Consider the following 65693-nt stretch of genomic DNA (forward strand, 5'->3'; position numbering starts at 1 on the left):
GGAGGGGGGGCGGAGAGAAAGAGTGGCCAGCTATATAGGGGGAACTCAAGTGCAGGGAGGAGCTCGGGTCTGGGTGGAACTGAGAACCAGAAGTGGGGATAATGCCCACCCTCACCCTCAGAGGAAATCCAATGGGGTTGCACTCCTCAGAACCACTATGAAGTTTCTGTGAAACTGAAATATTACCAGCTCTCCTTTGCAGAAGTTTCTGTGAAACTGAAATATTACCAGCTCTCCTTTGCAGAAGTTTCTGTGAAACTGAAATTTTACCAGCTCTCCTTTGCAGATTGACTCTGGATCCACGTACCCAACTCACAGTGTATGGCATATATCACGACCACTTTTTTCAGAAACAAACCTTCAGGTCATCAAACTAGCCCTGGCGGATCTGGTCAGCAGCTCTCTCCTCACTTAGCTCCAACCAGATTCTGTTTAAAGAACTTCCTTTCAGCTGGTGGCTCACACCTCTAATCCTACTTATTCAGGAGGCTGAGATCTGAGGATTATGGCTCAAAGTCTACCTGGGTAGTCTTTATCTCCAATTAACCACCAAAAAGCCAGAAGTGGAGCTATGGCTCAAGTGGTAGAGCACTAGCCTTGAGTATAGAAAGAAGCTCAGGGTCAGCACCAGGCCCCCAGTTCAAGCACCAGAAAACAAACAAATAAAAACCATCAACAAGCACCCAACTCTCAACTCAGGAAAAATTGTGAGATTCTTACCTCCAACTAAACACCTAAAAGTCAGAAGTGGACCTGGGGTTCAAGTGGTAGAGTATGGAGTGAAAAAGCTAAGGGACAGTGTCCCAACCCCTTGTGTTCAAGCTCCAATACTGACACCCAAAAACTACATAAAACACTTCACTCTCCTCAGTGAACTCTGGCCAAGTAGAGCCATGGCCCAAGATGGCAGCCAGCCAGTCTCACACTGAACTGCATCTCTAATTCATTTTTTTTGCTCCACTGAGTCAACATCAGCTCCTTTGCTTAGCCAACAGCTGTGGGCATGGTCAGGATTTCCCTAGGCAGAAACAAGATCCTTTTGATGAGAGTTACTCCTAGTAACATGTCTTAGAAGAAAGAGGAAAGAGAACATAGGCCATCCAGGCAACCCTGGGTGGTGACCAGGGTATCTCTATTGTCTATGTCTTTAGTAAAGGCATTATACAGGAAAGTCACTTCTGAAGATTTCTTCTTTCAGTTATTACCATTAAATGTGTGTGTGACTGGGCACTGGTGGCTCACACCTATAATCTTAGCTACTGAGGAGGCTGAGATCTGAGGATCAAGGTTCAAAGCCAGCCCAGTCAGGAAAGTCCCTGAGACTTTCATCTCCAATAAACCACTAGAAAAACAGAAGTGGTACTGTGGCTCAAGTGGTAGAGCACTAGCCTTGAACTGAAGAACTGAGGGACAGTGCCCAGGCCCAGAGTTCAAGCCCCACAACCAACCAAAAAAAAAAAAAGTATGTATGTGTGTGTGCTGTTATACTTCCAGAACAATAACCACACTCATCCATTTCATTATTTTATTTTCAGAAAAGCACATTACTGCAGTGTCATCTAAGAGATTACATATGCATTTGATTTGTACAGCAGATTATATCAGAGATCTTTAGGGTATTTGTTTAGCTTGGTACTGTGGTATATGCCTGTAATCCTAAGACTCAGGGGGCTTGAGGCAGGATGGGGAGTTACAGGAAAGCCTGGGCTACATAGTCAGATCCTGTCTCAAAAAATCAAAATTCCCTCCCTCATATGCAAAACCATTATCATTATACTGTTAAATACTGATATGATCATAAGGATACAATGTTTAAGTCTTGAAGATTATTTACCAGGAGACACAGGGAAAAGGAAAAACTTCCTTTTTGAGGAAATAGAGCTGTCAAAAACTTCAACATTTGTGACTGATAGTAATCCTACACGTCTATTTTATATAATCTATGCTGAATCAGCCAGAAGTCAGTAAACTAAATACCATCAGGCAAAATATGTTCACATATCTGTTGCTAGTAATGATAACATTTGGAAGTCTTGAATAGCAGCCCATATGATTTGTTGTGTTTTGTGCTGGTACAAGGACTTGGGCTTCTTGCGCTTGCTTTTTTTTTTTTGCTCGTGGCTGGCACTCTACCATTTGAGCCATGCTTTCAGTCCAGCATTTTGTTCATTAATTGAAGACTTCCGCCAGACTGGCTTCAAACTGGGATCCTCCTGAGTAGCTGGGATTATAAGCATGAGCCATCAGTGCCTGGACTTCTATAAACACTTATTCTAGAACCACACAAGGGAATTCCTCCTAATACATTTGAAGTAAGTGCACTTAATACTCCCTGTCCCTTTGCATAGAATGTTTATTCTTTATGTGTGATAATCTCTTTTTCAAGAAAATCAAAAAGAGGGAGTATAACTTTAATACATCATTAGTTTAGGCAATTAATTTTTTTTAAGTGAAAGACAGCAAAGCCCATACAAAATTTGGAGACATGGGAACATTCAAATTTCAGCCACGGGTAATTCTCTAGAGACAGATCTTGTATTTCTATGCACTGTCATTTAGATAGGATATCCTCCTTCCCTACCCATACTCTCTGGCAGAGACAAAGCAAGGGATTCCAATTGCTCTGTATTAAGCATCTTATTGCATGGGCTAGGGGTGTGGTTTAGCACATTCATGTTCCTGGGTCTAGTCCTCAGTCTACAGCTTTTGGACATCCCATACCTAGCAATTCTGACATGCCTGCATGCCGAAAAGTTTGCTTCATTTTTGTTTGTGCTGATACGTGGGCTTGAACTCAGAGCCTAGGCACTCTTAGGTTTTTCACTCAAGGCTGACACTCTACCGCTTGAGCCACAACTCTACTCCTGGCTTTTTGATGGTTATTTAGGGATAAGAAGCTCACAGACTTTCCTGCCCAGGCTGGCTCTGAACTGCAATCTTCAGAATTTCAGCTTCCTGAGTAGCTAGGATTACAGGCATAAGCTGCTGGCACATGGCTGATGAAAGAATTTTATGTGACAGAGGATGTTGGAAAGAATATCCATTGTCTCCCCATTCTCCCTAATACTGATTATACTATTTAACTACGTTCAGGAATCAGGGAACAAGTAGAGGATGAAGAGAAATAACCTCCTCAGGTTACTCCTCTATCTTCACTCCTATCCTAAATGCAGGACAGGGTCTTTCAAGTCTCTCAGATCCTTTTCTCTTATCAAAGGTGTTCAAGATAGTTCTATTCTTTCTCAACAACATCCAGTGGAAAAATAATAAAGGCTTTGGTGTGCAGCAGCAGCAGTAAGAAAATGGGAAGATAGGAAAGTGGAGGAGCTCAGGAAATTCCCACTCTGCTGTTTCATTAGAGACAAAGGTTCCACATTGCTGCCAGAAATGGGATTGCCAGCAACAACAGCTTCCCTGATACGGTGGCTGCTACTCCAGCAGATTTGAGTATGAGGTTACAAAGGTCTTCCTGGCAGCAGCTGTACTGGATCTCAGACTCTCCTATTCGTCTGGAAATGAAGTCAAAAGTACAATCCCTCAATGCCCAACAGTTGCGATAGATGCGGGGCCCTGTGGAGAGACACACAAGGGGTAAGAAATCACATGGGGAAAGTTCTGTGCCTCCATGGCCTTTTCATTCTACCTCTTAGAACTTATCCTGTGGAAGGAGAAAGGTCTAGGCAAGAAGAGTCAGCCAGGTGATCATGAAAAGATGTGATGACATACCTCTAAATCCATAAGACCAAAGTTTCATTAGAGCCAGGAGAGAGAGAGAGAGAGAGAGAGAGAGAGTGTGTGTGTGTGTGTGTGTGAGATCTTCTTTACTCACTTAGTATCCTTTCCAGCTATCTTCCCAGACACCCCTTTCTCATTTATCACCCATCATCATCATCATCTTAGATACAGATTGCATAAATGAGAAAAAACATGCAATAGATTGGCTTTTTGAGCTTAGTATATCTTGTTCAATATGATCTCCAATTTGGCTAATTAATTAATTAATTAATAGGCACTGTCTCTTAGCTGTTTTACTAAAGGCTGGCATTCTAGTACTTGAGCTACAGTTTCATTTCCCATTTTTCAGTGGTTAGTTGCAGATAAAAAAAATCTCAATGGACTTTCATGCCTGGGCTAGGCTTTGAACCAGGATCCTCAGATCTTAGCCTCCTGAGTAGCTAGGATTAGAAGTGTGAGCCACTGGTGCCTAGCTCCACATCGTTTTGAAAGAAGTGGTTCAAGTCTACCTACACCAACAGTCTGTGACTGCCTTCATGCGTCCCTAAATGTGGCCCTCATTCACAATACCATCACAGAATGGCTACTTTGTCATTGCCATCAAAGGCTCCTTTCAAGATTCTTAAGTATATTTAGCATAGTTTATACTACGGGAAGGCCAGTAAATGATCACTGAATTAGCAATGAACACCTCCCTTTCTTCTAGACTTCATGTAACACTATCATACTCATTCTCTCTTCCAACTGACCCTAAGGGATCACAGAGGTTAAGCATTCCCATTCTACATAAAGCGGAGGGAAAATGTGTCTCAAGTGATTTCCCCTTGTGCATCTGAATCAAGTGCTCTGCACTCTGCCTCTTCCAGGCTAACCTGATTCAGAGCTAGAGGAGGATTTAGATGTTCTGTTAATATCAGCTGTAAGGCCAGAATACCCGAAGTCACCCCTTGATATCCACAGAGGACTGTCTTCAGGACCTGTGGACACCCAAATCTGAGGTCCCTTAAATGCTATGGCATTTGTATGCAACCTATATATATTCTCCTGTATCAACAGTTGTTAGGTTGAAGCCCACAGATAAGGAGGGCTAATAACTGTCATCAAAGTGGCTGGGCCATCTTACATGACTAGGAGTAAGAAGTGATGGTTCCTGTTGTGTCACATCTTCACCAGCAGCTAATGTCAGTGTTCTGGGTTTTAGTCATCTTGAAAGGGCTGCTTCATGGTTGTTTACATTAACTTTTTTTTAAAAGCTTAACAATTCAGATATGTAACCACAAAATGTGAGAGCTGGAAAGACGATCTAGACTTAGGTCTAGTACCCAGCATACACATTTCAGGGATAATGCATGGGTGAGATGGTAGAACTGATGTCAGGACGCCTCACTGCTACTCTGATCCTCACTCATTCAACAGCTCCATCTCCACGATTGGAAATTATACTCTGCACTGAGTCGTCTCAGAGAGACAGATGAGCAAGAACAACAACAAAAGCCAGGTACCAGTGGCTCATATCTGTAATCCTAGCTACTCAGGAGGCTGAGAGCTGAGGATCGTGATTTGAAGTGTGCTTGGGCAGAAAAGTCCCCATAAGACTCATCTCCAATGAACTACCAGAAAACTGGAAGTACAGCTGTGGCTTAAAGTGGTAGAGTGCTAGCCTTGAGTAAAAGAACTCAAGGACAGTACCCAGGCAGGTCCTGACTTTAAGCCCCCAACTCTCTCACACACACAAAAAACAAAACAAAACTACCTGTGTCTACCAACTCATACACACAATCAGTGATCGAATATTTGTGGAGAAAATTAGTATATCCTGCTGAGCAGCATTAATGTACTTTCTTCATTTGCAGTGAGTTAACAAATGGTTCTTGGTGGAGGGAAGGGACTGTCCCTGCAGAATCAAGAACTTTACATGTAGAGCTTGGAATTTTAGCTGCATTCCAGGAGTTCATAGCAAAATTACCAGATATTCCTGGTTTTTAAACATATTCTAATGGGGCCTTATACATATGAAAGTATTTCTCTGTTCCAGGGAAATGAATCCTCTTTCTTTCAGGTTTTTTCTGAGCCTGTGGGTTTCCCCCAACTCTTGATGAGTTTATCTGACATTTTCACAATTCCTTGATACTGGTACTGGGAAGAATCTATGGTAGGGAGGATAAGAATGAAAACAACCTTGAAGAGGCTTTTCATTTTTATCTCTTAGAAATGTAAGCCAAGGGCTGGGAAGGTGGCTTAGTGGTAGTGTGCTTACCTAGCATGCATGAAGCCCCTGGGTTTGATTCCTCAGTACCACATAAACAGAAAAGGCCAGAAATGGCTTTGGGGCTCAAGTGATTAGAGTACTAGTCTTGAGCAAAAGAAGCTCAATAACAGTACCCAGCCTTGAATTCAAGCCTCAGGCCCCTCTACTGGCAAAAAAAGAAAAAAGTAATGACCAAAAATGTAGGCCTGGGAGTTTTATCTTTATACACAAGACCACCCTTAAGAAACTGGCTTGTCTTACTGGTATTACACATCTATTCAAACTAGTAAAACTGTTGCTGGTTTTTCCTTCCTCTACTATGTGCTAACCTCTATTTTAATAGCAATTATGGAAATGGAGATTGTATTGTATTTTAGGGAATTTGAAAAATGTAGTGTATACCAGCACACCCCAATGCCCACTTCTGAACATTCTGCTCTCTGAGGTCACCTCAACTGGGCACCTGTGGTTGCCTCTCCCAGGATTTCCCTTCCCCTTCAGCCTTGTCTTCTGAGCTTGAGGCCCTTCAGGACTTCAGAAGTACTAGATGCCTCATGGAATGAGACCAAGATAAGAGTCATTTGAGATAGCCACACAGGTCACAGTCAGAATTTTTTTTATACATGTCCTTTATCTTTACATCCCTAGCCCTCCAGTTCAGGCCCTGGCACACAGAAAGCTCTAAGAAATTTGGGAGACAGAAGAGTGTCACTGTTAAAAACACAAGTTATGCAATCAGATAGCTTTCCATGTTCAAATCCCAAATGAATGACCTGACTAGGATCTATTGTTTAATCAGAGCCTCTAACTTCTTTTTGTTTGTTTGTTTGTTTGGGGTCATATAGGAATAAAAGACTACTGGGAGGTAGGTGAGAAGGACTACATTTTTTTTTTTTTTTGGTCCAGTCCTGGGGCCTGAACTCTGGGCGTGGGCGCTGTCCCTCAGCATTTCAGCTCAAGGCTAGCCCTCTACCAGTTGAGCCGCAGCACCACTTCCGGCTTTTTTCTTTTTGCTTATGTGGTGCTGAGGAATCAAACCCAGGGCCTCAGGCATGCAAGGCAAACGCTCTACCACTGAGGCACCTTCCCAGCCCCAGGACTAGATTTTTTTTTTAATGTACAGAAATGGGCTGAAGGCCTGGCTCAAGTGGTGAAGCATCTGCCTTGCTACCACAAGGCTCTGAGACCAAACTTGAGTATCACACACATACACATACCCTAAAAAAATATGGAATGTGTCCAATATGCAGCTGGAACTTACAAATGGTAGCTATTATTGCATAAAGTTGAACAAGAATTAGAAAGGCCTACATTTCTGAGGTTCTCATCCCTGGTAGCATGTAGGAGGACAGGGGTCAGGGATGCTCTTACCAGATTGTGCAAAGAGACATGCGTCAAGGTTAGATGGACAGGTCATGTTTATATTGCAGTCTGAAACTGGGCTTGGACAGTTGTAGCAGCGGAGGCTAAAACCTAGAATCAGGAAAAAAGCTTATCAGAATGTGTTAAGCATCAACAAAATGAACAAAAGAACCTATTGAACCATAAAATGACTTAATCCCAGGTGGGGAGAACAGAGCTCACTACCTCTGGAAGCACGGGGTCAGCTCTCTTCTTTCCTGGCTGCCTGATGGTCAGTCACCATTACCATGACACAGTAACCATCCCCACTAGGAAGTTCATAGCCAACCAATTACTTCTGAGGAAACAAGTGAACACCCATGGCATCCAGCCTGGGCAAAGAGAAGCTTGGGGTGGAGGTGGGGGTAGAGGAAACAAAACTAGCCACAATGTTCAAGATCTCATAGAATGCCATCTTTGTCTTTGAAATCAGAACACATTTTGGTGACAGCAAGATTATCTGGCTTTGGGATGATTTATGATCCTTGGATTTTGCAAAGAAAAATGAACTCACACCCAGGAAAAGAAAAATCCCCCACAAAAACAGCAAAAGAAATGCTGAAGAAAAGACTGCAGAAAAGAATGGAGGAGGTTTAGGGCCAAGCAGTGGCTCATGTTGGTGATGGCAGAGACAAGGAATAAAGACTTTACCCACAGTGACTGCAATGATTTATCTACAGTGATTGTGTGAGGTTTTCATTCACATTTCTAAAGGATCTGAGTGTTAATATTATTATTATTAATTTGGCTTGGTGCCAGTATGGGGACTTGAACTAGGGGCCTTGAACTCTTGCTTGCTTGTTCTTTTCACTCAATGTTGGTGCTTTGCTACGAGCCACACTTCTGCTTCTGGTGCTTTGCTAGTTAATTGTGGAGATAAGAATCTTTTGGATTTATCTTCCCAGGCTGGCTCAATTCTCAGATCTCAGCCTCCTGAGCATCTAGGATTACAAGTGTGAACCACCAAGTGGTTCCAAGTGTAGGTTTTGGAGCCTGAAGTCTGGTAGAAAGAAAGGCCTCAGGCCTGAACATAGGTGCCGGGCTCCTTGTTGTACCTTCATCCTGTCTTTCTAGGTACAAAATCCAAACCAGCAGAAGACCTATTGATTTGGGAAGGTTGTAGATTAGCCCCTTGAAACATCAATATAACTCCCTGCCCACATTGTTTTCAGTTGGCAAGGGAGATGCCTGGAGAGATGAAGTGACCTTCCAAGTAGATCCAGCTTTATATTAAGGGATAGAGCCAGGGCCAGCCCCAGCCTGTGGGCAGGGATGCTGTCAGGCAGATCTGCTTGTTCACCCATGGGTCAGCATTAGCCATCCCTGAGCAGGAGGGGAGCACAATAAAAGGAACAAGTACCCTTTTTCTCTCCAGTCCCTTCCATGTGCCAGGTCTGTGTACATACTTATGAAGAAAAAGAAAGAATGGGGGAAGTGGAGGTTGTCCTAGGCTACTTGAGGGTCAGTTTTTGAAAAAAAAAAAAAAAAAAAAGCACTCATTAAGAGTGATTGGAATCAAGGCCCATGTTTAGAACTTCTGTGGAACAGAAATAATCCATAGCTAACATATTCATTTAGTGTTCCAGTGTACTGTGTACCCAGGTACTAACTAAGCTATTCATAGAATTTTTTTTAACTTGGATTTGAACTTACTTCTATACCAACTGAGCCATGCTCCAGCCCTTTATGCTTTACTTTTCAAATAGGATTCTGCGGGGTTTTTTTGCCTCCATTTATTGAAGTGGGCTCTTATTAACTTTTTGCCCAGCTGGCCTCGAGTCATGATCTTGTCAATCTCTGCCTCCTGAGTAGCCAGGATTACAAATGTGAATCACTACATACTGGCCTCTTTGTAGAATTATGTGGTGGGGTCAAGGAACTCAATCCCCATTTTGCAAGAGAAAATGAGAATGTTAACTAGCATGTCCATGGACGTATTGCTACTATATGATGGAAGTGAAATTCATACCCAGACTGTTAGTTCTAAAACTCAGGTTTGGTTTAACCAAGATAGCTTTTTAACTGCCTTGAATGGGGAAGAGAAGGAAACAGTACATATTGTGGGTGTAAACTGAAGTCAAAGACAAGGAATGCGTTCGTAGATGATGATATTCTGGCTCCTAAGTGGGGTGTAGTACCTGAACCACCAGTTCCTGGGTGTCCTTTCCCAGGTTCAAGGAAGAAACTGTAAGTGTTAAATGTCATTTTCTGCCTATGAGATGTTTCTGTCTAGGGCACACTGGCCTGTCATGGAAATCCCCCCAGAGGCCCCTCAGAGTTCTAGGCAGCAGCAAAGGAGGTCTCTTATGTGCACACACAGGTCCATGCTTCACATTTCAATTCTCTGGGACCCAAGTGCCCCGCCCCAGACCTTTCACAGAGTAGCAGACTTCCAGAAACAAGAAGTGATGAGTTTTGCAATTACAGGAATATGCAGTAGAGAATGGAGAAAACACAGGCGGACAACACTACAGCCTACTCTGACTAGAATGCACAGAAGGTAGGCAAGGAGTCATGATTTAGTATTTTCTTTTCAAAAAGAGAAAGAGGCCAGGTGCCAATGGCTCATGCCTATAATCCTAGCTACTTGGGGGCTGAGATCTGAGAGCTAAGAATGGTAACTGGAAGTCAACTTAGGCATACAAATCCAGGAGACTTTTATCTCTAATTAAACAGCAAAAAGATGGAGATGTGATTCAAACGGTAGAGCACTAGTAGTGATTAAAAAAAAAAGTCGTGAGAGAGAGAGAGAGAGAGAGAGAGAGAGAATGGGGGGAGGGAGGAGAGTTCAAGTGTGTTCTTGTGGGGCTTGAACTCTGGGCCTGAGCACTGTTCCTGAGTTCTTCAGCTCAAGGCTAGCATTCTACCACTTGAGCCACAGTGCTATTTCCTGTTTTTGCTGTTTATGTGGTGCTGAGGAATTGAACCCAGGGCCTCATGCATGCAAGGCAAGCACTCTACCACTGAGCCACCTTCCCAATCCTGCTCATTGTATTTCTAATTCTTTCCTGTTTGCTTCTCTACTATCCCCCATTCAAATAAAATTAGTCAGTAGCAACCAGGATGCTGTAACCACATCACACAAGCAGAATAAATCTGGAAGCAAAGCAAGTCATCTGGTGACCAAGACTTAGACAACTTCCTGTAGAAACCTGAGGAACGATGCCCAGAAAAATGTGGGCATGGGAGGGGTGGCCCACGGGAAGGGTGGCCCGAAGCAGAGATGAAACACAGGAACACTGGCGCCAAGCTGGGCTCACATTTTGGCATTCCATTTCTGGACACTCCTTTAGAAGTTATTTAATTTTTTTGTGACCTTAGTCTTGTGATCTCTACTGATTCCATTAGATTGGCACAGTGATTCAGTGTTATAAGCCTTCGTGTCTTTAGCTGCTACTGCCTCCCCTATGAGCATCACTGCAGCACAGGAGAAGCTATTGGGCAGAAGGACAGAGCTCAGAAGACTGAGTGCAGCGGGCCTGTCTAAGGGTAGCATCCACTGGATTCCCCAGGCCATAATGGGTATGATTGGGTCATACCCAAGCTCCTGCCCTGTGCATAGAGCAGCCCTGTAATTCAAGATGACCTCAAGGTGTCCCACTGAGGACACAGAAATGTTACACAACCCTGGGCCTAGAACACACTGGAAGCAAAAGAACCAAAGCAAGGACTAAAAAAGGGACTGGGGCAGAAACTGAAGTCAGTGGCAACAGCTTAGTCTCCCAGGTCCCTCACAGAAAGGAAGCGAATGGCCAAGGCAACTTAGGTAATCCACACCCCTGTCTAGACACTCTGGACCACATACCTGAGTGTGCAAGGACCGCCAGGATGAGCAGGATGCTGAGCAGGCCAAATCCTCCTGTACCTCTCATTGTGTCTGGTCACAAAGCCTGGAAAGAAGGGACAAGAAAAGCTGTCATGGGACGATAATGTGCTTGCTAGTTATGTACAAAATTGAGAGCAGGAGATCAAGAGGGCCTTTGGGAAACTTGGACAGGGGGGCTAACACACACAAAACAAACAGGAAATTTCCAGAGGAGAGTACACTCAGTATGTCTGTGCTAGTCTCTTCCTCCTGCCTGAAGGCCTACTTACTGAAGAAATACACAATCTTTGTGAGGTAGACAACTGAAGCTCACTAGATTTAGCCAGCTTCAGCCCACGGTAGCCACGTACCATTGAATAAACCCAGTTCCTACTGTCTTCCCCATATGGGCTGTGTAGCCCAATGAAGATGAGCTTTGGCACCATTCCCAGCACAACATAGGCAGTCGATAAAATATATTCCGCCCCACCAAAATCTTCAGTATTTTAAGCTGCTGATTGTATTTCTAACTCTTTCCTGCTTCCTGCTCTACCCATGCCCTATCCAAAAAATAAAATAAACCATCAGCAGAGAAAATTAAGAGGAAATTTTAATTAATTAAAATTAATCAATTAAAATTAATTCAAGAGCACCTCCTGCTCTTCTGTCCTCTCTTCTGGGGCTCCCACCCCAGGCCAGGCCACTAAGTGAAGGGGGCCACAGGGGACCTCAGGAAAGCACCAGCACAGGCACCCATAACAAGTGCCACAGGGACATGCCTTACTCACTTTAGGGAAGGAAAGGGAGGCTTGTGGGTAATTTCAATTAGTCTCGTTATACAAATGACTAATGTGCAGTAATAGGTAGCAGGCAAGAAGAAAGCTATAGGCCGAAGCCCTCCTTTCAGCCAATAGCATGGGAGGTTTTGTTTCAAACCTATAAAGTCTCCCATCCCCGCCCTCCACTCCTGTGCCTATCCTGAAATATGGAAGTGAGAGCTTTTGGGAGCCCATAGGCCAGCACCCAGGCCTGACAGACAGTACTGGGGCTGGAGATCAAGTGAGCTAAGTGTCCTCCTCTAGGCTGGGCTTCCAGAGTTCCCTAAGACTACAGGGCCATCTCCCAAATCCGAGAAGTCAAGAGAAATATTGAGGCCTGGGAGAAGTGTGGCCATCCCTTATAAGCAGAGCACACCCACTTTTCTCCTAGCTTCCTACTTGATCTCCATGCTAGGATTCTGGGTAGAGAGGATGATCTGTAGACTCAGGTTAGGGCTCTAGACCACGATGAGGGAGTGAAGCAAGAAGAGGAGGGTGATGACCTGCAGTCTTCCCAAATAACCAGATAGGGTGCTCAGAAACTTTCTGAAAGTTAACGAAAACTTCTGTGCTGGACATAGTAGTTCACGTTTGTAATTCCAGCCACTTGGAAGAAAGAGATAGAGACAATCACAGTTTGAGATCAGCCTGGAAAAAAGTTAGTAAGAACTTATTGTAACAACAACAAGAAAAAAAGCTGGATGTGCTGGCTAATGTGTTTTCCCAACCACACAGAAGAATAAATAGGAGGTTTGCCATCCATCTGGCTCAGGGGAGAAAGACATGAAACATGAGACTCTACATGAAAAATAACTAAAGCCAAAAAGGCTGTGGGTATGGCTCAGGGGTAGCTCCTGAATAACAAATATATGGCCCCGAATTCAAGCTCCAATACTGCCCCCTCCAACACAAAGCTATTCTGTCTGGCATTGCCATCAAAGTAGAAGGAAAGCAGCTTCCTGACTCCTGCTGGGCATTCAAAAGGAGACTTCCCATAGGACAGTCCCGGATGGAAACAACACTGTGATAACACAGTATCTCTTACCCAGAAGGAATCTGTGATGAAGTGTTGAAGTGAATGAGAAAGAACTGGCAGAACAAATCTATGAGCTACAGTACAGACTGCCATGCAAGGAAGGGCACCGGCATCCGAGGCTAGTGTGAAGGCCTCTGAACTGAATCTTTGTGGGCTCTGCTATTTCTTTGCTAGGTATTCCTTTGTGTTGGTATCACTGAGAAATTCTAATGCTAATAGCAAAGAAGAAACTGGGGTGGGGATGAGGGGAAGCCAGTGGGTAGCAGGAGAGAAAGTAAAATAAATCTAAGGAAGTACTCAGCTTTCTGGGTGGGAGAAGAAGCATCAAGTCTTAGCTTCAGCTAAGATTGCCTAGCAGTCGTGGAAGCTGATTCTCCATGGTAAGACTGAGAGCTGAGGATGGTGATTCTGAAACAGCCTGGGCAGACAAATAGGAGACACATCTCTAACCAATCAGCAAAAAGCTGGAAGTGGAGGAATAGTTTAAACGGTACTAGCAACTGTGAGTAGATAAAGCCCAGCAAGAGTGTGAGGCCCTAAATTCAAGTCCTAGTCCCAGAAAAGAAAACAAAAAACCAACTGGGTGTTGGTGGCTCACACTTGTAATCCTAGCTACTTAGGAGGCTGAGATCTGAGGATGGTGGTTCAAAGCTAGCCTGGGCAGGAAAGTCAGTGAGACTCATCTCCAAAGAACCAACAGAAAACTGAAGTGGAGCTGTGGCTCAAAGTGGCAGAATGCTAACCTTGAGTGAAAAGAGCCCAAGGACAGTACCCAGCCAGATTTCAAGATCCACAACTGGCCAAAAAATAAAACAAAAATCCTACAGAAAGTCTAAGATAGCAGAGGAAGGAAGTAACCAGTGTGACAATGCCAAGTTTTGGATCAAAAGACTTTGTTCACCACAACTAACATGAGTTTCTCAGAGTATGTTCATATGGTTGATCGGTTTTTTGTTGTTGGTGTTTTGCAGTCATGGGGCTTGAACCCTGGGGCCTGGGCACTGTCCCTGAGCTCTTCAGCTCAAGGCTACCACTAGAGCCACAGCTCCAATTCCAGTTTTCTAGTGGTTAATTAGAGATAAGAGTCTCTTGGACTTTCCTGCCTGGGCTAGTTTTGAACCACAATCCTCAAATCTCAGCCTCCTGAGTAGCTAGGATTACAGTCATGAGCCACTGGCACCCAGCTTGGTTGATCAGTTTTAAGAAATGAGAGGCAAGTGAGAGTGACTGATACAAGCTCAAGGCTTTATTGAGGGGCAGACCTGCTAGGCTGCTCCAAACAGGAATGTAGACAGCAGCCAGGGAAAGACGTAGGCTGAAGTTAAACAGAAGTTTAGGGGGCAGTCACATGGGTTACATTACATAGACTATGGGAATTCATAGGTAGGGTCTGTTCTGAGAAGAGGTATTATGAAGATGTTACATGGACTACAGGAATTGGGGGGGGGGGGAATCACATTCCAAGAAGGAGTGTAGTGAGACGGTTGCAACTGGGCCTGGATTTTTCTAACAGCAGGGCCTTAATTGACAAACTGACTCAGACCTTAGATAAGGTATTTCGTAAATGCCCTCAAGAACTGTTAGCGAAATGAGCTTCCTTCCCATAGCTTACTACACTTCTTCCCCTCTCAACAGCTTAGCATGCTCCCTTCCTAGGCAACTCTAGGCCCATTTAGTAAAGGCAGTAAATAATCAATTTCCAACCCCTTTACCTTGGGATGGCACTTCTCTGGGGCAGCCACCAACATATAAAGCAACAAGAGCCCCTTGGAGCGACCTTCAGCAGCTGCAAGACCCCTGGACCACTTTATCTACTATTTAGACAGCAGCCATAAATCCTAGTCTGCCGTCATGAAGCCCCTGGCCCTCATGTCCACACCAGGGTCTCCACCTCCTAGCCTCTTCTAGACCTCCTAGACCTCCTAGGTTGTATAGGTCACCTCAGACAGTAGCCGGCGCTTCTTCTCACTTCTCCCTTGTGAGAAGGGGTCTTGCCGTCCCCCTTCCCAGCAATAAACCTTTCTTTGTTCTCTGTACTTGGATGTCTGCGTGGTTTTCTGGCAAAGTCCAAATAATCTAACAAGAATGAACAGCTGGAAGTGGCACTGTGGCTCAAGCGGTAGAGCGCTTGCCTTGAGCTGAAGAGCTCAGGGACAGCGCCCAAGCCCAGAGTTCAAGCCCCACGACTGATCAAAAAAAAAAAAAAAGAATGAACAGCTATTAACTGGGAAAGAGGTAACAGCTGATGCTATGCAAAACAAAAGCAATGTACATATCACCCATGTGGAAGAAATAACTGTATTGCAAAGCTCATAGAACTCATAACTGTTATAGACTATGATAGACAATTTGCTCCATGAAAGTTACAATGTGTTTGTGACTTTAACTAAGCATCACTATCCCACAATACTGTGAAATTTGGGAAATTATGTAATCACTTAATCACAATGAAGAATTTGGAAAAAAAAAAAAAGAACAACCCTAGATCAAGCAAGGAAACTGAGTCAGGAAGTTAACCTCTTACTAGGAACTGAGGAATGCAATAACCTCTTACCTGGAACTGAGGAATGCAATTGTAAAAGTCCTGTTTCGAAAAGTTGATGTTATCGTATTACTACAACTTTGCAGCTTGCACCTGCTCTCGGTTTTTGCCTTCCTAAGCCTAGCTTGTGTCCATGCTCGGGGTCACAGTGTTAGCTCCTGAGTCTACACTGTGTCCCTAGCTGGTCGGCTTCTGCAACACCTCAATAAAAAGCCGCATTGGTGGACTCATTCTCAGACCCCTCAACACAGCAAGATTTATGACTTTTTCTTCCCCATCCATTATGTTTTGCTATCCTTCCCTTAAAAAGTCTATCACAAACCCATGATTACTTTTCTAATCAAAATATCAGGAAAATCTGCACATTATAAATGTTTTCTTTGCAACAGTCATGTACCATTTATCTTTTGGTGAAGTCTGTTTCAAAATTTGAAAAAAAATTTTTTTTAAAAACTACCCTTGTCTAAAAACACCTTCCATGTTTTGAAAAAATGACAAGATGGTATGTGAAATTGGAGCCACCCTTTGTACAACTACTTAATAATAACAACTTTTTTTCTGAAGATGGAAGATGTTCCACAAATGCTGACAATTCTCCACTGAAATCAGACACACCTAGAGAGTGCCAGCAACTCCCTTATCTAAACATACTAGGCCTTGTTGGTGACAACGTACATAATATTGCTGTGGTTCTCACAGATGTTAAGTTCTCACAAAGTATGTACTACTTTCTAGTAATCCTCAGGATAAATAGCATCAAGTCTTTCTCCTTTGAGGATGAGCAGACTGAATAATAGGAAACAGCCCTAAGTCATTGTGCATAAGACCCATAGACTAATACCAATTAGCTTACCCGAACATACCATGGGGGTGACTGAACATATGAAGTTAGCCTTAGTCTTAGGGCAGATTCCATTCTGGGTGACTCATTAGCTTGACTCTAAATTCCTTATTAGGAAAAATCACTTATTCATCACAGGAGTAAAAAAATTAGCCAAGGCTATACAAGTATTACTTAAGAGCAAAAGTTAGTGACAGACAGTTCAATGACAGGAAGATAAGTTGTTGATTGTACAGTTCCATGCTAAAGAGCTAAGCAGCCATGAAGAGAAATAGGTAAGAAGGCTGTTTGCCAGCTACCAAGATAAAAGCCACTGTAAAAACAGCTATAATTCTCAGAGAGACCAACAGTTCATGTTTTCTCTTATGTGTAGAAGCTAAATCTAAAATACACCAGAACATGATAAACTGTACAAGACTCAAGCATTCATACATAGTGAGACTAGAGGAGGATACTCAGGGGAGGAACACAAAGACACAACCACTATGTGGCTCTGATCATATAAAGTAATATTTATCAAATGAGCTTCAAAAAATAACCATAGTTATTATAATCTCATATAATTATCAGCTCACACTGATAATCCTAGCTACCTAGGAGGCTGAGATCTGAGCATCCATGATTTGAAGCAAACCAGCAAAAAGCTGTGTTGGAGCCAGGCACCAGTGGCTCATGCCTGTAATCCTAGCTACTCAGGAGGCTGAGATCTGAGGATCACAGTTCAAAGCCAGCCCGGGCAGGAAAAGTCCTTGAGACTCTTATCTCCAGACTCTTATCTCCAATTAACCACCAGAAAACCAGAAGTGGCGCTGTGGCGGTAGAGCACTAACCTTGAGCTGAAGAGTTGAGGGACAGCACTCAGGCTCAGAGTTCAAGCCCCACAACTGACAAAAAAAAAAAAAAGCTGTGTTGGGAAGTGGTAGAACGCCAGCCTTGAGCAAAAATGCCAAGTGAGAGTGAGAGTGTGAGGTACTGAGTTCGAGCCCCAGTAGTGCACATATGCACATGTACACTCACACACATAGAGATATATGTCCTGGGCTCAGACATGGAAATGTTTTTAATTAAGATACCACATTTCTGATTGTTTTTCTCTTATATAAGGACAGTAAAAGAATAGCTGTGGAAGCGAGGACACATGGTGAAGGAACCAGAGCTATCTGAAAAAGTGTACCTGAGACATTTAATGTTTTCAAATAGTAGGAAGGTTATATACAGAGGGAGGAGGGTTTGTTTTTTTAATTCCTATGCAATTTCCAGAGACAGAAGAGGATCTGTGGAGCACCCTAGACTTCCTAGTCAATGCTACTAGCCATCTTCTAACTGCTCCATTACAGGCCATTTGGTGACAGCACATCTGGGAAGCTATTTCCTTGTCAAGATGACAATGCTCCCTAGCAGGTGGAAATGCCCAGACAGCAGAGACAGCAGAGATGCTACAAAAAAGATTCCTGCAGATGACAAAAGAAAACCACAAGATCACTCTCAAACATGAACCAACCTGACAAGCTTCTTATTTTTTGGAGAGCCAGTGTGATCTTACTGAGATAAATTAACAACAGCAAAAGCAAGATTTTACGAGTCAATTTTCTGAGTTTTATAAACTCAGTAAACACTTTGATTTATCTACAGACAATATAATACAGCTCACAAACCAGACCTTGTGAGAACATTTTTGACAATTTTCCCTTCCCTCAAGACGTGATTAAAAAAATGTTGATTTCCCACTTCCCCTTCTGTGAACTGGTCCCTTGTGGTTAGGAATATTAGAACTGTCTCTCAGCCAGGTGCTTTTTCCCTAGATGGTTTTGCTTCAGAGAAGTAAAGTAACTGTCTTCTCCACCCTTCCACTAGAGCTACTAACAACTTCTTTCCCACAGCGTCAAGTGTGACAACCCCACCCTACCCCGCCCTGCCTAGCCTGCCAAGTCCTATCAAGCCATGCCCCACCCTGCCCTGCCCTGCCCAGCTTTTCTAAATGGGCCATCTAAATACTTCGTTGAAATTTGTCTTCGAGGTAAAGAAGAGTCCTTGGGGTCAGGCTAGCTTCCCCTTACATTATTCCCTCTTTACCTCTCCAATCCCTCACCCCCAAATTACTGACTCTTTACTCCAAAGGTAGGTTCTGAAAGGGGGGAAAAAAAAAAGAAAAAAAGGAAGAGGCCGACTGTGGGAGAGAGGGATAAAAAAAAACAACTATCTTTCTGAATGTCCATACCACCACCACCACCAACAGAATTTGGAAAGAATCTGAAGCAATTTCCCAAACCAGCACTGTTTCTTACTATGAGATTCAGTCAGGTTGTTACAATCTTTTATTTTGCATGTCTGGTTTTGTGCTGGTACTGGGGCTTGATCTCAGAGCCTGGGTGCTGTTCCTGAGTGTTTTCACTGAAGGCTAAATACTACTACTTGATCCACAGTTCCACTTTCCACATTTTAGTGAATTGGCAATAATAATGTCATGGACTTCCCTGCCATGGCTGGCTGGGTACCTCAATCCTCAGATCTCAGCTTCCTGAGTTGCTTGGATTACAGGCTTTGAGATACTAGCACCTGGTTCTGACTGAGTCGTTAAAGCATCTTTCTAATTTAATAATTCCTATTCAAGTCAAGCACCAAAGTTGGATAGCTGTTTCTAGAAGACAGTACCATCCACCTAAGTAAGATACAAGGGGAAGCTAAAAAGCTAATATTGATTTTTTTTTAAATCAAGTTGCTGAAAACATCTTAGGTAGCAAGTATTTTGGATATTTGGGGAGAAATTGGAGTGTGAGCCTATAATCCATTGTCCTAAATAGGAAAACAAAAATATGGTTCTGTCTATCCATAACTCAATCCTCCCAAACATCAATTAAAATAGATGAATATAATCATATATATATATATAATGTTATAGTGTATATTACATAGAATGTATACATTATTATGCTATATATAATATGTTGTAACATTTTACACATATTCTATGTAAATATAATTAATGTTCCACACACATATATAGAATGCATAAATAACTCAGGAAAACTTGATCAGAAAGCACTTAGCACATGAAATATTATTTAATAGTGGCATTCTTGAGGAACTTCCTGGTGGGTATACTCAGCCTTGACCCCTACACCTCCCTACCATCCCAACAGTAGTAATTTATGAGCCCACTGGAAGCAGGTACGCAGCAGGCACCAGGCTATGTAAAGGAGAAGCTGAACAATGCCTCTCAATTTCACTGGGCATCTGAGTGATCTGAAGCCTGAGCTTCACTGGGTTACACTGGCACTGTACTTTTATTTTTTGAGACAAGGTCTGGCTTTGCATCATAGGCTAGCCTGGGGAACTCATTATGTAACCCAGGCTGGCTTTGAACTCGTGATCCTCTTACCTTTGCCTCCTAAGGGTTGGGATTACATGCCAACAAGACTACTTTAGATGGGTGGAGGGGTGAAAGCATCTTTCCCAGCAGGTCTGTAAAAGGAGCTGTTAGTGCTAATGAAATAATTAGGAGTATCTTCTATTGTTCAGAGTTCCGATGATTACACCACTGCAACATGTCACCAAAGGTAAGCCTTGTTTCTGTGCTAACATCTATGTAGTGAGGGTCAGATTCTATGCTAGGTGCTCCTGACATAGGAAAGAAGTTAAGCCTTAAAACAATACTATAAAGTCAACGTCTCTGTTTTTCATTAGCAGAAGAAACAGGTTGGAGAATCAGTTTACAAAGCAACTAACTGCCTTGGGCAGAACAATGCCTCTGTCTCCCACAAGAGGGTCATACTTTATTTCAGGATCCTGTTGATACAAGCAGCCTTTCATGACAAGTGAAACAGTCTAAAATTACAGAGATTATTCTGGATTATCCATTTGGCCTTCCCTATTACACTGGGTCCTTAAAAGGAAGAAGGGAGAGGCAGGGACCTGAAAGGTGAGACAAACCCATATCACTATTTTTGAAGACAGGAGATTGAACCAAGAAATAAATACAAGTGGCTTCTAGAACCTAAGAATGGTCCTTAACTGATATCTCACAAGGAAACTAGAGCCCGTAATATTTGGTGACATATAAATGTCATATGTGTGTCATAGTGTGTCATTAAATATTAATATGGTAGGCTATTGAATAGAAATATAGTGAATGTATGTGTGTTATGAAATAATATTAAATGTTAAGCTGCAAAATTAGGAGTTAGAAGTATGGAATGGGTAGATAAAGACACACACAGGAAGCTGGGTGCCAGTGGCTCACACTGTAATCCTAGCTACTCAGGAGGCTGATATCTGAGGACTGCAGTTCAAAGCCAGCTCGGGCAGGAAAGTCCATGAAAATCTTTTTTTTTTTTTTTTGGGTCCAGTCGTGAGGCCTGAACTCTGGGCCTAGGCGCTGTCCCTCAGCTCTTCAGCTCAAGGCTAGCGCTCTACCACTTGAGCTACAGCGCCACTTCTGGCTTTTTTTCTTTTTGCTGGTGCTGAGGAATCGAACCCAGGACCTCATGCATGCAAGGCAAGCACTCTACCACTGAGCCACCTTCCCAGGCCCCCATGAAAATCTTATCCCCAATAAACCACTAGAAAACCGAAAGTGGCACTGTAGCTCAAGTGTAGAGTACTAGCCTTGAGCTGAAGAGCTGAGGGACAGCGCCCAGGCCGAGTTCAGGCCCCATGACCGACCAAAAAAAAAAGACACACCCAGGGAGCCTGCAGAGTAAGCACCAAAGCCCTTATCGATCACCACTCAGCCAGAGGCAAGCCAACTCAGACCTTATCGATCACCAGACTGGATTGGAAACGAAGCCCTCACCAAGGCAACCCTGGTAATCAGACATAGCCAGAAATGAAGGGCCAGCCTAAAACAGCAGAGACCTGGTGAGGTGGCCTCCCGGAGCGAGGCGACTCCACCCTCCGCTGCAGCCTGCCCTGGCAAGGAGGCTGCATCTCCCTCCATCGACTCCTCTCAACCTCTGGACCTCCAGACCAAGTGACAGCCACGTGAGCTTAGTCAAATCAAACATTAAGTTGGTTATTCCTATGGATGGTATTTGAAGTGCTTAACTAAATTAAGTGAGCCTATTAAGTCTAAGGATGTTACTATAAATATGTGAACTCAGTACGGGCGTGGTCCTTCAGTCACAAGGACTGTGTGCTGCCAGTGCCTGAATGAGCCTGGACTCAGAGCTTCAAAGAGAATTTTTCCAGTAGTGTTTCCATGGGATTCAAACATACCTGTGAGCATAAAGTTACTGTTTGAAGCCGACGAACTTCAAGGTTAAACATATCCTTAAAAACAAAACCTTAATATCTTCATTTTATGGGAGATCAATGGAGGCACGAGGATGAAATTACCTGTCCAAAGGCAACAGGATGGTGGAAAAGCCACCCGGGATGTTTGGTGACATATAAATGGCTTAACATAATCCAGTGTAAGCAGTGTGTGAGGGCCTGGTGTCCTAAACCCCTTTGCACCTGCTGTAGCAAGTATGCAACACAATTTAGAGCAACAGCTGCATCAGCAAGTAGAAAACCCCACCATCACAATGAAGAGCCCCTCCCAGCCACCCAAGGCCGTGGGGTCAGTGACAACCAACCCAGAACTCTCAAGAGCACACAGATCTGCCAGTTTTCCCTGCCAAAGCCTCTCTGAAACTTGTTCTAGGGATCCGAGTCCCTGGCTGTCTGAAGAAACCCTGTCCTCTAGACACTTCCACCCTAAAGTCCCTCTGACCAAAGCTTTTTCTCTTTTTTCTGTATTTAAAAGTTTCTCTTTTCCAGACCACTGGGTAAAATGGGATATTTTCCCTTGGAGCAACGTTTGTCAAAACTTCTATCCCTGGATATGTTTGGTTTTTCATATGGGATCTCATTCTTAGCCTGCCAGGCCTAAATGAGAAATGATCATCCCATTGTCTCCACATTTGTCAGTAACCTCCCTCCCTCCTTCCCCACCTCCCCCACCCCGACTCACTACCCCCGCGGCTGAGGTTTGTGTGTCTTCTCAGATCTTCTGAACTGGAACAAACGTGGTCCCCAGTTCACATCCGGAACGCCTGAATAATTAACGGTTCTCCTCATTACCAGTTCTCTTTACTTGGAACCATGTCATTTCACCCTGACAGCTGCTGCTGTATGAAGCAGGGCCCCTTATTTTGCTCATGAGAAAATGAGATTAAACGGTGTTACTGCTATTTAACAGTGGCGCGCCTGAACATCATGAGACAATAAAAGGCATATGTAAAAACGACATATTTAAAGCGTATTTAAAAGCTGACCTTCAGACTCTAAGGAGACTAAGGCCCAAGCTGACCCAAAGAAATAAAGCTGTTCCTAATTTAGGCCCAGATCTATGCGATGATCACATGGCGCTTAACCCGTGGGGTTCTGGCGCGACGTCTTCGCCTACACCCGAGGCGTTCCCCTGGAGATCCCGGTGCGGGCAGGAGCGCGGGGCGCGAGGAGCGGGTGCCCCAGCATGGAGAACCGAAAGGCCGCAGCACACAAGCGAACGGAGCGCGCTGGCTCCGGGCCCCCGCGCAGCTGCCAGCCTGCGGCCCGGCTCGGTCCCACCCGGCCGCCCTGCTAGGCCTGTCAGGCTCGCGATGACAATAGGTTGGGGCGCCCCGGCTAGGGAAGCCTGGGGTACCCTGGAGCCCCCGCGCGCGCGTCCGAAGCCGCCTCCCGCACTCGGATCTTACCTGCGCCTACCACCGATCGGGCCGCCGGCACCTGCGTCACTGGTGCGCTGAGTCCCGCGGACTGGTTCCGCTCCCGAGGCCGCCGAGGCTCCGCCCACCAGAGGAGGAGCTCCGGCCCGGCCCGGCCCGGCCGCGCCCGAGGTCTCCCAGGGACTTGGTCCAGACCCGGTTCGGGTTCCCTCCGACTGCTCCGGAGCCAGGATCGGTTTACCACCCCTCATCACCCCCAGAAGCCTCCTCTAGATTCTTTCCTTTCCGAAAGCAAAAACAGCAGGAGGTAGCAAGACTGCGGATTCCCTCCACTTTAAAGAAAAAAAAAATTACGTTAAAATGTTTCCTAAAGCCCGTGTTACGTTCCCACGTCGTCCGTCTGTCCAGTCCTGCGGCCCCGCGGCGGCCGGACACTTCCTTCCCACCCTCAGGTCCAGATACCCTTCGGCCATAGCTGAACCCAAGACGAACTGTTTCTGCATTTAAAGCTTTGTGGTTGGCTGGGACAGGAACTACCACCTAGAACGCTGTACTAGCAGGGCCCGGTGGCTACCCAGGAGATCTGGGGATCACGGTTCAAAGCCAGCCCAGGCAGGAAAGTCTGTGAGATTTTTTTTTTCTCCAGTTAACCATCAAAAGGCCGGAAATGGGGCTGTGTAGTTCAAGTAGGGCCACACTTGAACGAAAAAGCTAAGGGGATAGTGCCCCAGTTCAAGTCCCAGTACCAGAACAGCAGCGACAACAAAAGTGGAGAAGATAAGAATCGTTGCTGAAAAAGACAACAGGGGTCTCCCCTCCCTTTTTTTTTGTTGGTCGTGAGGCTTGAACTCTGGGCCTGGGCACTGTCCCTCAGCTCTTCAGCTCAAGGCTAGCGCTCTACCACTTGAGCCACAGCGCCACTTTTCTGTTTATGTGGTGCTGAGAAATTGAACCCAGGGCCGCATGCATGCGAAGCAAGCACTGTACCACTGAGCCACCTTCCCAGCCCAGGGGTCCCTTTTTTAACGCATCTTTAACCAAATGCAAGATAATATAAACTCCTCCATTCATTCCCCCTCAGTCTTGCCCTAAGAACATGTGGCCACCACCTGTAGGCCTAGTAAGTACCATGTGAACCTCTCAGTGCTGATTTTCACAAGTTCACTAACAGCCCATGGCTGGGTTGGAGTTCTTCAGTTTTTCAATGGTGTCATTGTTAAAACAGCACAATTAATCCTGTGTGTTATACACTGAGTGTTTAAAAAATGTGAAGCGCCTTTCATCTGTGAGGCCTATAAATTCTTCTAGCCCTCAAATTTGCAATAAAAGCAAATGAAGGAGCTACTATAGACTTTTCCTCCTACTTAACTTCATGTGTGCCCAGCTAAGAAGCAACCAACAAAGGCCATTCCATGGGCAGAAGGACATCCTTTTTTTTTTTTTTAAAGTGGCACAAATACGTATGTGTCATATTTCAAAATACTTTCAAATGGAAGTTATTCACTGTGTTATTAATGATCTATGGTTTTGGTAAGTATATTTCTGGAAAATATACTTAATAGTAATTTCTCTTGCATGTTAAAAAACCAACCAAACAACAAAAAAGCCACCAAAAGTACCAGTTGTGGAGGCTTACACTTGTCATTCCAGTACTTGGAAAGCAGATATAACAAGGATAGTGGATCAAGGCCAGCCCAGTCAACCAATAAGTGGGGCACAGTAGCATGTATACCTGATATTCCAGCTATGCAGGAGGCCATAGCTAGGAGGATAGGGGCGTGAGGCCAGCCTAGGGCAAAACCAAAACAGAACAAAAAAGCAAATATGAGACTCTTTAGACCAAAACACAAACCTGAAAAACAACTAAAGTACAAAAAGAAGACGTCAGGTGGCAGAGCAGCTGCTAGGCAGAGGCTCTGAGTTTAAACTTCAATTCTGCCAAAAACAAAGCAACAAAAATCATATAAACATACTGAGACAGGTTAGAACGAGCTGACAGAAACCAGAAAACATCTAAATATAAACCAGAGTAAGCAACTAAAAGAAATCAGATAAAAATTTTAGAAAGGAATTATTACTACTGTTTGAATTCAGGCTTTCATTCTTGTTAGGCAGACACCATCACTTAAGCCACCCCAGCATGATCTAAGTATTTTATACATAAGTAAAATGCGTACCATCGTGGATACTTGTTTGGGAATTGTTCTTGTCAGAGTGACTTTTGCTTCCCCTTTTGCTTCTTCATACCTAAATGATTAAGATGTTAAGACACTGAAGACCAGATGCATGGCTTACATGATAGACCACTTGCCTGGCAGGTGCAAAATTTTGGGTTTATTTCCCAGCACTAGGGAAACTACACACACACACACACACACACACACACACACACACCCCACTATACATTTTTATACTATATAATTCTAAAAATTGTATTAAAGCAGTAAAAGTTAAATGAATCCTTTTAAGAAAATATATTCATCCACCACATCCCAACCCCACCACTGTTTTTTGTTTTTGGCCAGTCCTCTGGCTTAAACTCTGGACTTGGGTGCTTCCCCTGGGCTCCTTTTGCTCAAGGCTAGCATGCTACTACTTGAGCCACAGCTCCACTTTTTGGTTTTCTGGTGGTTAATTGGAGATGAGTCGCACAGACTTTGCTGCCTGGGCTGGCTTTGAACAGCAATCCTCAGATCTCAGCTTCCAGAGTAGCTAGGATTACAGGCGTGAACTACCACTGCCCAGCTATCCCTTTTTTTTTTGTGCTGGTACTTGAGTTTTAATTTGGGGCCTGGATACTATCTCCGTGCTTTATTGCTTAACACTGGCACTCTCTGTCATTTCCAGCTTTTTGCTGGTTAATTGAAAGCATGAGTCTCACACTTTCCTGCCTGGGCTGGTGTTGAACAATCCTCAGTTCTCAGCCTGCTGAGTAGCTAGAATTATAGGCTTGAGCCCAACAAGAAACACTTCTTGAATGGTTTAAACCACCCAGAATGGATAGCAAATTCACTATCTTTGTCAGGTGCAGCCTCTTAACATTATACGCAAACTCCGCTTTGGCCATGATTATCATGTTGCTGAGGAAGATACATTTCTGAGTCATCAACTGGGGTCATAAGTAGCTTCTCTGATAGGTACCTCTCATAAATCTTTGCATCTCATTGCCTCTGATGAAGCAGAGCCTTTAAGAGCTTCCAACACTTTGTTCTAGTTCTTAAGGTCATAGCTATAGTGGAATAGCTGTTTGGCAAAACCATCAGAGATTTTCCTTCCACCTTCTGAGTCCTTTTAGTTCCCAGGACATTCAATATATTGCGCCTCTCAGTGGCATATCAGTGAATTTTGCATGTTTAGTAAGTAATAGGAAAATATGAGTTTAAATCCAGCACAAGGGAAAACGGATTCATTCAGGAGATACTATAAATATGAGACGTATGAGGCTGTGGCCAGCATCTATTGTGTATGTGGAAACACTGTTATCCAATGAGTAACTGACAGAAAACAGAAAGAAAAGTAGGAAACCCATTTCAGAACATTTTGATGTGTCAATATATAAGAAAGGGTGTGCCTTCATGCTCGACAACAGCAGCTGCTCAGATCTGAATACTGCTCCCTTCTCCTACCACTTTTCCTACTTGGGGAAAATGGATGGTGGGACACAAGGTTAGGATGACTCTGACTGATCTACCTACTCTAGTGGTGGGCCAAAAAGTATCAACCACACTTTCTATCTGAAGAGCAAAGGCTTATTAATTTATGGGAAATAGGCAATAATACAAAATACAGGATTGAAACCCTAATTTGTTTTAAAAATGTGAGTTCTTGACATTTGAAGGATTTCATTCCAAACCCAATTATATATTCACAAAAAATTGTGTTTTAGGAAAATATCCTTAATCCTAAAATAGACAAAGTGGATAAAAAAGAAACAAAACAAAGAATATTTACAAATTTAGAATCCATGAGACAATGTGAAGAATCTTTCGCTAATGAAAAAACACACTTAAAAATGTAAATAATCTGAAAAGGTCATAGTGTGAGGATTGTTAACTTAAATTCAAGGTCATCATGTTGAAGACTTTAAATTCAAGTTGTAATGAAGAAAACTTTTAGTTAAAAATGTGGTAGTTTCAGTTCACACATAAGATTGTCTAAGAAAAGACAAGCCATAGATTTTGAATTAGTCAATTATATAAAATATTAGGAATTGCTTAATAGATTACCTAATTACAAATTTTATTTCTAAGTAACTCACAACTGTTTTTCCACAGAATCATCTATCCTTGTGTGCCACATTTGAAATCCTTATTCAAAACAATTCCTTTGCCATTTCTATTCTTTTGTAAGTAGAAAATATTTTTTAAACAAATGTCTGTTCCTTAGCTATACTTTTACTGACTCCTGGAAGAGAAAAAATATACTCCCATTTCTCCCATCTACCTCAAAACCATAAAGCAAACGAAAACAACCCAACTCTTAACGTAGTGCCAAGGGCTGAAACAATGCTATTTGCCTGCTATATGCCGAGCAAATTTTCACTATTTACATTATTGAGAAATCTATTTAAGTGACTAGGGACATCCTAGGGCTTTGGTCAACAGAAGGCAGTCTAAAACAGGCGGGAGCAACGGCGCCTGCGAATGGGAACATCAAAGACCCTCCTTTGCCTCTCTTCCTCTTCCTCTGTTTCTTCCATTTCTGGGGAATCCTCCTCCTCCTCTTCCTCCTCCTCTTCTTCTTCTTCCATCTCTTCATATTCATCAGGACCCATTTCCTAAAGAGAAAAACAATCTTTTGATAAGAAGAATGGGGTAACATTGACCAAGATGCAGTGTACTTAAAAACCGATTTGTTGATTTGAAACCCCTTTTTGTACAACTACTAAGGGTAATTAAAAAAAATAGAAAAAAAGAATGTCCAGGAGCTTTTTTTTTTATTAGTAATTTATCTATAACCTAGAATGCATACAACCAGACATGCCAGGTGAAGTTTTCACAGCCATGAACATTGCAATTCCAAAACACACCTGCAGACACAGGTCCTAGAATGTAGTGTCCCATATGTTCAATAATGCTCAGTATGGTTGTATTGGCGAATATACTTCATTACGACAAACTGTTTTGCACACACAAGGTAGCAAATAAATCACTTGAAATAAGCCAAGGCTTACTGAATTTATCACAGTAATGTGTTAAAGAACCATTTTTTTATTAATCCATACACATATGGAAAAGAGGATGTGAAAATACCAATCTGGTATGACCTCTGCTGGTAGCTTTTATGTACTATCAGAGGTCTGGATGATTTTTACTGAGCTCCTGCTATACTACTCATGGTTTTAATTCAAACATCAATAGCCTCTTCTTTTGAAATAAATTATTTTATTTTTTTTCAGTGGCTTAAAACAACAACAGTCATTGATTCTTTCTTGGTTCCTATGGTTGGTATTTGGGAAGCACCAATGGGGTGCCTCTAGCTTGGGGTACGGTCGGATGATCGCTGGACCTGGCCTCAGTCTCCTCGGGGGCTTCTTCACTCACACGTCTGGTACCTGGACTGGGATGATCCACACATCTGCAGACAAACATCTGGGGCTCCTGGGTGCTTCTTCCTGTCTGTGTGAGGAGTGATTTAGCATGGCAGCTTCTGGTAGTTGGATTTCTTATACAACCGATCAGAGCACCAAATGCATGTGGTCCAGAGAACTAGATTGAGGTTATTCCCAGCGCAGCCTCAGAAGCATCACTTAGCCAATTTACTAGAAGTGCACATGGGGAAAAGGGTAGCCTTACGTTCCCTTGTTGGAGGCACCAGAAGGCAGCAGTGAGGAACACACAGTATCTGAACATCTAGAAACTGCAATTCTGCTTCACGAGTGCCTCTCTCTAACCAAACCTTGATTGCATGACTGCCAATTTTCTCTCTCGCACATTTGAAGACTTGTAGCTGCAATATCAGCCAGAATTTTGAGCAGCCAAAATCTAACTGGTTTCAGAGGAAAACTTGGTGCATGAGGCTAGCAAAAGTCTTCCCACCAAGACTTTTTTTTTCTTTGAGACAGGGCTATGAAGACTAGACTGGTCTTAAACTTGAGTTTCTCCTGCCTTCAACTCCCTAGTTCTGTTATTATAGGCATGTGCTACCAAGCTGAGCCTACATCAAGACTTTTACCAGTATTACATGATTCAGCACCCACTGTCCTCTGATCTCACCTCCAACTCCCTTGTTCCCCAGGGAACTGAACCAGGTTCCTTAGTTTAAATGCACCAAGCACAAAGAACGTCTGGACCTCAAACTTGTTGCTCCTTTGGCTGAATAATCTTCCTGCACATTTGGCTTCCTCCAATCATTTTATGCCTCAGTTTACATGTCACCAGGGCTTTCCTCCGTCATCTGTCTATTAGATGTTAGTAATATACTCCTTCTATTCCCTATACTGTGGTTTTTCTCCATGGCACATTACTACTTGACACATGCAGATAGTGTTTACTTATTACAGTTTGTCTCTTCCAATTAGAATGTAAATTCCAAGGCAGAAGTTTGATCCCACTAGTTGCTATAGTACTCAAATGCTGAATGAACACATGAATGTAGAAGAAAGGAAATATGTCACAGGATTTATTATGACACAAGAACAGTAACAAAAAGGTAAACAGATGTGATTTATATTTCATTATTTGTATATTTGGATTTTTTTTAACTGCGTTGATGAAGTCTTTGGATCTCAGAGAGAGATCCAAAATGCATAATGGGGAAGGCTCCAGAAATTACAATACATGATAACCACATAGTATGATTATCAACTATGCTAATGAAGAAGACATTCCTGTTAAAGGCTACTGAGTGGCAAAAGAGTAGGTGAAAAGGGAACCAAAAGAAAGATGGATGTTAAATGATTGACAGGAAGCCCTGCAGTGCCCTCACATAAGCAAAACAAAAACAAAAACAAAAACAACCCTATACCAAGGAAAAGCACAAGACTAGCCAAAAGTGTACAGTATTTAAAACTTGCAAAGTATGAAGAATTCCTAAGCCTACTAATTCATCAGGCTGGAAGAGGGCAAAAGAGACACTAAATGATTCAACTTCCATTTCAAGAAAACAAACAGAAACAAAAAGTCAACAAATATAACCCCCATGGCCTTTTAAATGATGGTAGTAAGACTGATAAGTCTTATTAAGTCTTAATAAGTCCTGACTTATTCTTTGTTTCTATTGATTTCTCACCCTTTAGAGAAAATATTCTCTAATGATTTTATTATACATTTATATGTGGTTAGGCAGAAACTAAAACTAAATAAGTAAACACATGGTTGAAGGAGGTATTAAGCATGTAATGGATTTATTGTAGTTTTAAAAGAAACTAATAGGTAAATATTATAAAACTTCTCAGTTTTAATTTCTAGTATACTAAATACTAATGTAATCCATCTAAGCAAGAGTTTGGTTGAAGTCATCAGGGGGTTTTAGACATCCTAACGCGTCTGAGATTGAAATGCATGGGAACCATCATACTTCAGTAAAGAGAACTTTACACACATCCAACAAATATTAAAAACAAGCATCAATACAATTGAGTTGATCCAACAGTATCCAAACTATCTGCCAAAACAAACCTCAATGTTCTTTAAACTTGGGGACAAGGAATGCTATTGGAGATAAGGAGATTTTAGTAACTGTCAAAGAATCACTTCATTAAAAAGACATAACAATCCTAAGCACATTGGCACAAAATTATAAAGCTTCAAAATACATGAGGCAAATCTGACAAAGAGAGCTAGACACAATCATAATTTTAGTTGGAGATTTCAACAATCTTCTTTGCAGTAGTTGACAGAACAAAACAACAACAAAAGAGCAATGAATATACAGATGACATTAAAAAAACCTGTCAACCAATCCACCAGTTTGACCTGTCACTTTTATAATAGTATTTCCCCACATCACAGAATATACATTCTTTTCAAACGCACAAAGCAAGATATATGAAGTCTTTACATAATATTGGACCATAAAACATTTAAAAGTAGTAAAGGTACAGAGTTTAAGTTCTCTAACCACAATAAAATTAGAAATCAATAACCAAAAGATAATTCAAAATTTCTAAATGTGTGGAAGTTAACACTTTTCTATAAAAGCTACAAATCAAAATTAAGTTACACAGCACATCAAAACTTGTAAAGTTCAACTAAAACAGTGCTTAGAGGCAAAGACCTAAAATTGAGCATTAAAAATTCTACCTTAAAAAGCTAGGGAAAAAACAAATAATACCCAAAGAAAGTAGAAGAGAAATAATAGACAATGGCAGAAATCAATGTGATAGAAAATATGTAGAAAAAAAAGTCAGTAAAACCAAAAATTTTTCCTTTAAATGACCAACAAGAGTGATAGTAATCATGTGATGGGGAAAAAGAGAAGATAAAAGTTACCAGTATTAAGAACCAAGGATTTACAACTACAGCTCTTGTAGCCATTAAAAGGATATCAAGGGACTATTAGGAATAACTTTACGTCAATAAATTCAACATTTAGATGATATGGATAAATTCCTTGAAAGGCACAAATTACCAAAACTGAAAGAAGAAATAGAAAATATAAATGTTAAAGAAGTTAATTCATATTTTAAATTTTTTCCCATAAAGAAAAGTCCCAGATAGCTTCACTGCTGATTATCAACCATTTAAAGACAAGATGAAATGGAGCTCATAGAGACAACTGAGCTAGTCAAAAGTGGAAGTCTGTTACAAGGAGAAGCAAATTCCCAGTAACTGACAACAGTTTATAGCATTCCTCCATGGGGAAGAAGACTAAAGCTTTGCTTCCAAATTTAGATTATAGGTCCTTTTCATCACACTGTAAGTGTAATGGCCTAAAGTTTCATCATCACCCTTTTCTTTCCAAACTGGAGGTGTGAATGTGTCTCTGTGGTCAGGCTAACATCAAGTGCATCTTCCCAGAATGAGCTCTAACCCACCCATGGGCCATCCCAGGAACTGGAGAGCATTTTCTTAATGCTCAAGGCAGACAGCTCTGCTGTATTCTAGATAGACTATTTTATTCCTATTGTATACTGGAGCTTCCTAACCTAATCATTTTGTAGTCCATAAGATTGAGACTAAGGTTATAGGTGTTCCACAAGGTAATCCTAAAAGTGAGGTTGTAAACATATACCTGGCTTGACTTGAGGAAGGAGCCCAGAAAGAGACTTACAAGTGTACATCCACCCATTCTGTTTCCTTCGGAGTCATCTCAAGAGGAAATTTTAGTTTGCTAAAACTAAAAACACTGTAAAGAAATTCTTTCCTTATAGTTTTTTTTTTCAAGCTAGCAAGGATTTATTTTAGCAAAACAGAGTTAAAGTAAGGAAAATTTGAGGGAGAAACATTTACTGCTCCCCATGCAGAAAAAGTGGGAGTTAAAGACTCTTCTTCCTCCAGGCTTAATGAAATCAAATAAAGTAAAGGAAGGAAGGAAGGAAGGAGGGAGGGAGGGAGGGAGGGAGGGAAGGAGGGAGAGAGGGGGAAAAAAGAAAAGAAAGGAGGGAGGGAGGAAAGAAGGGAGGGAAGGAGGGAAAGAAAGGAAGGAAGGAAAAGGAAGAGGGAAGGAGAGAAGAAAGGAAAAGGAAGGCAAAAAGAAAAGAGAAAATTGGGATGTGGCTCAAGTGGCAGAGTATGTGTCTAACCAGTTTGAGACTGAGTTAAAAAGCCCAATGTTGCTTCCCCACCCCTCCAAATTCCTGCTCTACAGTTTCTGGAAGTAAGTATCTTGCAGAAGTGGATAAAGAGGAGTACCTTCCTTCATAGAAAAAAGAATTCCGTCAGTCACCTTTAGGTTTCCTATTTTCAGATCCTGTCATGGCACTAAGGCAAGAGGCCTCCGCTTACTATGATTTCAAGACATGGTCAGTCAGGTTTACAAAGAGGAAAAACCCCCAAGAAGCACCACCCCCACCCCAGTCAGCCCCCCAGTTTCAATAATGGCCTTAAGTATCATTTCATGCTGTTAGTGTCTAACAGAAAGTACATTCCTTATGGACTTCAAGGTAGCTCTGGTAACAGTACAGTTGGCACAGCTTCCCTTACTACACAGCTAGAAATTTCCACTTTTCCTGCCCCACTTATGATTCCTAAGACTATTCCAAAGAAGGTATTACAAGATAAGGCAGTTTGGGCCTCTGTCACTGCCTGGCAATTTATTTCCTGTGGCTCCTGACCCTAACAATGGGAATGGAACTAAATAAAGGTGCTACTTTGCTCCTGAGAAAACATGCAATCTTAATCTGTTAGCAGAAAAATTTAATTTTGGCCACTCTTCTACATAGTATCTAGACAATTCAGTCCCTACTCACTGATCTAGTCTGGGAGGCAATAGATCATAGGCCAAAATATAGGCTATGAAGCATGCTGGATAGCTTCAGAAGTCAGGGAGTAAACTGTCAGCAAACACTCAGTGGTTCTGAATAAAGCCAATTCTAAGTGGTCTAGTATGGCACTTCTCATATTCTAATACATGTAATCCATGAAGCTAAAAACAGGTAACACAAGAGTTTCTCTGGTTGAAGTATGAGGAGCTTAGCTTACTTGTTAAATGTAAACTATGTCTCCCCAACATATTCATACGGCCCCCAAGATACTGCCTCAGAATCACCAGGATTTTCTAGAGCAGCATTTATAAGCCCTTTGTCTGAATAAACAAAGATCTTCTGTAGAGTTTAATTCTACAGTCAGGTAAATCAGCACTAGAGAAAACTTTAACTTACCAATCGAGCTATAGACACCCTGAATGTTGGACATGCCATGTGGAATCGGGGAATGGCAACATTAAAGATCTTGTCTTTAAAGTACAGGAAATGGAAGATATAATATCCTTCCATATAGCCTGATGTTGTAGAGAATGTAGTACAACTAGTATATTCATATACCCGACCTGGGCTGATGATGGGAAATTCACCTGTAGAGAAAAAAGCAACAAGAAACTAAAGTGTAACATTCAATAGCAAGAGACTAAAACAAAAAATTGTAAAGAGATATCTGAAGTGTTCAGACCAGACAAAATGTCAGTTTCAAGGGAAAGTCCTTATACCAATGGATCAAAAGACAAGAAAGAATTACATTTTAATAAAATTCTTAAACACTGGGTCTGTAAATAAGTCCAAGAAAAGTTTATTAAGTAAACATGTAGCCCATGAATGTATTCTGGACTAGGGATTTAGCTCAGTGGTAGAGTAATTGCCTCACATATGAACAGCCCTGGACACAATCCCCAGCACCACAAAACAAATTCTACATAGAACACGCATATAACTTTACTATGACAGAAGTTCATAGCTTATGTATATTTTCCTGAAACACATGTTTAAACTGGAAGAATCTGACCGCTCAGAAATGTAGGATAAGCATAACTTACTATTAAAAAAAAAAAAAAGCTCAATGTAATGGTAACCAGAACTGAAGTAAATAAATTCTACAGAGTAAAAAATCTGTACTATAAAATTGTAAAAACAGGGATACAGGAGGACCCATTGCAACAATGAGATGTACAAGTCGTTATGTGGAAAAACGAACTTTACAACTTTGGTGGGGGAGGATGGGGGGGGAGGGGGGAGGATATGAATGGACAGGAAGGGGAAACAAAGCAGGAGGCTACAATGCTTGACAGGAAATGTGCTCATTATGTTGCCCACGTAATTGTAACCCCTCTGTACGGTATTTTCACAATAAAAATATATTTTAAAAAATCTGTACTATAAATTTTCACAATAAAAATATATTTTAAAAAATCTGTACTATAAATTTTAATAACGTCCTCCAAACTTTAAGATTACCAATATGAAATTTATTTTCTTTCTGTCCTATGTCATCTAACAGAATACACTGAGTATAACTAGTCATAAATAATAAACCAGATGCAGTGGCAAACACCTATAATCCCAGCTACTTGGGAGGCTGAGATTGGGAGAATGTAGTTTGAGGCAATTGTCGACAAAAGGTTCAAGAGACTCTATCTTAACTAAAAAAATGCTGGGCAGGGAAGTGTTTGCCTATTATCCTAGTTATGCGGGAGGTATAAAGTGGGAGGAAGATCACAGTTCAGGCAGGCTAAGACAAGAAAAGTAAGACTCTACATGAAAAATAACTAAAACAAAAAGTGTTGGAAATATAGTTCAAATGGTAGACAGTATGCCTAATGAATGAAGTCTAAGGCCCAGAGTTTAACCCATAGTATCACTAATGAACAGAAACAGAAACAAACATATAAACAAACAAAATACTACAAGGATAGGCAAGGGATCTCAAGTGATCCACAGAAAGGAAAATCAATCTCTAAATAATTGAGTTTGCATTAGTTTCAGAAAAGTTAATGTTATAGAGCTAAAATGGTAAAACAGTAACTTCTATGCAGTACATTTATGGATGTGAAGTGTATGAAGGAAGTAAGGTATACACTTAAATCCTGGGTTACATACCAACTACTCCAGGCCCTTGAACTTCTTCTACATCTCCTTCAGCATTTGTTATTCTCCAATAGCGACTAGCCAACTGACAAGCCTTCTCAGGAAGAGCATCCTTTGACATTTCAATCCTGGAAAAAGGAGTGGAGTGGTGAAGACATAAATCTGGCCTATATCTGGTTTTGTTTTCTTGGCTTTTAGAGATACTGTATTAAGGTTAGTAATAGAAAAGGATATTTCCAAAAGAAACCAAACCAAGGTTTATGTTAAGTGGTTATTTTTTCTAAGTTCTCCAAGATACTGCCTTCATTAGCCTAATTCCCCATAGAAATGCTTTTAGTCAATTTATGACCTTAACTTCCAGTGAGCATCAGCATTGGGAAGGGCAACTGGAATATCCAAAACATGGTGTTAACCATCCTTTGCTCCACAAGAAAGATCTATTTGGAAATGCTTTCTAGAATAGTACCACAAATGACTTCTAAAGAACTGAAATTCCTTCACTCGTCACAAAACTACAGAGCCTTGTCCTTTTCTCCATTAACTTCTAAAAAAGCTCAAACCCATTATTCATCCTTTTTCTAGGAATCCACTCTCTTACTTTCACTGAGAAAAACAGAAGCACATTGTGGATGTTTTTATTTTAAACATGCCTCCATCCTAGGCAGGATCTAAATTAAACATCAGTACAGCATCTTTATCTTGGGATAAAGATGGGACATGAAACAGGCAACCAAATATAGCAAAAAATACCAAAATCCCAAAATGCTCTCTGGTAAGTATATATTACTAAAATATTTCCATTAGATATACATGAATCATATGCATATGTGAATAAATACATTTCAAACAAAATAGCCTTAATCTCTTGAAGCAATGGGCTGTCTTTATGTCAGAGCACAGAATACTAAGTCTAAAATACTCATTTTTAACTCCAATGATAATGGCAATATATGACATACATGAAGTACGTATTTATTAGACTTGTAAATTAAATATAGCCAGATGAAATTTAAAATGCATACTTTCATGTTTGGCAATTAGATAGCTTCAATAACGCATTATAACTAAAATAGAGCTTTGATTATTATGACTTAGTGACCCTCACTTTCCAAAATACCTTGTACATGTGCAAAAATAAGTAGCTGGGCACTGGTGGCTCAGATATGTAATCCCAGCTACCCAGGAGGCTAAGATCTGAAGGAAGATTCGAAGCCAGCCCAAGAAGAAAAGTCTGTAAGAGTCTTATCTCAAATTAACCCCTAAAAAGCTGGAAGTACAACTGAGGCTCAAGTGGAGAGAGAGCCAGCCTTGAGCAAAAAAGCTCAGGGGCAGTGTTCAGGACCTGAGTTCAAGACCCAGGACTAACACATACAACAAATTGGAATTGGAACTGTGGCGCAAGTGGTAGAAAGCTAGCCCTGAGTGAAAAAGCTAAGGGACAGTGCCCAGGCCAGGTCATGATTTCAAGCTCCAGTACTAACATAAAATTTAATAAAGAAGAAAGAACTTGGAGCTTCATATGAAGTCAAAGTTTTTGCAAATACTATGTTGCAGAAAAGTTATTCACCTTCTTCCAAACTTTACCAGAAACGATTCTTCAAAATGCCTGTTAGGGCTGGGGATGTAGCTCAGCTATATAGTACTTACCTAACATGTGCAAGGCCCTGGATTCCATCCCCAAGATCCCATAAAAAATGCATTTATACAGTGTATTCAATTGCATTTAATATAGTGTGTTCAATGTACAACAGCAACACGCACACAGAATATATCACACACTACTTACTAAAAGGTGACTGCTGTGATTCTAATAGAAAATGGTTCCTGCCAGGTGCTGGTAACTCATGCTTCTAATCCTAGCAACTCTGAAGGCTGAGATCTGAGGATGGTGGCTCAAAAGTCAGCCCAGGCAGGACAGTCCATGAGACTCCTATCTCCAAATATTCACTAGAAAACTGGAAGTGGCACTGTGGCTCAAAGTGGCAGAGTGCTACCTAAGAGTCAAGGACAGTGCTTAGACCCTGAGTTTAAGCCTCACGACCAACAAAAGAAAGAAAAGAAAGAAAGAAGGAAAGAAAGAAAAGAAAAGAAAGGAAGCAAGCAAGAAAGAAAATGGTTCCTGTCTTGAAGACTAGGTACCCATATGAGGGTGCTACTGAGAACTGATTGGATCATGAGGATGCTAATATCACTAGGGAATAAATTGAAAATTCATAGCTGAATGGACAGTCAGCAGATTCAGAGGGGAGGGGCATGCCTTTGAAGATTGTATCTTGTCTCTAGCCCGTTATTGTGTGTCTCCTTGGCTACTACGAAGTGAACATTTATGCTCTGCCACACATTCTCACCGCAATACTCTGCCTCACAATGCACAGGCCCTGAAGCAACAAAACCACATGACTATGGACGGAAAATTCTGAAATCATGAACCAAAATATATCCTTCCACCACGGGGCTGATTTTTTCTCAAGTATTTTGTCAGTGACAGAAACCAACTCACCTAGCAAACTTATTAAAATTCTCACCTAACTAAGTAAGGTGCCTCATACCTATAATCCTAGTTACTTAGGGGGTTGAGACTCGGAGAATCTCAGCTTGAGGCCAGATAAGAATTTCAAGAAACCCACCCCCCTCTTACTCATCCGGCACCCCAGCTGAAATCAGAAGGATCCAAGTTCTAGATTATCATAGACAAAAAAAAGTCTGAGACTCCATTTAAATGAAGAGGCTTGGTGTGGCGGTACATACTTGTCATTTCAGCTACTTCAACAAGCATAAAATAGGAGGATATTGGTCCAGGCTCTAGCAAAAATAAATAAATAAAGACTATCTAAAAGAAAAAAGAGCATGAAGCATGGCTGAATGGTAGAGCACCTGCCATGGCAGCACAAGGCCCTGAGATAAAACTACTATATCACTTAAAACAAAATCAAAGGGAAAGTGGGGGGGGGGGATGGGAAGGGAAAACAAAGGAGGAGGTAACAATGCCTGATACAAAATGCACTCATTATCTTGCTGATGTAATTGTAACCCCTCTCTACGGTATTTTCACAACTAAAAAACACAAAACATATAATAATAAAAACAAAAACAAAATCCTCACCTGATTCGGTATGTGAAGAAATAGTGAGGTGGGTGTATAGAGCTGAGTTCTGGCAGAAATGACGTGGAAACTGACACTGTAATATCCCCTGTTGTTGCTACACACTCTGGATCATGAATATATCTAGTTATTAAAAGAATTAAATATTTTAAAATCAACCAACTCCAAAAAGATAAAAGGTTTAAAGATGCAATGCACAATTGTTTACTTATACTACAACTTTAAATTCTGTTTACAGGTAAATGTAGACACTTACAACCATACTAGAAAACATTGATGACTCTGGTGCAATGACAGCCATCAAGGATCTATCATTAATGGTTCAAATAATGGAGGGAAAATAAAAAGAGTTTATCTCACTTTCAGCTAGGAAAGCTTGACGAACATCTGTCTATTTTTTAAATGGTGCCTCTGGCTATGCCCAGAAATATATAAAATATATGAAAGTATAATTTGCCTGTAATATATAATTATTATTTATTCCTGAATTTAAAAACCTTTAATGTATAATTAATCTGTTATTTCAGCCACAAAGGCTACTGAGAACTAATATCACCTCTAGGATTAACTATAACACCTGAATGTTCTATTTAAGAGATAATAAACAATATTGGCCAGGAGTTATTAGCTGATGACTTACTGCTTAAGTCAAATAACTGACAAACAACCTTTGTTTCTTTTTTTTCACAAGGAAGAATAATATATCTACTACCAACCCATAGATTTTAAATCAAAGTCAGTTTTTCATCTTGATTTCTCAAGAAAAAAAAGCTAGTTAATTAAGTGCTGTGGTATTTTTACTTTAAAGTGAGAGTAAGAGAGTTTTAAAATAAGAGGTTCTGCCGGGCGCTGGTGGCTCACCTGTAATCCTAGCTACTCAGGAGGCTGAGATCTGAGGATCGCGGTTCAAAGCCAGCCCGGGCAGGAGAGACCGTGAGACTCCTATCTCCAATAAACCACCAGAAAACCGGAAGTGGCGCTGTAGCTCAAGTGGTAGAGCGCTCGCCTTGAGCTGAAGAGCTGAGGGACAGCGCCCAGGCCCAGAGTTCAAGTCCCACGACCGACAAAAAAAAAATAAAATAAAATAAGAGGTTCTGTACTAGTCTTTTGGGGACACTTCATCTCAATCACTGCGATGGACAGCTTTTCATGAATTATACTCAATTATACCCAAAAAATCCTAAATGAAATAAATACCTGAAAATTTGGTCTCTGATGATGGGGAAGCTGCCAGATACAACGTTATTGACATAGGAGGTAAACCAGTCAGTGAAAGTAGCACCTATAATACAAAAAGGGGAAAATGAGCAAATCGTTTGTGTAAAATATGCACACAGGACAATGAATTGTAATTTTCCTATGCTTAAAATGTTCTAAAATTCTTCTGGTACTCTACCAGTTCACTTTCTATTTTCAATTTTATCCACCTTAACTCTTCCTTGGCATTTTCTCAACTCACATCAGAGACCCCAATAACTACCTTCAAAGCATCTTTATATTTATAATTATTTCTCGTACAACAATGAGTATCTTCTGTTTATAGTTTCTAATTCATTTGTTTTCCATTCAAGATTCTAGTAGGAAGATTTACACAAAGACACCTTAGCTAGGAAGAACACTATTTCTCCTCCCTTCTGAAGACTTTTTTTTCCCCCAGTTGTGGGGCTTGAACTCCGGGCCTGGGCGCTATCCCTCAGCTCTTCAGCTCAAGCGAGCACTCTACCACTTGAGCCATAGCACCACTTTTGGTTTTCTGGTGGTTTACTAGAGATAAGAGTCTCACGGACTTTTCTGCCTTGGCTTTGAATTGTGATGCTGAGAAGCTAGGATTATAGGCGTGAGCCACAGGCTCACTATTTAAATTAAAAAAAAAAATTTAAATAGTGCTGGGGATTGAACCTGGGGTCCTGCACTTGCTAAACACATGCTCTACCACTGAGTTATACCAAGTGCCCTCTCTACTATAGATTACGATGTGGGGATTTTTGTTGTTGTTGTTGTTGTGGGGCTTGAACTCTGGGCTTGGGCGCTGTCCTTGCGCTCTTCAGCTCAAGGCAAGCACTCTACCGCTTGAGCCACAGCACCACTTCCAGTTTTCTAGTGATTTATTGGAGATAAGAGTCTCACCAACTTTCCTTCCCCGGGCTGACTTTGAACTGCGATCCTCAGATCTCAGCCTCCTGAGTAGCTAGGATTACAGGCGTGAGCCACCAGTGCCCAGCTATGTGGGGATATTTCATGTGTCAGAAATGCTTTTAAAAAGTTGGATAGTCAGAAGCTTTTAAGTGGGTAAAATCTAAGTAAAAGGAGATAGGATGGCTAGCAAAGAGTGAGTCATGCCTGCATACTAACCTAAAATCCATAAAAACTTAAGAAATATTCTTCCATGGCCAGGGAAAACTAGGTGTGTGAAGAAGTTATGAAGCATGTATTTTATACTGGTGATAAAGACTGCTGCTTCTGAGGCATATATCTTATTATTGAATCATCAGACACAAAAAAGAAAAATATGTCTTAGTATTTACATGCTCAATAAATAATACACACATGTTAAAAGAACTATATACATACTGCAATTCAAGAAGAGGACTAAGAATATAAGGTTGTACAACATATGCTTTTTTCAAATAGAAACAATACTTAAAGAAAACAGAAGTGCTTTTCCAATGAGAACTTAGAGGCTACTTTACAAGCCAGAAAACTTTACCAAATCCAGGCATGTCAGCTGCTCAACTAACTGAAGTTTTACCAATCTTTATAAAAATTTTAACCAGGAGGAAAAAGGGAAAAAATGGCTTTTTTCCCTACCTATGATAAACATGTCAATAGCAGCTGGATTCCGAGCCATTTGGTCCTAGAAGAGAAAAAAAAGTAATTCATAAATACATTTCTCATTGTTTGTTACTTGCAACATCTTATGAAACAAAGTAAAACAAAATGTAAAGATTCCAACCAGCACTCAGCCCTCACACTCTTCAGGTCCTGCTCCTATGAATCTGTCTCTATTTTTAGGGCCTTCCTTTAAGATTGTTAGAAGATGACTAGGCACTTGTCCATAAGATAAAATTACAACAAGCTATCACTGCTATAGTGAATTAATAAATTATCCTACAAGAACACAATCAAAAAGTTGAAGGAATAAGATATGTGGCTTGTTATGCTACAAGAAAGGGCTTTGGATTCAGAATGAAGAAACTCAAATAATTCTAGGGTATTCAAAAGCTAAACTGTAAATATAATTATTTTGATAAGTTCTTCATTAGTTTTCTTTAAACTTAAAAGGTCTTAACAGAAATGCCAGCTTTCCCATTATCTACACAGCAGTGCCCACTGTTTGTCCAAAAGTGACATTTTCTTTCAGCATTCCATACTGTAAAAACAAGAACATAAACTATCCAGTAATTAAAATGCATAATGCTCTAAATTTATTCTATATAACTGGAAAGAAAATGCAAACTACTATGTGATCCATCAGAAAGTATCCTGAAGCCACAAGTAAACACATTCCTACTTACTGGACATTGGTAGAAAACTTCATTTTTGTTTCGACCTTCGGCAGCTTCCACAGCTATATACTGACTCAAACCAGTATGTATGCAAAACGTTAAAGGGAGACAGTACTTTAGTCCCTGTCTCTGCTGAAATCCCCCAGCAGCTGTATCAACATCTAACAAATCTTCAGAACGATAGTGATTTGACAGTGCCATACTTCCCAACAATCTGAGGAGAAAATACATACAAAACATACCAATAAACAACTATACCTCACCTTTTCCACACACAATTTCACAGTGACAATGTCCTAAGCAATAATTAGCAGAACACCTTGCACATGTAGCATTTTTCGCTGAGATACGGTCTCACGAATTTTTCGCCAGAAGTGGCCTCAAGCTACTGATCTCCTTCTCCTGAGTATCTAGGACTGCGTGAGCCACTGAACCCAGTCAAACCTAAGAGATGTGTAGGTTGAAATGACACTGAGACATTTATTTTGGCAAAACATAAATCAAGCCATAGAGATTGTCTTCTGGATCACTATAAAGAAGAAGGGGAAAGTCTGTATTCTTGTAATTTATGAAGGATAATTATAGATTATGTACTTTCTAGAAGAAAATAACTTGCATCATTTAAAATTTAAAAAAAATCAAGCATCTTACCCAGGAACGACTAACTTCTGCCCATTGTGGATACGGTATGAACACCGATAATCATCAGGAAGCTTACAACCAATCTGAGCTTCGACTGCATCAAGGTCTTCCTCACGAGCACCCTCTGCAAATGCAAACCAGACAGAGAATGAGACACATTGAGCCTAAGTCTAACCATCTACTAGCTAAGCAGTGCAAGAATCACAGCCAAGTGAGTTCTGTCCAAAACAGAATGCTAAGGTAAAGAAAAAATAATTGAAAGTCATTTGAAGCCCAGAGAAAAGCAAAGTTCTTGGTTTTCTCTCAACAGGGAAACATTGTACACTCCATGGAGGATGATTAGAAATCATATCTAGACAGAGCACTGGAAAAGGGATGAAATCAAAGACACAAATCTTAAAAGGAGTCAGAAAGGAGAAAAACATATAATTAACTTACTGAGATCTTAATTCTCAACAAAAACAATAGAACTTACAAGAATGATGTCTTCAAAGTGGTGGGGGGACAAATCACTGCTGATTAGGGAATACATCCTTCAACAGTGTAGATAAAATAAATCTGACAGGGCTAGCAGTGTATCTCAAGTGGTAAAGTGCGTGCCTAGCAAGTATAAGAGCCTGGCTTCAGTTGCCAATGAAGAAAAGGAAAAAGGCAGGGGAAAGAGCGGGAAAGAAAGGAAGAAGAGAGGGAGAGAAGAAGAGAGAGGAAGGGGAAAAAAAAAACCCAAACAAACCAGGCAACATTCAACAGCAGCAATTCTTCATGAAAGGAAATACTAAAAGGAATTCTTGATAGGAACATGAGGCTGTAGGAAGGAATAAAAAGATACCAGAAAAAAATCTCAAATAGAAATCTAAATAATGTTAAATATATAGAAAATAATAACATTTACAGGAATATGTTGAACATCAAAACCATAAAATATAAAGGGATTTGAGATTTGAGATATCACTCACTTGCCTAACATGTGAGGCCGTGGGTCCAACCACCAGTACCCTTCTCCAAAATAATGTAAGAGGCAGGAGGAAGACCATTAGAATTAAGGTATTTTAACATTCTTTCACTTACAAGAGTGAAAACTGTCCAGCTATTGGGCCATCTAAGGTCTGTGAAATTGTTTGGTACATAACAATACAAATACAATGCTATCTGCAATAGTTTATAGGTAATTTTGTATGATCCAAAAGTGATGTTATAAATATTCAAATGTTACCCATCCCTGGTAGGGAATGAGGACCATACTAATTTACATTAGCGTTTAGTAAGTCAAGTTGCATGTCTTAATTTCAACTAGGAAAAAAAAATAGGGGTGTGTGTGGAATATAAAATGAAAACATAAAATGAATGTAAAAAAAAAAAGAACAGTGGACATGATATACTTCATAGCAAATACACTAAGTATGAATGGGCTAAATAGTCTAACAGACCACATAAAAGGGTCTAGGGGTGTAGCTCAAAGCTAGAGCTCATGCTTATGCATACATGAGGCCCTAGGTTTAGTCCCCAGACAAAGAACAAGACAAAAACAAAACAAAACAAAAGAAGGCAAAAACTTCCTAAGAGTTAATCTGGACATTTATAATGACAAAAAGGCTGAACTTACTAAATAGATATAATCTTTCTCATGTCATACATCTAAATAACACAGCACATACATACATACATACATACATACACCACATATACAAATAATGTGACAGAACTAAAATGCCAAAAAGATATATCTACAAGAATAGTGGGTACATGAGTTTTATTGCTACAATATTAACAGCTTAAAATAACCCTCAGTATTTTTTTTTCTCCTTTTTTTTTTTTGTGCCAGTCATGGGGGACTTAAAATCAGGGCCTGGGCATTATCCCTGGGCTTTTGTGCTCAAGGCAGGTGAACCACAGTTCCACTTCTGGCTTTTTGGTGGATAATTGGGGTTAAGAATCTCATGGACTTTGCTGTCCAAGCTGGCTTTGAGGCGCGATTCTAAGATCTCAGCCTTCTAAGTAGCTAAGATTACAGGTGCGAGCCACTAGTGCCTGGCTAATTTATTTTTTAAGTAAGTGTGAGGCCAGCTTGAATGGGGTAGGTTTTTCTTATGCACCTCTCCCACATAGACAGACACCTGGCTCCTTTACTGTAGGCTCAGCTGAGGGGAGGTGAGTAGGCTGGACTAACCTCCCAAGAAAATTGAGCCAGGATGCAGATGTATTGTTTCTGTGCGTCAGAAGTCCAGGAATGACTCAACCAGATCCTCTGTACATGTATCACAAGACTGAAATCTTGTCTAAGCTGAGGCTGCTAACTCCTCTTACACAACTTTTGCTTGGGATTCTTCCAGTTTAATCTATCGGTAGAACCTGATTCGTTCTAATTGTGCAATTGAGGTAATCAATGCCTAGAGGCCACCTACCATTCCCTCCACAACATACCAGCTTGTTTATCCAAAGTCAGCAGGGAGCACACTTAAACTGTGAATCTCTGGTTTCTGGAAAACCAAGCCCCTTTTAAAGGTTGACCTAAGTCAAGCCTACTAAAGATAATTTTCTTTTTGATTAGGGATGAACTGATAGTCAAATTATTTAGAACTTAACTTTACCTTGTCCATATTATAATAGAGCCTAATCACAGGAGTAGAATCTGCCTATACTTAAGAGAAAATTGAACTTGGTTTATACACAAGAAACAAAAGCCCTGTGTACTACCTGAGAACGCTGCCTAACAGGTTGAGAGATTCTAACCTACCTCTCTCCTTAAGGAAGAAAAACAATAAACAAAAACAGTATCAATAAGGGTGTCAAAAATCAGATTCAGATATATAACTTTTATTTAATTATATAGTACTGAGCTAAATAGCTATTGAATATACATTGTTATTGATGTTATTGAGTAAACATGCAACAATTACTAAAGGAGTCATGCTAAAAAACATAACAACTTTTCTTTTTTTGTGTGCTGGTATAGGGCTTTAACTCAGGGCTTAGGTGCAGTCCCTCTGCTTTTTCTGCTCAAGGCTAGCACCTGACAGCTCCATTTCAGGCTTTTTAGTAGTTAATTAGAGATAAAAATCTCATGGACTTTTCTATCCAGGCTAGTTTGGAACTGTGATCCTCAGTTCTAGGCCTCCTTTTTTTTTTTGGTCAGTCGTAGGGCCTGGGTGCTGTCCCTAAGCTCGTCAGCTCAAGGCTACCGCTTGAGCCACAGCTCCACTTCTGGCTTTCTCTGTTTCTGTGGTACTGAGGAATTGAACAGAGGGCCTCATGCATGCATGGCAAGCACTCTACTACTGAGCCACTTTCTCAGCCCCTTTAGCCACCTAATTAGCTAGGATTACAGAAAGGAGTGACCAGCTCCTAACCAAAATAACTTATAAATGATAGATGAATACAAGGTATGTTCTCTGATCACAGAGAAACTAAAATAGAAACTACTTTACAAGGGCTGGGAAGGTGGCTCATGGGTAGAGTACTTGCCTTGCGTGCATGAAGCCCTGGGTTCGATTCCTCAGCACCACATAAGCAGGAAAAAAAAGCCGGAAGTGGTGCTGTGGCTCAAGTGGTAGAGTGCTAGCCTTGAGCTGAAGAGCTGAGGGACAGTGCCCAGGCCCAGAGTTCAGGCCCCACGACTGGACCCTCCCCACTCCCCCACACAAAAAAAAGAACCTAAAAGATTACCAAAAAATAAAAACTTCAAATGTTAGGAAATCAAGCAATACATCTCTATATAATGGGTTAAAAAAGAAATCAGTGCCTGTAATCCTAGCTACAAAGGAGGCTGAGATCTGAGGATCATGGTTCAAAGCCAGCCTGGGCCAGAAGTCTCCGCGACTCTTAGCTCCAGTTAACCACCAGAAAGCCAGAAGTAGCAATGTGGCTCCAAGTGGTAAAGCCCTAGCCTTGGGCAAAAAGAGCTTGGGGACAGAACCCAGGCCCTGAGGAGTTCAAGTCCTACAATCAACAAAAAACAAAAACAAAACTACACTCACTAAGCATACCTGTAATTCCAATACTCAATAGTTTATAAATACAGGATTATGAGTTTGAGGTTAGCCAGGGCTACACACTGAGTGTTAGGCTATCCTGGTCTACTTACCTAAAAGCAAGACAAAAACCTCAAAACACTATGTTGCAGGGTAATAATTTTTTTGTTGTTCTGTTTTGTTTTTTTGGGTCCGGTCATGGGGCCTGAACTCTGGGCCTGGGCGCTGTCCCTCAGCTCTTCAGCTCAAGGCTAGCGCTCTACCACTTGAGCCACAGCGCCACTTCCGGCTTTTTTCTTTTTGCTTATGTGGTACTGAGGAATCGAACCCAGGGCCTCTGGCATGCAAGGCATGCACTCTACCACTGAGCCACCTTCCCAGCCCCAGGGTAATAATTTTTTTAAAAAAATTACAACATTTCTAAACTTGCAAGATAAGTACTAAATATATTAGGATAGAAAAAAAATCTATGATCTAAGTTATAATCTCAAGTCAGAGGAAAAACTAAAAGTGAAGGCATGAAAAAATTAAATAAAAAACATATAAATAGAATGGATGAATCAAAAAACCAGATTTTTTTAAAAGATCTGATTAGCCCCTACCTGAGAAGATAAAGAAAAATAGAAACAAAATACAAATAACTATTACCAGAAGTAGTAAAAGTGCTATCACTACAAATGTAATAAACATTAAAAAGATAAAGGATTTAAAATATTTCATGCCAACATATTTGAAAATGTAGATGAAATAGGCAATTCAGTAGGTAAACATTATATATTAAAACTGACATAGATAGGTGCTTGTAACTCATACCTGTAACTATAGCTCAGAAGGCTGATATCTAAGAATCACAGTTATAAGCCAGCCCAAGCAGGTAAAGTCCATGAGACTCTTATTTCCAATTAACCACCAAAAAGCTAAAAGCAGAATTGTGGTTCAAGGAATAGTGGTAGCTTTGAGCAAAAAAAAGCTCAAAAATAGCACCCAGGCCCTCCCAGCACACACATTGGAAGAGAGAGAGAAAGAGAGAGAGAGCGAGAAAGAGAGAGAGAGAAGGAAGGAAGGAAGAAAGGGAGGAAGGGAGGGAGGGAGAGAGGGAGAGACAGGGAGGAAGAAAGAAGAAAAAAGGGAGGGAGGGAAGGAGGCAGAAAGGGAAGAAGGATTGACATAAGAATAAACAGAAGTCTTGTATAGTTCTATAGCTAAAAAATTGGATCCCTAATTAAAATCCTTCCCATAATGAAAACTGCAGGGTTCAATGGCTTGGTAGCATGTTCTACAAATCATTTAAGCAAGAAATAAGACTGAGCTTACATAAACTCTTCCAGGAAACAGAAAAAGAGGCAACACTTCCTCACTTGTTTTACAAGGCAGCATCATCTTGATACCAAAACCTGATAGGAACATTGCAAGAAAGGAAAATTACAGACCAAACTCTCTCAGAAAGTATTAATTAAAAGACCCCCAAAAGTACTAGCAAGTTAATACATTAAAGATGATGTATTATAATCAAAATAAATTAAGTCTAGGAATCCTAAGTTTGTTAGCCTTCAGAAAATCAATTTACCACATAACAGAATAACAAAAATCATATGGTAATCCTAAGGGAGACGAGTTTATTTGATAAAATTCCATCACTAGCCAGGTGCTAGTGGCTTACACCTATTATCCTAGCTATGCAGGTGGCTGAGCTTTGAGGATATCTCAGTTCAAAGCAAGGCCAGGCAGACAAATCTTCATGACTCTTAGGTCTAATTAACTAACAAAAAGCCAGAACTGGAAGTATGGCTCAAAAGTATGGCTCAAGCAAAAAAGCTAAGCAAGAATTCCAGGCAGAGTCCAAGACCCAGTTAAAAAAAAAAAAATCTGTGTATGGTGTCACATGCCTTTAATCTCAGGACTTGAGAGGCTGAGAAGTTCAAGGCTAGCCTGTGCTACATCAGACCTGTCTCAAAAAAATGAAAACAAATAAAAGAATAGCTAACAAAAATTCTAGAGCAAGCTTCATATTTAAAGGTACGAAGCTATACGCCAATGCTGAGCAAAGATTTATACTATCATTACTGCTGCCCAATACAGTATAGCTTTTATAAAGCAAGGAAAAGAAAGAAATGATATGGATGGATGGCAAAGTTGGAAATACAACTATCACTATTCTACCACCTCAGAGAAGTGAAAATTAAACCAATACTTTAGCTCTACTAAGACTAAAATCAAATTTTAAAGTACTGGTAGAATAATTTACCAGTATCTTTTGAAGTTTAACCCAGAAAACCCAACCCTAGATATTTGCCTGATAAGAATACGCCTATGTGTCAAAAATCTTTACATCAAATTTACAGCACTACTATTAATAACCAGAACTAGGAAAAAAAAACAACATTGCACATGTACACCCCGTAGTCTACTCTTATAATGGAACTATATTGCAACAAAAACAGGAAAATGATTACATATAATACAGTTGACTCTCACAACCAAAACACACAAAAAATACAATCATACAATGTATATAAAGTTGAAAAATAGAAATCTTCTGGAGGCACTGTGTTCAACTCAAGTATTAAAAATAATAATAACTAGAAAATCTTTAAGGCTATGGTGTAACTTAGTGGTAGTATGCGTTTGACCTGGGTTTGAGCTCCAGCATCACATAAAACAAAACCTTTCAAAATGAGATCATGATAAGTATTCTCAAGCAATCTTGTGGAATCAGTTGTTTCTGTAATAAAAAATAAAGGGCTGGGAATATGGCTTAGTGGTAGAGTGCTTGCATGAACCCTGGGCTTGATTCCTCAGCACCACACAAACAGAAAAAGATGGAAGTGCCAATGTGGCTCAAATGGTAAAGTGCTATCCTTGAGCAAAAGAAGCTCAGGGACAGTGCCCAGTCCCTGAGTTCAAGCCCCAGGAATGGCAAAAAAATAACATTTCCACTTCCTCTAGAGATCAAAGGTCCTTTAAACAAATTGGTGTTCTGCTTCCTTGGCCAAAGAAGAATGGTGAATTAAATAAAGACAAAGTTGAAAATAATCACATTTTACACCATAAAGCATGTACAAGTTGTTTCTTGTATCTTATCAGATTACAATAGAACAAAATTAGACATCAATAGCAAAAAAACTATAGAAACTACACAAACACATAAAGATTGAATGATATACATCTGAATGGTCAGTGGATCCTTGAAGAAATCAAGAAGGAAAATTTCAATTTTCTAGAATCAAAAAGAAAATTAAAAAATATACCAGAGTGTGGCAGACAGTTAGGAAAGGCAAGTTTATAGCTACAAGTCCTTACTTAAAAAATCAGAAAGATTCCAAATAAATAACCTTATGATGAACCTCAAAAGTGAAACCCAAAATTAGTAGAAGAAAATAAAAATGATCAGAGTGGAAATGAATGGATACTAACAAGATTTAATTAGCATACGTGCACAAATGATAGTGATTCAAAGTTACTTAAACTAATCTATATATTATACTATATGCTAGCAGTAACTAAAAGGGAGAAGGATGACACTTTATTCCCAGTACCTTTCAGAGACATAACCATCCGAGGACAGCGGGGCTCCAAGTACTTTTTGAGGTCATCCCAGGCCTTTTTAATAGCAGCATAATGATCAATGTATCTTCCTACATCACAGTAAGTGTCTATGAAGAGAGATTTCCAGCACTGACGCTTCCGTGTTTTCTCTTCCCTATAAAGATTTTAAAAGACATTTGAAATAGCATATTATTTTTAACATTTAACAATATACTTTATTGGGTATTTGTGGTTCCTTTACCTTCTCTTTGTTTATTTCAGCCACAAAGGGAGGCTAGATACAGAAGTGATATAGACATCGGCAACTTTAACAGCAGTTATGACCTAGTAGAATTATGTGTTATTTCTTACTTTCTACTTATTTTTTCTAAGTTTCTACTCCTTAATAAAATATAATGTGAACAATATGGGGATTCAAACTTTAACTTATTGCTAAAAATATACCAATTTATTACAACTTTTTTTGGTCAGTCATGGGGCTTGAACTCAGGGCCTGGGTGCTGTCCCTGAGCTTTTGTGCTCAAGACTAGCACCCAACCACTTTGAAGCCACCGTGCTGCTTCCAGTTTTCTGATGGCTAACTGGAAATAAGAGTCTCATGGACTTTCCTACCAGGGCTAGCTTCAAACCATGATTCTCAAATCTCAGTCTCCTGAGCCGCTAGGATTATAGGTGTGAGCCAGAAGTGTCCGCTCAACTATAAAAATTTTAAAGCTATATATAGTACTATTTTAGAGAATAGTCTAATGATATAATATTAATTTAGCATATCTACATTGAATTAGCCAGATAATCATAAAGTATCAAGATAATTATATGACATTTTTATTTGGTAGAACTTCACATTTACTGAGTATACACTTAGCCATTAAAAACCTAAAAATAAAGACACTTATTTTGTGAAGTATTAGGTTTTGCTATTGCTGGGCAAGGTACTCTACTTCTTGAGCCACCCCCCGCCCCCCCGCAGGGTACTTTTTTTTTGCCCTCAAAAGGATATAATAGGAGAAAAAAATAAAGCATAAATTTAAGACCAAAGTGGTAGGGAAAAAAACAGCCAAAGGTGACTTTAAGAAAAGATATGAATGAGGTGAATGAGGTTAAACTTTCCCCTAGAGGAAATAGAGCTATGAAGGGTATTTATTTATTTATTTATTTATTTATTTATTTATTTATTGCCAGTCCTGGGGCTTGAACTCAGGACCTAGGAGCTGTCCCTAGCGCTCTACCACTTGAGCCACAGCATCACTTCTGGCTTTTTCTGCTTATGTGGTACTGAGGAATCAAACCCAGGGCTTTCATGCATGCTAGGCAAGCACTCTACCACTAGGCCATGTTCCCAACCCCTATGACGGGTTTTGTGGGAAAGTTAAAAGAGCTGAGGTATGGTGTAGTATGGAAGGATAGATTAAAGTGAGTAAATGAGGCATTAAAGAGGTTTGGAAGGTTTTGTAGTACTCCTGATGAGCAGTAATCAATGGAACTAAGGTATTTAGGTAAAAATAGGAAGATGAGGGGGCTGGGAAGGTGGCTCAATGGTAGAGTGCTTGCCTTGCATGCATGAGGCCCTGGGTTCGATTCCTCAGTACCACATAAGCAAAAAGAAAAAAAGCCGGAAGTGGCGCTGTGGTTCAAGTGGTAGAGTGCTAGCCTTGAGCTGAGGAGCTAAGGGACAGCACCCAGGCCCAGAGTTCAGGCCCCACGACTGGACCCCCCTCCCCCCAAAAAAATAGGAAGATGAGAAATATACAAAAACGTAAGTCAGGAAGGCTCGGTAATAATATAGAGAAAGAGAGAGAATGAGTGACTCCTAATTCTGGCTGTAATACCTAGATGGAAGGTGCTGCCATGAAGACTAGGAAGCAGAAGAACAGGTTTAGATATTGGGAAAACAAAAAACAAATTTGTTTTTGTTATCTTGGGATAGTTTCAGTCTGACCTTCTTCCTCTGCCTCCCAAATGCTGGGAATACAGGCATATACTACCTACCACACTGGTTCAAAGAGAGGAGTTGGGCAGGGAATGAGGAGGGAAGAGAACTTTTTTTTTGGTCGGTCGTGGGGCCTGAACTCTGAGCCTGGGTGGTGTCCCTCCAGCTCTTCAGCTCAAGGCTAGCACTCTACCACTTGAGCCACAGTGCCACTTCCAGTTTTCTTGTGGTTTACTGGAGATGAGAGGCTCACAGACTTTCCTACCTGAGCTGGCTTTGAACCACAACCCTCAGATCTCAGCTTCCTGAGTAGCTAGGATTACAGGTGAGAGCCACCAGCGCCAGGCCCAAGAACAGTTTTTTAATTACTCTAAATAATATATATTATTTATATATTATGTATATATTATACATTGTTACATTATATTAACAGTACATATTATTATATTATATATTATTAGTATGTTGACATTATATTATATATATTGCTATATATTATTATATATAGATATATATTATCCAAACTAAATAGTACCAAAGAACTTGGTTGACAATGTAGATCATTGGCAGAGACTTGTTTAGTGAGACCTTTTGTTCAATCTCCAGTAGCATAGAAACTAAAATCTATATTAAAAAGATACAGCAAAACAGACTCTAGTTCTAAGCCCAAACTAATAAAACATGCGCTATTTATGGAAGTTTTTCTCTAATTCTAAATGCTTACATATTTGATACATACATTCATCTGATACATTTAGTATGTAGCTGCTGACCCTACAAAATTAAAGGCAAGGACACAACAACACTCAGAACTCCTCCATTCTTCCTTTTCCTAGTGTTTGATAGAACTAAAGCTGGCAGCTTTAAACAATAGTACTTAAATTTTCACTTCTCACTTTACCAACTTCAGTCTCAAGCTGACATCCCACAAGCTAAGAAAAGACAGTATTCCTAACATTCACACCCCAACTGTTTGTCATTTTCACTTTATTCTGGCAAATCTGTTAACATTTGCTGAACCCAGCTCAAGCATATGGCCAAAAGAAATATCCTACAGTAGACAGTTGTGCCAAGAAGCCTGGAGCCCATTGGGGATATGAAAGGGAAGGATTTGGGTAGTTGCTCTAAACGTGGCAAGTAGCACTCATGAAGGTAAACAGGAATGGGCTAAGAACAGAGAGCACTAACATTTACTGGCAGACACAAAGAGCTGAAAAAGGAGAGAGAAACCAGGGTTAGAAAGGAACATCAGGGTGGACTAGCAGTTTCCAAGTGTAAGCTAGGAAAGAGAGGGAGGAGGGTCAGATGGAGATTGGCTAACAGAAAGAATTCTAATTTTCTACAGCACACAGAACTATAGTCTATAAAAATTTATTTTATATTTTATACTACATAGTTTTATGAGAACTAAGAGGAACTGGAAGGTTCCCAACATAAAGAAGACAGAAATGTTCACCTTAGTTATTTCACAGAAATTAACTCATAGTATGTACAAATTACTGTATATATTAATGAAAACCACAAAGTTAAAATTTAGTCTAAAGAAATTTCATCCACCCTCTTCCACATATACAAAATACATAGTGTGAATACTTACTCTGATATCAGCCAGTATTTTTTGCAATGTCTTCTCCATAACGGATCATGAGTTGATAGCTGGCTAAGTCTTCGACTCACATAGCAACAGCTGGCAGTAACCAGAATCACAATTAGTATAAGAGAAAATTGTAAAGTTACAAGTAAAAATATGGTTGAATTTGGTTTCTCCTTACTTATCTCCAATTCACTACAACAATAAAAGATTTTCTAGAATGTATTCAGTGTGTTAGCTAATGTATCTACCTTGTGAGTAGTACATTTTAAACTATTTCAGTTCACAAATAAGTCCTGAAGTCTCTACAGTTATAAATTTCACACGAAAATCTACAACAGAGAAGATAGACAGTGAACTGCCAATCAGGGAGTTTTCCTTATTCATCGTGACAGTGAACAACTCCACGTAAAGGAAGATACGTTACTCAGGTAAAACAAAGTGGTTTTCAAAGTCTTTTTCTTTCCAATATTTTCAAGGTATGTTTCTTAATATGTTAGCATTTTGTTCTGTTTTGTTCTAATTTTCTTTTAAAGGATTAAACTACTGCAGCCCAAAATACATTTTCATTAAAATCAACTATTAGAGTCCACTTAAAAATCATATCTACCTGGACACTGATGGCTCATGCCTGTAATCCTAGCTACTCAAGAGACTGAGATTTGAGGATCAGAACCAGGGTTCAAAGTCAGCCTAGGCAGAAAAAGTCTGTGAGACTCTTATCTCCAATTCACCAACAAAAAGCTTTGAGTAGAGCTGTACTCTACACTTTTGGGCTCAAGTGGAAGAGCACTAGCCTGTAGCACAAAAGCTTAGGGAGGATTGGGAAGGTGGCTCAGTGGTAGAGCGCTTGCCTTGCATGCATGAGGCCTTGGGCTCGATTCCTCAGCACCACATAAGCAGAAAAAAAAAAAGCTGGAAGTGGCGCTGTTGGCTCAAGTGGTAGAGAGCTAGCTTTGAGCTTAAGAGCTGAGGGATAGCACCCAGGCCCAGAGTTCAGGCCCCATGACCAGACGTCCCTCCCCCCCCCAAAAAAAAAGCTTAGGGATAGCATCCAGGCCCTGAGTTCAATTCCCAAGACTAGTTAAAAAAATGTAAATCTGTATCATTATACTTTGAATTTTGTGGCTATACAAATTACTGACTGTCCCAAATTATGAAATGTTAGATATAAATAATATTCTCTCTATATATTTTTGTACCACATTGGACTTTCAAACATACTTGTGTTCAATACTGTTACACTGCATAAAAATTTGTGGAGAATGAACCCAAATTAGGAAAATAGGTTCCTCTGTGTGTGTGTGTGTGTGTGTGTGTGTGTGTGTGTGTCCATACTAGGGTTAAACTCAGGGCCTCATGCTCTTGTTTAACTTTTTCTTTTCTTTTTTTTGGTCGGACGAGGGGCTTGAACTCTGGGCTTGGGCGCTATCCCTCAGCTCTTCAGCTCAAGCAAGGCAAGTGCTCTACCGATAGAGCCACAACGTCACTTCCAGTTTTCTAGTGGTTTATTGGAGATAAGAGTTTCAGGGACTTTCCTGCCCGGACTCGCTTTGAACTGAGATCCTCAGATCTCAGCCTCCTGAGTAGCTAGGATTACAGGCGTGAGCCACCCGCTCCCGCCTTCTTGTTTAACTTTTTCCACTCAAGGCTGGCACTCTGCTACCCGAGTTATTTTCCTACTTCTGCCTTTTTGCTAGCTGGCTGGGGGTAGAGCCTCTCAAATTCATCTGCCCAAGCTGGCTGCAAACCAGGTTCCAAAGAACCCAGCCTCCTGAGATTACAGGCATGAGCCACCAGTGCCTGGCTAGGAAAGAACATTGCTAATCATTCAGAAAAGGAATCACTCACAAGTCACAGAAAGTAAACAGTCAATGATCTCACTGGGGCAACAGAATCTTCAATCACAGAGGGTTTGTCAAGGCCATGGGCAGGATATGTTAACAAGTTAGGCTTTGGTTTTCAGATTTTATAGAAGCAGCATCCTCATATTTGTATAAATTCAAGAGAAACTCAAAGTAAATTTTGTAAACCTAAGAATCTCTCTAGTTTTAGAAATTCAGGTTTTATTTCCTCTCTTCTTGGTTCTTCTTTCTCCACTGCCCCTGCAGTTAAACAGAAAAGAATCTGGAACAAACACCAAATGTAATTTTGATGCATATGGAGGCTAAAAACTACTATTCTAAAGATAAGATTTCAATTCACTTGAGTAAGATCTGTACCTCAGGTATTTCTATGCTTAATGAGTGTCACAGATGATACTGAGACACAGTGCAAATAGAAATGGTATGCAATAAATCACTCTGGGAGAGAAAAGTCATCATGCTATCTCAGATTCAAACTTTGCCACTAATATTACAACAAAATCCCAATGGATTATTATTCCAGTCCAACACAGTTGAGTAATATGCTCAACACAATTGAGTAAATAAGTACCTAAACTATGAGGACTTGGTAATGGCTGGGCACAAGTGAAGACTGCATTGTATTGTGTAGAAAGAAGCTTCAGTATACTAGATATGACTGCAAATGAAATTAATTTGTATTCAATTCTATTGATTTTCACAGATACTTATGAAGAAGTCATGTCAATTCAGCTTAAAACTGTGATTACTACCTAAAGCATTTAAAATACAATCTGTCATCCTCACCTTAGCTTACAAGGCCCAACATGACTTTACCTGCCTGACCTCAAGCAAGTCTGCCTGTGTATCCCTTGTATTTAGTCACTCCTTACTTCCAGCCATACCAGCCTTCTCCATTCTCCAATGGGCCATGCTGTTGAGTAGTCCCAGCACACTGTAAATGCATTGTTCACTGTGTGAGGAGGGTACTATGCTGTGCTTCCTATATGGCAGCTTCCTCCATTGTGATTGGTGGTTCCTCAGTCCCCACTCCTTAACAGAGCATCTATTTTGTTCATAACATTTAGCACCCCGTCAATAAGCACTGTCTTTCCATCTTCTTGTATGAGTCTATAAACTCCATGAGAGGGACTGTATCTGCCTTCTTCACTAATCCCTAACATCAGGTACACAGCAGGCACTCAAAAAGCAGAAAAACAATTAGGGGGAAAAAGCCCTAAGAACTAGAGCTCTGGCTCAAGTGGTAAAGTACCTTCCAAGTGAATTTAATTTTTTTTTTTTTGCCAGTCCCGGGGCTTGAACTCAGGGCCTGGGCATTGTCCCTGAGCCTCTTTGTGCTCAAGGCTAGCACTCTACCACTTGCACCACAGCACCACTTTTGGATTTTTCTGAGTAGTTTACTGGAGATAAGGGACTCATGGACTTTCCTGCCTTGGCAGGCTTTGAACTACAATCCTCAGATCTCAGCCTCCTGAGTAGCTAGAATTACAGGGGTGAGTCACCAGCACTGGGTCAAACTCCCCCCCCAAAAAAAACCCCACCACAGTTCAAACTCCAGTTTCATCAAAAACCAATCTATTGAATACTTGATGAATACAAAACCAAACAGGACAGTCCTCATCTTCCAGAAACATAAATCTGTCCAGTATGCCAAGTAAATTCCACAAAAGGAGGAAGAAAGTACAGAGTGGCATCTTAAAGGAATTCACCAAGCCAGGTAGGGAAGAGGGGAGGCAAGGTTTACAAGCAAGGTCGAGCTTAATTATGCCACACAACAAAAAAAAAGTGCAAGTGTGTGTGGTATGTTGGATAAAGTCAGATTTGGCTAGGCTAGACTGTGCACAAATGATAGTGGAGGAGAAGTAAGGCTTGAAAGGCCTTAGATAATAAGCCAGATGATAAGAGCTGCAAACATCACACAAGCTTAATGTCCAGTCTGTAAATAAGGAGTATCATAGGTTTTTAAGAATGACTGATCTATTTTGGGGAAATCACTCTGGCGATAACGTATCAGAGGTGGAGAGGGGGGCTGGGAGGGTGGTCTAGGTATTCCGCCGCCTGCTCTGCAAAGCCATGTAGAGCCATGTTGTCAAGGAGGTAAACAATCCTGACACACAAGGCGGGGCCAGGAAGGCAGACAGCACCCCATCCCGGGCAGCCCCAATCTCTGAAAAGACCTGGTCCATATTTAACTGTCTTTTTGTCTGTGTGGTTTTTGTTTTGTTTAAACCAGACACCCAGCGCTTTATGGCAATCCATTACCTGTACCACCGCCTCTCCCCACCGGAAGTCAGTACCCAAGCACCCAAATCCGCCCCCCACCCCGCCGTGAGCAGGCAGGGTGGAGAGCCAAACGCCTCTCCAACGTGGAAGTGACGCGGCGAGGCCCCCGCGGGCGGTCCCGAAGCGGGGTGACACCCAGCCGGGCTCAGGGGTGCCCCCCCCCGCCTCCACTGGGCGCGCGTCGACCTGCCCACGCCGCCGGCACCGGATCCCAGGCCTGGGGCCCAGCAGACACCAGCGCGCGCCGGGAGAGGGGGTTGACTCCCAGCGTCCCGGGCGGGGACGGGCGGACGGACGGGCGGGAGAGGGCCGCGGGCGCAGCCGGGTGGGGGTGGGGGGCAGCACTAACTCCCTTCGGGGGCAACCGGGCCTCGCTGAGGCCTGGATGGGACAGGAGACCCCCGAGCCAGGTCCTCCGGGTCCCCGACCCCCCGCCCCGGGGAGGGGTGGCGCTAACAGGACGAGGACGGACCCGGTGTCACCTTCTAAGCTGCCGCAGGGTGCCAAGATCCACTCTGAGGGCCCGGCTTCCTCCCGTCCCGCCTGGCCATCTCCTCCTCTAGTTCCCTCCCCTGCCAAGCGCACTGCCCCATTACTTGATTAGGTCCCGGTAGTCCAAGAAGGATAAGATAAGAAGCAGCGGATCTGTAGGCAGCGACTCCAGGGTCATCGTCATTGCCGTCTCAGCCTCCATAGCCGCCATCTTGCCTAGCCCGGTGCAGCCTAGCCTGGCCCCGCCCCGGCCCCGCCCCGCCGCGCGGGACGCCCGCACAGGTTTGTTATGTAACCGCCTGTAGGACACGCCCACCCTGGGGCCCCGCCCACCATCCCCGCCCCGCGCTGGGCGCTGCTGGGTGTCCTGCTCCGGTTCCCCGCCCTGTCGGGGCTGCCTCCTGCGGTCCTGTTCTGCGGATCGCACACGTCTCCTGATCTCCCCTGACGTTCCAGCTCCAAAACCCGCCCGTCCTACCTATTTTCACGCCTCCATGCCTCTTGCCAAATCTCACCCTAAAAATGCCTCGGCACCCTGGCCTCCTCCGCGTTTTCCCTTGCAGGAACCCTGACTCTAGGAGGTCTCTCCTTAGCTGAGCCAGGATCTTCGGGGGCATTTCCTTACCCTCCCTCCTCCACTCGAGACAGTCTGTACTGGAGGCTGCGGCTCAATTGCTCTGGCCAGTTTTCAGCCTATGAAGCCTACAAAACGAACTGTGAAAAGTTGAATAGGTTTTTATTTATTAATAGGTTTTTATTTATATTTTATTTATTATTTTATTTATTTATTAATATTTATTATTCCAGAGGGTTGTGAAACGCTGAGGGAGGGAAATTTGAGTCAAAAGATGGCTGTTGTGTAGCGTTGCCAGGATGATACATAATCCTTGGTGTAAAGCTCCTGGCTGGATAGATACCCAATAAATGTTCACTCCCCAGCAATTAACGACTATTAGAAGTGTCCCTCAACTGTTTGAAAAAGCAAAATTACCTCTCCCTCAGTCTCCCCAAGTTTTCTCCATTCACAATACCACTGATGAGTTCTTTGTGATTTAAATAATGACCCCTATTTTTTCTTTTTATTATTTTAAAGGTGATGTACAGAGGGTAATCCCTACATCTGTCCAGTAAAACATCTAACCACAACTCCATATATCCATAGTATTTATACATGTATTTATTAAATTGGATTAAAGTTAGTCAGTTCCTGTTTATAAACAGTCTTGTTCAAACGTTTAAGCTCAGGTCATCAAAAAGAAAGTTTTTAAGCTCAGGTCATCAAAAAGAAAGTTTAAATTCAGATTGCTTAAAGGTAGTCATTTCTACAAAAAAAAACATGCCTTTTTAGGTAGGAAACTTTGTGAAGTCATTTAATCCTAATTTATACTTAACTATATTTTTCAGGTGGGCTACCTGTTTTAAATCCAATAGCAAATAGGGGTTTTAGTTACACTGAATTGACTTATATTGCAGTATTATACTTAGGTTTGGTCTTAGCTGCGATTGATAAGGCAAAAGACCACAAGCAGAGAATTTCCTCCACTGTCCCAATCAGGACTAAGGTGAAACAGGCACTTGCCCAGGGCACAGATTAAAGAGTGAAACAAAACAAAACAAAATTCCTGCAAGAATAAAAATAACATTTAAACATTTTGGGGTTAATCCAGAGTCTTGAACTCAGGGCCGGGGCCCTATCCTAAGCTTTTTGCTCTACCACTTGAGCCACAGTTCCACTTCCATCTTTATTTTGGTAGCTAACTGGACATAAGGCTTGCATGGCCTTTACTGATCAGTCTGGCATTCATTGATCCTTAATACTAGTATCTAAGAAACCTGATTAGCTAGGGTTGTAAGTGTCCAGCAAAAAACATTTTCATATGATATTTTTAAACTTTAAAGCAAAAATTTCCATGCTGAAATCTTCAAGAAAAACAGGACTTTACAGTGATGGCAAAGCCATATGGAAGCTAAAAGCAAAAAAGAGGAAGTGTATTTTAAAGTAAATGAAAAATATTGATTGTACATGGCTAATTTTGCTCCAAAGGCTAAAGAGTTGCTGACTTGCTTCTGCCTTGTATCTGGACTCAGAATTCCTATCAGGTGTCTTCAGCTCCACTTTTCAAGCTACCAGCCTCTGCCATTTCCCCCTGTGGAAAGTGCTAATGAGTTGCCAGCCTTCTCGGCCATGAGGAGGTTCTATTTTTTCTCCATCATGGTATGGTGGTAGAGGAGGCTGGGGAAAAAAAAAATTTAGGTGGCCAGTAGCCAGGAGACCCCCTTTCCTTTCCTGGGCTGTTACTTCATTCTCCTCTCTCCAACAATATTGTCTCCAACAATAGCTGGACCAGGGTAAGAAGAGAGACCCCAGTTTAGTTATTCAGCTCTACCAGGGGAAGAGATAGGGGTTCCAAACACCATTGGCCTTGTGGGGAAGAGTTGGGGGGACCCACTGTCTCTCCAAGTCTGCTAATTGTTTAGGAATCTTGTCTCTAAAAAGGCACCAAAATAAGATCATTAAGACAGTATCTGTTCACCATAATAATGTCTTTGGCAGTTCAGAAAATAGGCAAAGACATGGCTTGACAAAACTACAAGATTATTCAGGGGAAAAGAATATAGAGGGGGTCTCCAGAGAAGAGCAAGAACCCAGTCACTTACAGACTGAAGAATATTTATAGGGGAAATCAAGTATGTTACTGGATGGGCTTAAGGGAGGGGAGGAGAGATGACTTCCAGGGATGACAAGGAGGAAGGAGTATGTTGAGCAGTGATGGCTCTTCTTTCTACTTCCTGCAAAGAAAGGGTGTCATCCAGTTTGGAGAAAAGGAGGTCAAGGGACTAGTCCATCCCCAAGGTCAGCCTTAGGAGCTGAGGGACCTGGTGATGGTCATGTCTTTTCAGGAGTTGTCCCTGGTTTTCAGTGCTACTCTAAGAAACAATCATAATTGGCGGGAAAATTTTTGTGGCAAGGTTACTAAGGCATGGACCGAACAACATTATTAAAAATGCTAAAGAACTGGGTGCCAGTGGCTCACACCTGTCATTCTAGCTACTCAGGAGGCTGAGATCTGAGGATTATAGTTCAAAGCCACCCCAGCCAGAAAGTCTGTGAGACTCTTATCTCCAGTAAACCCCAGAAAACTGGAAGTGGCACTGTGGCTCAAGTGGTAGAGCATTCACCTTGAGCTGAAATGCTGAGGGACAGCACCCAGGCCCAGAGTTCAAGCCCTACAACCAACCAAAAAAAAAAAAAAAAAGAAGAAGAAATAAAAAAAGATGGAAGACTTTCAGTTCAGGAACTGGCTAATTGTTTTCTGAGATGTGTCTCTGAACTTTTGCTGCCTCAAGGAAAGAGAGTTTTGTTGCTGGAAGACTGGGGTCAGTATAAAATGCTGAATGCCCTCTTAATACCAAGTGTCTGGCAATGTGGCAGATGAACAGCAGAGACAAAATCAGAGCCATTATCTCATTGCAAAGATGAGGGCAGCCCAAACCAGGGAACGATATATACAAAAGATTTTGCTGCAGTATCTACCCACTCAGTACTAATAAAGTCGGTGACCTTTTGATGTCCTTGACAATGGACAACAGCATCCTGTTTGGGAAGGTTAAGCACATCCAACAGTTGATGGATTAGAGCACCATTTGCAATTGGAGTTCCTTTAGTAGCTAAAAATCCTCATCCCTGGGGCTGGGAACGGGGCTCAGCAGTAGAGTGCTTGCCTCACATGCATGAAGCCCTGGGTTTGAATCCTCAGCACCTCATAAACAGAAAAAGCCGGAAGTGGCACTGTGGCTCAAGTGGTAGAACACTAGCCTTGAGATGAAGAGCTCAGGGACAGTTCCCAGGCCTAGAGTTCAAGCCCCATGACTGACAAAAAAAAAAAAAAATTCATTCCTTGCTGGGAATGTGGCTTAGTGGTAGAGTGCTTGCCTAACATGCATGAGGCCTTGAATTTGATTCCTCAGTACCACATAAATAAATTTTTTAAAAAAATCCTCATTCCTGGCAGGTAAAAGCATGAGAATGTACTATCTGAAATGCATATTTGGAGTCTAGATATATGTATCTATCTAAACAGATCTATCTAAACAGATAGCTAGCTAGATAGATATAGATATATATAGATATATGCACACACATGAGTGTGTGTATGTGTGTGTGTGTGTGTGTGTGTGTGTAACTTTTTTTTGTCTTTTGCCAAAACCAATGCCCTAGTGAGAGTAATCAATTCTTCCTGTTTGGGATGTTGTATTTGGAGGCAGGGCACTGAGTCTTCTAATGGAGAATGCAAGGAGTGGTCAATGTAGCACTACTTACGGCTGGCTTTGGGACTTTGAAGGCACATCTACCTATGAAGCACAAGAGGATATAGAGAAGGAGGTCCAAGAAGAGATGTGCAAAGATAAGGGTGGAGTATTCTATGGTCCTCAAATAAGAGTGTGGACAGATTTGGGACTCTATGTGTGTATGTGGAACAAGGAGTAGAGTTGCAGCAAGGTTGAGAGCTCTGCAGCACTGAAAGGGATGAGAGGATTAGACACAGAGTATATGAAAATGAGAGAAAGTGATGGAAGAGATGACATTAACCAAGATGCATTATATTAACTGTTTTCTTGAGTGGAAACTCCCTTGTACAACTACTTAAAAACACACTATAAAAAAAGAATGTGTAGGAAAAAAGTGTGTGCAACGTTATTGAATTCATGTAGGAAGAAGGCCAAGAGTGTTAAATGACTTGTTTTTGCTAGATTGTGGGCTGAAATGAGATGCTTATATGCTGGTTCTGGGTGAATTTTTCTGTCTCGGGTGCTAAGAAAGCTGCCACTCCCAAGACCTGTTTAGATAAGTATGCTATGGAGCATATAGGGGTCCCTTAGAAAGGAGAGTGAATAGGAGTTTGTGGTTAAGATTCATAGGAGAACAAATGGAATCTGGGATATAGAGCCAAAAATGTATCAATAAGAGTGTTAAACTGTATGGAGTTGCTTAGTTTTGAGAGAGTGTCCCTTCCTGGCAAGAGTACGGAACACAGAAATGACTAAAAATATGTGGACTGAATATTGAATGCAAAGGAGAGAATCTGTGCATGGGAGGAAGGGAAAGGTTGCTGTGACCACCCATGACAGGACAGGAAGAGGGAGGTAAGGGTCTGAGAAGTGCTGGCAATTCTGAATAAGCATCCTGCAGTCAAGTGAGCATGACATCCATCTACCTGATATTGGCAGAATGGCCCTGGGTTCTGTAGTAGTGGTGACGGTCCTGATATGGGCGAAGGTCTGCAGGTTTAAGTTAGTCTTTAGTCTCCAGCCCTGGAAAAGCTACCGGCCGTTCATCAGGTTTATAGCACCAATGAGATTGGGATGTCTTTCTTTTTTTTGGTGTGGGGGGGGGGGGGCGGTCATGGGCCTGAACTCTGGGCCTGGGCGCTGTCCCTCAGCTCTTCAGCTCAAGGCTAGCGCTCTACCACTTGAGCCACAGCACCACTTCTGGCTTTTTTTTTCTGCTTATGTGGTGCTGAGTAATTGAACCCAGGGCCTCATGTGTGCAAGGCAAGCGCTCTACCACTGAGCCACCTTCCCAGCAAGATTGGGATGTCTTTAAGTGGAATAGTCCCATATTGAACAATCTCATCTCTAGGGTCCTTCCTCCCTTCGTATAAGGGTACTTTTATTTTCTGTACTCATTAAAGAATTAAAAGGCCAAAAAAGCGGGGAGGGAATGTTAAGGTAAATGGAAAAGTTTAGTTGGCACTGAAAGAAAGCCCTCATCTGGAGTGGGGTTTAAAAAGGGCTTCAATGAAGTCTTCTGAGAGAGTGGCTTTCATACTATGGGGCCCAGTCCATACCTCTGCCCTTGAGCTTTGTTCTGATTGTTTGATGGCTCCAGGATGTGCCGATCTGGTTCTTTTTGGTGGTTGAGCAGGCACCCAGAGAACTGCAGGTTCAAGCAGGAAGAAGGGTTTCAGCAGAAGCCCAAGGCACTATGGGAATAAGAAGGGCCATGATCAGAAACATGTAACCAGTCACATGTTACGCCCACCACTTTCTTTACCCTGATCTGTCAAAGAGTTCCCTGTTTGTTTTTTTTTATCTTTTATCCCACCCTTTGGTATAAAAAGAAGTATGATGACTAGTCCAGGTTATTCCCTCCTGAGATGGGACAGAGTAGGATACAGCAGTCTGGGATCTTCCAAGAAGGGTCTTTTAGGCACACAGTGACACTTGGCAGCATATATAAAGCTTAATATCAATGGCTATTTGCAGCTTCATGGACTTCAATCTGGAAGAGACAAACTTCAATCAAGTTGAAAATACAAGGGCCAAAAACTATGATACCAGGAAGGGCAGAAGTAAGATAACCAGGACAAAGTATCTCATCTTAGGAACCATCCTGAGTAGACTGTCTTTCAAGCTGACAGGCTTTGTGGATTAATAGGCATGGGTATTAGTCTTGGGGCTTGAACACAGGGGCCTGGACACTATCCCTGAGCTTCTTTTGCTCAAAGCTAGCACTCTATCACCAAGCCACATTCCCAGCCCCCACAAGTATTATTTTTATTATGCACTGAGCAAAGATTTCATTTGCTCCTAGAATTCCAGCAAACAACTGTTATGGCCAATTTTCATTTTTGAGCTCAATTTTTATGCATACTCTACATACTTAATCTAAAACTTATTGTATACAGATGTGTGGGCAAAATTTTTCAAAGTGGTCTTATTTTTAATAAATAAAAGCTGTAATCACTTTAAAATTTTAGTTATCTCAGTCAGGTCTAACCAAAATGCAGGCATTCAAGATCTAACTGGTTTGGGAGGCCAAAAGGTTAAAAAAAAAAAAAGCTAATTTTAGACTCAAGCTGAAATTAGTTTTTGAGATTTGGTTGTTTACAATGTATGGATTCTAACAAATGTACTTAATGTCTGTTACATTAAAAATCCATTTAAGATGTTTTCTTTCTGAATACAGAGGATTTTATTTAAAAATCTATGCTATTTGAATTCAAAGGTTTTATAAGAATTACTTCAAAATACAGATTTAAGCAAAACAGTAAGATGATATAATAAGTATGGACAAAGAGTTAAAAATAACACTGTTGAATCATGAGTGGGTCATGGAAGAGATTAGAAAGGAAATTCAGATGTTCATGCTATTCAACAAAAATGAACACACAAATTACCAGCTCCTCTGGGACACAGCAAAGGCAGTACTCAGAGGCAAGTTTATAGCTCT

The 65693-nt window shown here is 41.3% G+C and overlaps 2 protein-coding genes across 4 annotated transcripts; both read right to left on the reverse strand.

The window, feature by feature from the left end:
• Nucleotides 1-2907: 2907 nt before the first annotated feature.
• Cd59 (CD59 molecule, complement regulatory protein) lies at nt 2908-23193 on the reverse strand. Its single transcript, XM_013019666.1, has 4 exons — nt 23107-23193; nt 11190-11274; nt 7355-7456; nt 2908-3570 (listed from the first exon to the last, which is right to left on the reverse strand). Exons 2-4 carry the CDS (start codon nt 11254-11256, stop codon nt 3356-3358), a joined length of 384 nt encoding a protein of 127 aa, XP_012875120.1. The 5' UTR covers nt 11257-11274; nt 23107-23193; the 3' UTR covers nt 2908-3355.
• A 4393-nt stretch (nt 23194-27586) lies between these two features.
• Nucleotides 27587-58733, reverse strand: Fbxo3 (F-box protein 3). Of its 3 annotated transcripts, none has more exons than XM_013019620.1 (11): nt 58564-58733; nt 53826-53915; nt 50289-50452; nt 42794-42908; nt 42152-42356; nt 41445-41490; nt 39834-39918; nt 38637-38759; nt 35546-35661; nt 33839-34029; nt 27587-27853 (listed from the first exon to the last, which is right to left on the reverse strand). In XM_013019620.1, exons 1-11 carry the CDS (start codon nt 58668-58670, stop codon nt 27689-27691), a joined length of 1407 nt encoding a protein of 468 aa, XP_012875074.1. In that variant the 5' UTR covers nt 58671-58733; the 3' UTR covers nt 27587-27688. The 3 variants fall into 3 exon arrangements, with proteins under 3 accessions (XP_012875074.1, XP_012875075.1, XP_012875077.1); XM_013019621.1 differs by lacking the exon at nt 27587-27853 and adding an exon at nt 28526-28690; XM_013019623.1 differs by lacking the exons at nt 27587-27853; nt 33839-34029 and adding an exon at nt 28526-28694 and having other exon boundaries at nt 58564-58696.
• Nucleotides 58734-65693: the final 6960 nt, after the last annotated feature.

This window comes from Dipodomys ordii, unplaced genomic scaffold, assembly GCF_000151885.1.
Source record: "Dipodomys ordii isolate 6190 unplaced genomic scaffold, Dord_2.0 Scaffold46, whole genome shotgun sequence".
Classification (NCBI taxonomy): Eukaryota; Metazoa; Chordata; class Mammalia; order Rodentia; family Heteromyidae; genus Dipodomys; species Dipodomys ordii.

Coding starts and splice junctions, on each gene's coding strand:
- Cd59 (XM_013019666.1), bottom strand. CDS start 11,256: ATGAGAGGTACAGGAGGATTTGGCCTGCTCAGCATCCTGCTCATCCTG. Junction 7,457..11,189: donor GGCGGTCCTTGCACACTCAG/GTATGTGGTCCA, acceptor TCCTGATTCTAG/GTTTTAGCCTCCGCTGCTAC. Junction 3,571..7,354: donor ATGTCTCTTTGCACAATCTG/GTAAGAGCATCC, acceptor GTCTCTCCACAG/GGCCCCGCATCTATCGCAAC.
- Fbxo3 (XM_013019620.1), bottom strand. CDS start 58,670: ATGGCGGCTATGGAGGCTGAGACGGCAATGACGATGACCCTGGAGTCG. Junction 53,916..58,563: donor GACTACCGGGACCTAATCAA/GTAATGGGGCAG, acceptor GGTTACTGCCAG/CTGTTGCTATGTGAGTCGAA. Junction 39,919..41,444: donor TATTGACATGTTTATCATAG/GTAGGGAAAAAA, acceptor TTTGTATTATAG/GTGCTACTTTCACTGACTGG.